At 44.0% G+C, this 65,949-nt stretch overlaps 2 protein-coding genes across 3 annotated transcripts in view; both read left to right on the top strand.

Moving 5' to 3' along the window:
* The first annotated feature begins 5,713 nt into the window (after positions 1 to 5,713).
* Positions 5,714 to 45,610, top strand: RRM2B (ribonucleotide reductase regulatory TP53 inducible subunit M2B). Of its 2 annotated transcripts, XM_073590079.1 has the most exons (9): positions 5,810 to 6,037; positions 19,558 to 19,707; positions 24,214 to 24,330; positions 25,290 to 25,423; positions 26,800 to 26,894; positions 29,524 to 29,657; positions 33,320 to 33,424; positions 34,376 to 34,489; positions 42,286 to 45,610. In XM_073590079.1, exons 1-9 carry the CDS (start codon positions 6,005 to 6,007, stop codon positions 42,436 to 42,438), a joined length of 1,035 nt encoding a protein of 344 aa, XP_073446180.1. In that variant the 5' UTR covers positions 5,810 to 6,004; the 3' UTR covers positions 42,439 to 45,610. The 2 variants fall into 2 exon arrangements, with proteins under 2 accessions (XP_073446181.1, XP_073446180.1); XM_073590080.1 differs by lacking the exons at positions 19,558 to 19,707; positions 24,214 to 24,330; positions 25,290 to 25,423; ... (3 more) ...; positions 34,376 to 34,489; positions 42,286 to 45,610 and adding an exon at positions 7,068 to 8,985 and having other exon boundaries at positions 5,714 to 6,037.
* An 18,238-nt stretch (positions 45,611 to 63,848) lies between these two features.
* The window catches only part of LOC141101209 (endogenous retrovirus group PABLB member 1 Env polyprotein-like), a 4,242-nt gene continuing 2,141 nt past the window's right edge, over positions 63,849 to 65,949 (top strand). Inside the window, exon 1 of the mRNA XM_073590078.1 lies at positions 63,849 to 65,465. The gene's annotated coding sequence lies outside the window, so the exon portion shown is untranslated. The remainder of the gene's footprint in view (positions 65,466 to 65,949) is intronic.

Raw genomic sequence — 65,949 nt, 5'->3', positions numbered from 1 at the left:
TATTCAGGACATGATCAATAACCTTATCCTGGCAATTACCCAAATTTTGACCTAATGGCGGACAAGGGGAGCACGCCGTTGCCTCCAACGGTTGAAATGTTCTTCCCGGAATTTCCCTAATCACAGGGAATTTAAAACGATTGTCTAATCACTGGGAACACCCTGAAAAGCGCTTCCCAGGAAGGAAGCTGCTGCACATTCTCTGTCCCTTTAGCCCAAACCTTGTTGATATTTGGGCAGAATCCCCTAAAGTGGATCTGCCGGTTTTCTTTGTCCTCCTGGATAGTCTTCACCTCCTAAGGAGTTTACGGATAGACAGATTTGAATCCTTGGCTAGGTCAGCCTTTAAAGCAGCTGGAGCCGCCTTCTCCATTTTTTGCTTCCACCTGGGTGGCTAAGTCCATATCTGTCTGGGCAAGTATGCTTCATCAGGGTATTTACCTGGCAGCTCCTCCGTTGGAGATGGCAGGTCAAATTGTCCATGTCGTCAAAGTCTGAGTGTCCTTTTTTTTTTTATAAGAAGAGGTCACTTCAATTTTGTTCTTCTCGGTCCTTCTCTGCCTCAGGGACTTCCGCCCAGTCTTCAGGGTCCCGTGCCAACAGGTTCTTGGTGTAACGGGTCAACCCCACCCTGGAATTTCTTCTCTTCCAAGAAGTATGGCTTGACGACGCCTGGGCCAGAGAGATAGTCGCGTTTCATTACAAAAGAGACTCCGGTTCGATTACCTGTGAGTAACAGGGAAGGCCTGTTTTCCCGGAACAAACGGGTTTCAGGGTTCTACTCCAATTTTTTTCTTAGTCCCGAAGAAAGTTGAATCGTCCTGTTTGTTTTTGAACGTCAAACGATTCAACTGTCACGTTTGGATCCGTCTTTACCTAACGTAGGGACTCCATCCTGAAATCACTTCCATGGAACCGGGAGAGTTTTTGTTCTGTAGAAGTTCAGAATTCTTATCTTCTCATTCCTGTTTGTGTTCAGCTTCAGAGATTCTTACGGTTTGCAATCCAGGAGGATCACTATCATTTCTCGGCTCTTCCCTTCGACATGGCCTCCGTCACCAGAGTATTCTCGAATGTCAGGGCAGTGGTCATGGCCATCCTTTGCTACAAAGAATTTCTTACTTGAACGATCTTCTGATCTAAGGGCCGTCCTGCCGAGATTGCAACTAGTGTCTTCAGATCACCTCGGACACTCTGGTCTGCCTTGGTTGGAATGTCAACAGAGAGATGTCCTCCCTGACCCCAGCTCAGCACCCAGTGTTTCTGGGTATGAGGTTCGACACGGCCCAAGCCTGCGTCTCCCTTCCAAAGGAGAATTCGTTATCCCTCTCCCAGGGGTTCCACACTCTAAAGTGCTTACAGGTCTAGGGAAGATGATTGCCACCATGGGACTGGTGCCTTTTGACCAGTTCTATACCTGTCCTCTTTAGCTGGCCCTCTTGACTGCTTGGGACATGAGGACCTTCTCTATAGACCGACCCGTGCTTCTGCCTCTCAAGGCGAGGCAGTCTTTACCTGGTCGACGCTATCAGCTTCAGTTCTACGAGGCAAGGCCTTCCTTCCCTCCGGGACAGATCATCATCTCTGACGCCAGTCTTCTCGGGTAGGGAGCGGTCTTTCTTCATCAGCATAGGGTCGCTGGAATGCCCAAGAAGCTGCTCTCCCCATCAATCTCCTGGAGATCAGGGCAATTTTCTTTGGCCTTCGCCGCTGTCAGACTCTCCTCGTAGGCCATCCGGTCCTTATACAGTCGGACAATGCCACTGTGTGGTTTTCATGAACCGTCAAGGTGGGACTCGCAGCAAACATGTTAAGGTACAGGTAACCAGGATTCTGCGACGGGCGGAACAGCTTGTTTCCGTCACTTCATCCTTGCACATTCCGAGGGTGTAAAATTGGCAGCCGATTCTCTGAGCTGTCAGGGTCCAGCATCAGGCGGGTGGTCATTCGGCCCCGTTGTTTTCACCAGATATGCCAGAAATGGACACACTGGATGTTGCCCTGATGGCGTCTCGAATGAACCTTAAGGTTCCTCAGTACATAACCTATCGGTTGTGATGCTCTGGTACTCCCGTGGTTACATTTCCAACTGCCTTTTCTTTTTCCGTCCCTCCCCTTGATTCTGAGAATGGTAAAAAAGTTATAGGCAGAAGGGTTTCCAGTAGTCCTGATGACTACAAACTGACAGAGACAGGCCTGGTACCCAGAGCTGGGGAACATGCTCATGGACGCTCCCTGGTTTCCAGACTGTCCGGATCTTCTTCTTCAAGGCCCCCTCTTCCACCACAGTTCACAGTCTTTTAAGTTTAACGGCATGGCCGTTGAGGCCTAGTTCTGAGAGGGGCTGTTATTTCCCCATCAGGTCATTCTGACCATGTTTTGGGCGAGAAAACCTGCATCCTTGCGTATCTAGCACAGATACTGGATGACCACCTTCTGGTGGTGTGAGGACAACTATTTGGTTCCGTTTTCTCTTCTTAGTTGCCGTTAAGGCCATCAGGGGAGTTTCTGAGTTGGCAGCATTATCCTGCCGTTCTCTGCTCCTTTTCTTTTCACATTAATGCAGACATTGTCCTTCCTTCTCCATGTCCCTCTCCGGTCCATTCCCTGGAGAACTCCTTCTTGGGCAGTTTGTTGCCAGGCCTCGGCTTTACAGATTGCAAGGCCGGGACCTGGTCATCTTCGCACAAGGTTTTACGGAGTTCATACTCATGTCTGTCCGACCCAGGCCTAGGAAGGAAAGGTGCTGCAGGCGGTGGTTACGCACGGTCCGGCCTCAGTCTGTTTTTTTTCTTTGCATTCTTTCTGTTCCAACCCATTGGGGACTACTTTAGGACGTCCCATGGTTACCTGTGTCCCCAAATGAAAGTGATAAAGATTTTTGGTACTCACTGTAAAATCTTTCTTGGAGCCTTCATTGAGGGATACAGCACCCTCCCTAATTTTGTACCGTTTTTGGGCCTACGTGCCTTTGTCGTTGAGCCGGTACATATGTTGAGTTGTCGGTTTCTTCTCCTACTGCGTTAACACTTAACTGAGGTACTTGGTGCCTGTCGGTGGGTGTATACTGCTGAGGAGCTAATTTTCCTTTTTTTTTTGCATAGTGTCAGCAGCATACACCCATGGCTACCTGTGAAGGCTCCAAGAAAGATTTTACAGTGAGTACCAAAAATCCTTCTGTTTGCTGCGTCAAACTCGCAGCAGCCAGATGTTACAGGATAATTGATGGGATTTCTAGAAATATGCGTGCATGTGCGCCTGCGGATCACCCGCGCAGACTGACATGCGTCACGGCTTTCAGTATCGCTGCAGGTCCATCGCTCTTGCAGGGATGCTAGTCTCTGCAACAAAAAATTAATAGACGGTATTGAATGTGGTGAATCTGCACGGTTCAGTCATCACATGCGGATTTACCTGTGTTTAATAGACGGCAGAACTTAGGACGTAGCGAACGTACTCTGCATCAAAAGCGTTGTTACATCCAGATCATGGGCACAGCCTAAATTATCTGGAACAAAAATAATCCAGTTGGCACCTATAGGTGTGCCAGGGGAGAACATCTATGGCTGTGGCACCTCTGCCTGTGTGGGGCTAGATGTCAACTATGGCTGTGTATAGGCGTAAGTGACATCTACGGCTGTGCTGCTGTAGGAGTCACCTCTGCCTGTGTGGGGGTAGATGGCATCAATGGCTGTGCCGGTGTATGGGTGGCATCTATGGCTGTGCCTCTGTATAGGTGTATGTGGCATTTATGGCTGTGCCGGTGTATAGGTGACATCTATGGCTGTGTGCCGGTGTATAGGTAGCCTCTATGGCTGTGCCGGTGTATAGGTGACCTTTATGGCTGTGCTGGTGTATAGGTGACATTTATGGCTGTGTGCCGGTGTATAGGTGACATTTATGGCTGTGTGCCGGTGTATAGGTGACATTTATGGCTGTGTGCCGGTGTATAGGTGACATTTATGGCTGTGTGCCGGTGTATAGGTGGCCTCTATGGCTGTGCCGGTGTATAGGTGACATTTATGGCTGTGCCGGTGTATAGGTGACATTTATGGCTGCGTGCCGGTGTATAGGTGACATTTATGGCTGTGTGCCGGTGTATAGGTGGCCTCTATGGCTGTGCCGGTGTATAGGTGACATTTATGGCTGTGTGCCGGTGTATAGGTGGCCACTATGGCTGTGTGCCGGTGTATAGGAGGCCTCTATGGCTGTGTGCCGGTGTATAGGTGACATTTATGGCTGTGTGCCGGTGTATGTGACATTTATGGCTGTGTGCCAGTGTATAGGTGGCCTCTATGGCTGTGTGCCGGTGTATAGGTGGCCTCTATGGCTGTGTGCCGGTGTATAGGTGGCCTCTATGACTGTGTGCCGGTGTATAGGTGGCCTCTATGGCTGTGTGCCGGTGTATAGGTGGCCTCTATGGCTGTGTGCCGGTGTATAGGTGGCCTCTATGGCTGTGTGCCGGTGTATAGGTGGCCTCCATGGCTGTGTGCCGATGTATAGGTGACATCTATGGCTGTGCCGGTGTATAGGTGGCCTCTATGGCTGTGTGCCGGTGTATAGGTGGCCTCTATGGCTGTGTGCCGGTGTATAGGTGGCCTCTATGGCTGTGTGCCGGTGTATAGGTGGCCTCTATGGCTGTGTGCCGGTGTATAGGTGGCCTCTATGGCTGTGTGTCGGTGTATAGGTGGCCTCTATGGCTGTGTGCCGGTGTATAGGTGGCCTCTATGGCTGTGTGCCGGTGTATAGGTGGCCTCTATGGCTGTGTGCCGGTGTATAGGTGGCCTCTATGGCTGTGTGCCGGTGTATAGGTGACATGGCTGTGTGCCGGTGTATAGGTGGCCTCTATGGCTGTGTGCCGGTGTATAGGTGGCCTCTATGGCTGTGTGCCGGTGTATAGGTGGCCTCTATGGCTGTGTGCCGGTGTATAGGTGGCCTCTATGGCTGCGTGCCGGTGTATAGGTGGCCTCTATGGCTGCGTGCCGGTGTATAGGTGGCCTCTATGGCTGCGTGCCGGTGTACAGGTGGCCTCTATGGCTGCGTGCCGGTGTACAGGTGGCCTCTATGGCTGCGTGCCGGTGTACAGGTGGCCTCTATGGCTGCGTGCCGGTGTACAGGTGGCCTCTATGGCTGCGTGCCGGTGTACAGGTGGCCTCTATGGCTGCGTGCCGGTGTACAGGTGGCCTCTATGGCTGCGTTCCGGTGTACAGGTGGCCTCTATGGCTGCGTGCCGGTGTATAGGTGGCCTCTATGGCTGCGTGCCGGTGTATAGGTGGCCTCTATGGCTGCGTGCCGGTGTATAGGTGGCCTCTATGGCTGCGTGCCGGTGTATAGGTGGCCTCTATGGCTGCGTGCCGGTGTATAGGTGGCCTCTATGGCTGCGTGCCGGTGTATAGGTGGCCTCTATGGCTGCGTGCCGGTGTATAGGTGGCCTCTATGGCTGCGTGCCGGTGTATAGGTGGCCTCTATGGCTGCGTGCCGGTGTATAGGTGGCCTCTATGGCTGCGTGCCGGTGTATAGGTGGCCTCTATGGCTGCGTGCCGGTGTATAGGTGGCCTCTATGGCTGCGTGCCGGTGTATCGGTGGCCTCTATGGCTGCGTGCCGGTGTATCGGTGGCCTCTATGGCTGCGTGCCGGTGTATCGGTGGCCTCTATGGCTGCGTGCCGGTGTATAGGTGGCCTCTATGGCTGCGTGCCGGTGTATAGGTGGCCTCTATGGCTGCGTGCCGGTGTATAGGTGGCCTCTATGGCTGCGTGCCGGTGTATAGGTGGCCTCTATGGCTGTGTGCCGGTGTATAGGTGGCCTCTATGGCTGTGCCGCTGTAGCTACGATGACACCGGCTGCTGAGGGCCGAGCACTGCTGCCGCTGACAGGAGGACAGTCTCCCATCCCCCGCTGTACAGTTCCTCCCCTGTATGAGGAGGAGTCATTGGCAGCACAGCCGGCTCCGGAGCAGCAGACACACCGCGCTCTGCCCCCGGTCGCGTCTGAGCCTGCGCTGCAATGGGGGACAGCAGACTTCCGGAGGAAGAGCAGGTAATACACACCTATATATACTGGCGCTATGGAGCGGACCACTCACATGTAATAACAGGACGTTAGTGTGTGCGGCCAGCAGATACTACCCGCCTCTAAAGTCTTGTTAATCTGCACTAAAAGGATTCGGGGCACTAGGAGTGTCTAACCAATCAGATCAATGATCTCATTGTCAGTTCTTTATTCAATAATGAAAGCTGCAGTCTGATTGGTTGCTACTTTTAAAGTGGCAGGTCACAGCTAGTGCCCTTTAAAGGGACAGTGTGACTGTAATCATTGATGACATCGGCATTACACTGTAAGGCTATGTGCACACGCTGCGGATTCACCTGCGGGTTTTTCCGCGCGGAACCGCAGGTAAAGTGACCTGCGGTTTTCCCCTGCGGTTTTACACCTCTACTATGTTAATGGTGTGAAACCGCAGCGGAATCTGCAAAAACAATTGACATGCTGCGGTTTATAAACTACAGCAAAACCGCGCGGAAAAAACCACAGCGTGAGCACAGCGGTTTTTAAAACCCATAAGGTAACATGGTACTGTACCATGTCTGCGGAACTGCTGCGGTTCCGCAGGGCCAAAGCCCAGGGCTGAGGAGTCGGAGTCGGAGCTCATTTTGGTGGAGTCTGTATAAAATGGTCCGACTCCGACTCCTAAAATATATAATAAATTGGGTACAGTAATTCAAAGCAGAATATGCTGAATATTTTTTCATAGGAATTTGGGAGAGTTATGAAATGTCCTATAAATGGCTGTTCTATTCCTGATCTAAGGCTACATTCACACACAGCGTTTTTCCTGCGTTTTTTGAGGATACGTTTTTCAGTTGCAAAAGCTGATCATCTTTTTAAAAAACCGTGTCACCTGAAAGGTTTTTGAGCTCCTAGATAATGTTTTCAATAGCAAAAGCAGATTAGAAATCTGCTCTATCTATATATCCATTTATCCATATCTGTCTATCCATATCATATCTGTACCAAAAAGAATGAAAGCCGGGTAGCACACAGACTAACACTCCTTTTTTTTTTTTAGCACCAGTCAGGTACACCTCATAGCTGCCCAAAAGGACGCCCAGGACAGGCATTGCTCGTCTTCAGTAACATCAACATCAACTGATAGTTGGAATAAATAGACTGCATTCATCACCACATCTTCTTAAGGTGCAGGCTTTATTTTCAAGTGTAGGGGTGTGCAGTATGAGGTTCTATAGCAGCTGAGGTGTGCAGTATGAGGTTCTGCGGAACAGTATGAGGTTCTGCCCCCCCCCCCCCCCCCCCCCAGGTTTGATCCTGGCTATGCCCATGGTGTGAATGTAGCCTGAGGATCTAGGGTTTGTCTTAGCCGAGATGTCATAGTGTTATATATATATACACACAGTACAGACCAAAAGTTGGGACACACCTCATTCAAAGAGTTTTCTTTATTTTCATTACTATGAAAATTGTAAATTCACTCTGAAGTCATCAAAACTATGAATTAGCACATATGGAATTATATAATTAACAAAAAAGTGTGAAACAACTGAAAATACTGTATGTCTTATATTCTAGGTTCTTCAAAGTAGCCACCTTTTGCTTTGATTACTGCTTTGCACACTCTTGGCATTCTCTTGATGAGCTTCAAGAGGTAGTCACCGGAAATGGCTTTCACTTCACAGGTGTGCCCTGTCAGGTTTAATAAGTGGGATTTCTTGCCTTATAAATGGGGTTGGGACCATCAGTTGTGTTGTGCAGAAGTCTGGTGGATACACAGCTGATAGTCCTACTGAATAGACTGTTAGAATTTGTATTATGGCAACAAAAAAGCAGCTGAGTAAAGTAAAACGAGTGGCCATCATTACTTTAAGAAATGAAGGTCAGTCAGTCCGAAAAATTGGGAAAACTTTGAAAGTGTCCCCAAGTGCAGTGGCAAAAACCATCAAGCGCTACAAAGAAACTGGCTCACATGAGGACCGCCCCAGGAAAGGAAGACCAAGAGTCATCTCTGCTGCGGAGGATAAGTTCATCCGAGTCACCAGCCTCAAAAATCGCAGGTTAACAGCAGCTCAGATTAGAGACCAGATCAATGCCACACAGAGTTCTAGCAGCAGACACATCTCTACAACAACTGTTAAGAGGAGACTTTGTGCAGCAGGCCTTCATGGTAAAATAGCTGCTAGGAAACCACTGCTAAGGACAGGCAACAAGCAGAAGAGACTTGTTTGGGCTAGAGAACACAAGGAATGGACATTAGACCAGTGGAAATCTGTGCTTTGCCTTTGGTCTGATGAGTCCAAATTTGAGATCTTTGGTTCCAACCACCATGTCTTTGTGCGACGCAGAAAAGGTGAACGGATGGACTGTACATGCCTGGTTCCCACCGTGAAGCATGGAGGAGGAGGTGTGATGGTGTGGGGGTGCTTTGCTGGTGACACTGTTGGGGATTTATTCAAAACTGAAGGCATACTGACCCAGCATGGCTACCACAGCATCTTGCAGCAGCATGCTATTCAATCCGGTTTGTGTTTAGTTGGACCATCATTTATTTTTCGACAGGACAATGACCCTAAACACACCACCAGGCTGTGTAAGGGCTATTTGACCAAGAAGGAGAGTGATGGGGTGCTACGCCAGATGACCTGGCCTCCACAGTCACCAGACCTGAACCCAATTGAGATGTTTTGGGGTGAGCTGGACCGCAGAGTGAAGGCAAAAGGGCCAACAAGTGCTAAGCATCTCGGGAACTCCTTCAAGACTGTTGGAAGACCATTTCCGGTGACTACCTCTTGAAGCTCATCAAGAGAATGCCAAGAGTGTGCAAAGCAGTAATCAAAGCAAAAGGTGACTACTTTGAAGAACCTAGAATATAAGACATATTTTCAGTTGTTTCAAACTTTTTTGTTAATTATATAATTCCACATGTGGTAATTCATAGTTTTGATGCCTTCAGAATGAATCTACAATTTTCATAGTCATGAAATAAAAGAAAACTCTTTGAATGAGAAGGTGTGTCCAAACCTTTGGTCTGTACTGAATATATGTAATCGATATTATACAGTGTATTACATATTTACAATTTATTACAGTTTTTTGTGTTCTAAAGTTGTATTCCAATAAATATATATTCTGTTCTATCTAAATATCTTGATTATTGGATCATAGAAATGATTAAATGTCTGATGTTCACTACAATAAATTTTTCACTTAAATATAAGCAATATGTGTGGGAGTCGGAGTCGTGGAGTCGGTGTAAGGGAAATTGAGGAGTCGGAGTCGCAGGTTTGGTTTACCGACTCCACAGCCCTGCCAAAACCGCAGCAGAATCCGCAGCGTGTGCACATAGCCTGTTATGGGGAAATAGTTGGACTTGATCAGTCAGGAAAGGGTTTGTAACTGGGTCCTGTGCACCACGGCTCCTGTGACTATGGGGCGACCACTACTGTTTCTGTATCTCCTGATGGTTATAATGGACGGGCTACATTTCTGCTGCAAATATTTAGGCAGCAATGGGCCCCGTTTTCCCGCTGAAAGAAATGGAGCAAAAATGCTGTGTGTGTAAATATACGCTTACACAACTGGCAAAATGGATGCGATTTTACCAAATTGTATTCACACCTCGCTGTATACAAAGTCTGCACAGAAATGAACCAGCGCACTGCGGAGTATGCTCACAAACAAATGAACACAGCAGAAAGAAATAATATAATTTAAAAATGTATAAAATTGCACCAATCTACATATAATCAACATATAATGAATAATTGAATTAACTCGTGCAAATATTCATACAGCTCCAATCAACCAGCCTTCCTGATATGTCACAAAATTTGAATGGAGACCATTCAATTCTATGGTAAAACAAACCACTATGTATGGACAATTCAATAAAACAATAGGACACAATATATCTAAAATATTATATAATCTTTAATAAATCGGATTTAGGCAATTAAAAACTTGTGCAAACAAGTGCCAAGGACATACAAAATATTAATCTAAAATCATAACATATATATATGAAAAATTAATAAAAGAGGCCTGTCAAAAGATTGTAGTAGGTTAATGATCTATCACAGCCTCACACACATATTGGTATAACAAATGTGCATAACTATAAACAGTGATATATTTAAACAAAAAATATATATATATAACACAAAAGTGATTATACCCACAATTGGGTTATAAAACTAATATAATTCTACATCAATAATGTGCCATTGTGGTAGACTCACATCCCAAAGTGATAACCCATAACATAATACTCAATAATGTGTGAGCCGATTAAAGATGTTACATACCCGTGATATAATGACAGCCTCTAAAGTAATGCCCGGCACTCCCCGACGCGCGTTTCGGAACTGGCGTCCTTCGCCTGCGGAGTATGCTCACAGGAATGAACCGGCACACTGCGGAGTATGCTCACAGAAATGAACCGGCGCACTGTGGAGTATGCTCACAGAAATGAACCGGCGCACTGCGGAGTATGCTCACAGAAATGAACCGGCACACTGCGGAGTATGCTCACAGAAATGAACCGGCGCACTGCGGAGTATGCTCACAGGAATGAACCGGCGCACTGCGGAGTATGCTCACAGAAATGAACCGGCGCGCTGCGGAGTATGCTCACAGAAATGAACCGGCGCACTGCGGAGTATGCTCACAGAAATGAACCGGCGCACTGCGGAGTATGCTCACAGGAATGAACCGGCGCACTGCGGAGTATGCTCACAGAAATGAACCGGCGCACTGTGGAGTATGCTCACAGAAATGAACCGGCGCACTGCGGAGTATGCTCACAGAAATGAACCGGCGCACTGCGGAGTATGCTCACAGGAATGAACCGGCGCACTGCGGAGTATGCTCCCAGAAATGAACCGGCGCACTGTGGAGTATGCTCACAGAAATGAACCGGCGCACTGCGGAGTATGCTCACAGAAATGAACCGGCGCGCTGCGGAGTATGCTCACAGAAATGAACCGGCACACTGCGGAGTATGCTCACAGAAATGAACCGGCGCACTGCGGAGTATGCTCACAGGAATGAACCGGCGCACTGCGGAGTATGCTCACAGAAATGAACCGGCGCACTGTGGAGTATGCTCACAGAAATGAACCGGCGCACTGCGGAGTATGCTCACAGAAATGAACCGGCGCAATGCGGAGTATGCTCACAGAAATAAACCGGCGCACTGCGGAGTATGCTCACAGAAATGAACCGACGCACTGCGGCGTATGCTCACAGAAATGAACCGGCGCACTGCGGAGTATGCTCACAGAAATGAACCGGTGCACTGCGGAGTATGCTCACAGAAATGAACCCGCGCACTGCGGAGTATGCTCACAGAAATGATCCGGCGCACTGCGGAGTATGCTCACAGAAATTAACCCGCGCACTGCGGAGTATGCTCACAGAAATGATCCGGCGCACTGCGGAGTATGCTCACAGAAATGATCCGGCGCACTGCGGAGTATGCTCACAGAAACACGAGGGGAAATGCAAAACAAATGAGCAGCGAAACCTGCAAATAAAACACAGATTTTGGGGATTTCCACAAAAGTTATGCAGTGAAATTGCAAAAAAGATTTCTCTGCAGTTTACATCTTGTGGATGACCGAGCTCCAGTGATCATTGCTTGATCAAAACTCACAGGATCTTTATGGATTCTTTCTTGCAGAAATGCAGCAGCATTTCCACACATTGTACCATTAGCCAAGGATGAAATCTGCAGCATAAATCAGCAGGCAACGAGTTCTAAATGCACGGCGCCAGGCAGAATATATACGGTAGGCGGACTGTGTGTCAGGCGGCTCATGCGGTAGGCGGAGAGCAGATTGTGCGGCAGGCGAACTATGAGGCAGACAGATCATGTGGCAGGTGGACTATGCGGAGGGTGGGTCATGCGGCAGGCTGACTGTGGCAGGCGGACTATGCGGTGGGTAGGTCATGCGGCAGGCTGACTGGCAGGTGGACTGCGGTGGGTAGGTCAAGCGGCAGGCTGACTGTGGCAGGCGGACTATGCGGTGGGTAGGTCATGCGGCAGGCTGACTGGCAGGTGGACTATGCGGTGGGTAGGTCATGTGCCAGGCGGACTATGCGGTGGGTAGGTCATGCGGCAGGCTGACTGTGGCAGGCGGACTATGCGGTGGGTAGGTCATGCGGCAGGCTGACTGTGGCAGGCGGACTATGCGGTGGGTAGGTCATGCGGCAGGCTGACTGTGGCAGGCGGACTACGCGGAGGGTAGGTCATGCGGCAGGTTAACTGGCAGGCGGACCATGCGAAGGGTAGGTCATGCGGCAGGCGGACTATGCGGAGGGTAGGTCATGCGGCAGGCTGACTGTGGCAGGTGGACTATGCTGCAGATGAATCGTGTCACAGGCGGACTATTAGGCAGGCGGATCATGTGGCAGGCAGACAATACGGCAGAAAGATTATGTGGCAGGCAGATCATGCGGCAGCTGGAATGTGCAGAGGGTGGATTGTGTGGCAGGCGGATCATGCGGCAGTCAGATCATATAGCAGGTGGACAATGAGGCAGGCATACTATGTAGCAGGCGGACGTGGCAGGTGGATTCTGTTGCAGGCTGATTGTCTTGCAGGTAGATTGTGTGGTAGGTGGATTTTTCACCAGGCATACTATGCGGCAGGCATACTATGCGGCAAGCGAGTCATGTGGCAGGCGGACTGTGCAGCAGACGGACTGTGCGGAGGTGTGGATTCTGCGACAAGTAGATTCTGCAGCAGGTGGACTATGCAGCAGGTGGATCATGCGGCAGGTGGACTATGGACTATGCCGCAGGTGAACCATGTAGGGCCATTATCCTGTATGGATCACTATGTGGGGCCAGTATACTGTATAGAGGACTAAATAGAGCCCATTATACTGTATGGAGGACAATGTGGGGCTCATTATACTGTATGGAGGACAATGTGGAGCTCATTATACTGTATGGAGGACAATGTGGAGCTCATTATACTGTATGGAGGACAATGTGGAGCTCATTATACTGTATGGAGGACAATGTGTGGGGCAAATTATACTGAATGGAGGACTATATGAGGCCTGTTATACTGTATCGAAGACTATGTGGGGCCCGTTATTCTGTGTGGAGGACTATGTGGGACCCATTATACTGTAAGGAGGATGTAGGTCCCATGTATTTTAATAAATATTTATTAAGATTGGCCCACAACTTTGTCCAAGTTTTTAATTTTAGCCCTCTGTGTATTTGAGTTTGACATCCCTGATCTACTGCGATCTGTTACCTTCCGGATCGCTCCAGTGTTTGCTGGGCAATCTGGAAGTTTCATCTCAGTGTAAGTCTATGAGAGCCAGAACGAGGATCTCCTAGCATAACATTGAGAGTTTTTGAGCGTTACTTCTGACTTCAAGTCAGATAAAAGTTGCGGTAACAAGATGGCGTCGCGAGACAGAGCAGTGCCAATAAGAGCTGAAGACGGCGGATGGTGAGTATAATACAATAGTCCGGGACTTTAAATTAGTGGCATCACTTTGGCAGTGAAATAAAGAAAACCACAACGCTGGAGTGATCCTTTAAATATAAGTTCCTGCCTCTGTTCTTACACTCACTTTCTGGCAGCTTCACCTTTTACTGATGCCGCTCCGGTCCCGTGGCGCCATCTTGTATCTGTACCTTGTCACAAGAGCACAATACAAGTCTGTGAGATCCAGAACGGAGGCCAAAAGGAGGCTGTCATAGACTTATATTGAAAAGTGACCTAAGCGCAGCTCCATGAAACACTGGAGCTGCCGGCAGGGCACTTTTCGCCATAGTGGCGCTGGAAAAGAATGAAGGCGGTGGCAGGTTAGCATGAGACAGGGGGCAGGAGACTTACTTTTAGGCCACGGTCACACGTTCAGTATTCGGTCAGTATTTGACATCAGTATTTGTAAGCCAAAACCAGGAGTGGGTGATAAATCCAGAAGTGGTGATGTGTCTCTATTATACTTTTCCTCTGATTGTCCTCTCCAGATTTTGACTTACAGATACTGATGTGAAATACTGACCAAATACTGATAGTGTGCACATGGCCTTAAAGCATCACTACAGCGATACAGTAAAAGTAAACCGCTTTAAAAATGGATGAGGGAAAGGATGTAAAATGGATAACACATGAGAGAAAAACTGGTCCATTTTGATGGACGTAGAAACGTGCGTCAATGTAGCCTAACTCTTTCAGCATCACATGGAGTAGAGGTCAGGAGCTACGAATAGAGTTGAGCGATACCGTCCGATACTTCAAAATATCGGATCGGAATGGATCGGCCGATCTTTAAAAAAAGTATTGGTATCGCCGATGCCGATACCGGAAGTCCCATTCAAGTCTATGAGACTTCCGGTATCGGAATTGGAAAAACCCTTTCCTGCCCTTGTACAACCTCTCGGGGGTCTGTACGGGCCTTCCGGGGGTCTCTGCCGGCCTGCCGGGGGGCTGTGCCGGCCTGCCGGTGGGCTGTGCGGACTGCCCGGGGTCTGTACCGGCCTGCCGGGGGGCTGTGCACCCTGTGGGGGTCTGTACCGGCCTGCCGGGAGGCTGTGCCGGCCTGCCGGGGGGCTGTGCACCCTGTGGGGGTCTGTACCGGCCTGCCGGGGGGCTGTGCCGGCCTGCCGGGGGGCTGCGCTGATGTCCGGGGGTCCGTGCAGGCATCGTCCGATGGGACTACAAGTCCCATCGGGCGATGCCTGCTACCATGACAGTGATTGACACATTAGCCAATGATGGGACCGTAGTAGTCCCATCATCCGGCTAATGTGTTAAATGTAAAAAAAAAAAAAAAATACTACATACATGCTACATACATACTGCATGCTACATACATAGTACATATATACTACATGCATGCTACATACATACTACATACATACTACATGCATGCTACATACATACTACATACATACTACATATATACTACATGCATGCTACATACATACTACATGCATGCTACATACATGCTACATACATACTACATGCTACATATATACTGCATACATACTACATACATACTACATGCTACATACATACCACATATATACTACATACATACTACATATATACTACATGCATGCTACATACATACTACATATATACTACATGCATGCTACATACATACTACATGCTACATATATACTACATGCATGCTACATACATGCTACATACATACTACATGCTACATATATACTGCATACATACTACATACATACTACATGCTACATACATACCACATATATACTACATACATACTACATATATACTACATGCATGCTACATACATACTACATATATACTACATGCATGCTACATACATACTACATGCTACATACATACTACATACATACTACATGCTACATACATACTACATACTACATGCTACATACATGCTACATACATGCTACATACATACTACATGCATGCTACATACAATACATTCATACAATACATACATAGACATACAGTACATATAACATAGAGTAACATACTTACCAATACTTGTCACATTGTTCCCCGAAGCCATTGTCTTTTACGGAATAAATATTAACATAACAAACCACAAAAATACTCACCCATGATCCGAAGCAGTCCACGAGTGTGTCCCACGACGATCTTGGGTAGAGAACTGCAGCATCAGCTGATGCTGCCGCTCTCTACGGGCTGCAGGAATCCAATGACGGAAGGTAGGTATCCTTCCGCACTGTATTCCTCCGCCACTTAAAAAAAAAAAAAGTCCCTAGTCTCACTTTATGCCATTGCTGCGTGGGAAATTCCCACACAGCTTTTACCATAAAGTGAGACTAGGGACTTTTTTTTTTTTAAGTGGCGGAGGAATACAGTGCGGAAGGATACCTACCTTCCGTCATTGGATTCCTGCAGCCCGTAGAGAGCGGCAGCATCAGCTGATGCTGCAGTTCTCTACCCAAGATCGTCGTGGGACACACTCGTGGACTGCTTCGGATCATGGGTGAGTATTTTTGTGGTTTGTTATGTTAATATTTATTCCGTAAAAGACAATGGCTTCGTGGAACAATGTGACAAGTATTGGTAAGTATGTTACTCTATGTTATATGTACTGTATGTCTATGTATGTATTGTATGAATGTATTGTATGTAGCATGTATGTAGTATGTATGTAGCATGTATGTAGTATGTATGTAGCATGTAGTATGTATGTAGCATGCATGTAGTATATATGTAGTATGTATGTAGTATGTATGTAGTATGTATGTAGCATGCATGTAGTATATATGTAGTATGTATGTAGCATGCATGTAGTATATGTAGTATGTATTTAGTATGTATGTAGCATGTAGTATGTATGTAGCATGCATGTAGTATATATGTAGTATGTATGTAGCATGCATGTAGTATATATGTAGTATGTATGTAGCATGTAGTATGTATGTAGCATGCATGTAGTATGTATGTAGCATGCATGTAGTATATATGTAGTATGTATGTAGCATGTAGTATGTATGTAGCATGCATGTAGTATATATGTAGTATGTATGTAGCATGTAGTATGTATGTAGCATGCATGTAGTATATATGTAGTATGTATGTAGCATGTAGTATGTATGTAGCATGCATGTAGTATATATGTAGTATGTAGCATGTAGTATGTATGTAGTATGTATGTAGCATGCATGTAGTATGTATGTAGTATGTATGTAGCATGCATGTAGTATGTATGTAGTATGTATGTAGCATGTAGTATGCATGTAGCATGTAGTTTGTATGTAGCATGCATGTAGTATATATGTGGTATGTATGTAGCATGTAGTATGTATGTGGCATGCATGTAGTATGTATGTGGCATGCATGTAGTATGTATGTAGTATGTATGTAGTATGTATGTAGCATGTAGTATGTAGCATGCATGTAGCATGTAGTATGTATGTAGCATGCATGTAGTATATATGTAGTATGTATGTAGCATGTAGTATGTATGTAGCATGCATGTAGTATGTAGTATGTATGTAGCATGCATGTAGTATATATGTAGTATGTATGTAGCATGTAGTATGTATGTAGCATGCATGTAGTATGGATGTAGCATGCATGTAGTATATATGTGGTATGTATGTAGCATGTAGTATGTATGTGGCATGCATGTAGTATGTATGTAGTATGTATGTAGTATGTATGTAGCATGTAGTATGCATGTAGCATGTAGTATGTATGTAGCATGCATGTAGTATATATGTAGTATGTATGTAGCATGTAGTATGTATGTAGCATGCATGTAGTATGTATGTAGTATGTATGTAGCATGTAGTATGTATGTAGCATGCATGTAGTATATATGTAGTATGTATGTAGCATGTAGTATGTATGTAGTATGTATGTAGCATGCAGTATGTATGTAGCATGCATGTAGCATGTAGTATGTATGTAACATGCATGTAGTATGTATGTAGTATGTATGTAGTATTTTTTTTTTTTTTTTAACATTTAACACATTAGCCGGATGATGGGACTACTACTGTCCCATCATTGGCTAATGTGTCAATCACTGTCATGGTAGCAGGCATCGCCCGATAGGACTTGTAGTCCCATCGGACGATGCCTGCACGGACCCCCGGACATCAGCGCAGCTCCCCTGCAGGCCGGTACAGACCCCCACAGGGTGCACAGCCCCCCGGCAGGCCGGCACAGACCCCCACAGGGTGCACAGCCCCCCGGCAGGCCGGCACAGCCCCCCGGCAGGCCGGTACAGACCCCGGGCAGTCCACACAGCCCCCCGGCAGGCCGGCACAGCCCCCCGGCAGGCCGCTACAGACCCCCTGGAAGGCCCGAAATGACGGCGCATCATGATGCGCACACACCGCGCATCATGATAACGTCATTTCGGCTGTCAATCAACTTTGAACTTCCGATTCCGATGCCCGATATTGAAAAAATATCGGATGTCGGTATCGGAATACCGATACAACAAGTATCGGCCGATACCCGATACTTGCGGCATCGGAATGCTCAACTCTAGCTACGAAAGCTGAGACGGCTTGAATGCCACAAGTCCTGGAGGATCTCTCATTTTTACTTTGTGGGTTCGTACACTCGACCTTATTTTCGGTCTGAGCGTTGTCGGTGAAAAAAAAAAAATGACATCAACGACAGCACTCGTAACAATGTTTGACTGATCTTTTTACTGACCGAATCAAAGTGTGAAAAAAAATCGCTAGTTTCCTCCATAAATCACAGGAGACTCGCCCATTCAAATATATGGGTGCAAGAAAAAAAATCAGATGCCGGGCTCTAGCATTGGAATTTTTATGGATACATTGCAATTCTGTAAATGGTCATGTAAATGGTTAATAGCTGCTGCTGTAAAAAAGAAATCGGATTGTATACGGATGACAAGTGAGAAAAAAAAAATCGTCCCACTTTTTCTGGATGAAACTTTGAATGATTTTTTATACGTTGGTGTGAACTTGGCCTTACCAGTATTGTTTTTTTCACCTACAAAAGAGAATGAGGAAGAATTGACACCATTTATCTGAAATAAGTGCATTGAAACCTATCATTTTTGAGCTGAATTCCATATTTCTAAAGCCCCTGTGTCACGTACCACACGTACAAATAGGGTAAAGTATCTTCTGCGTTTGATATGTCTGTGTGATTCGGCTACAGGTATATAGAGACGTATATACCACAGCAAGAACAGCAAAAGTCAGAAACATTGTAAGATCACCTATAGTATGGTCCTATGGAAACTATCAGCAATAAATCGCACCTAATGTGAACTTACAGGGTGGGCCATTTATATGGATACACCTAAATAAATTGGGTATGGTTGGTGATATCAACTTCCTGTTTGTGGCACATTAGTATATGGGAGGGGGGAAACTTTTCAAGATGGGTGGTGACCATGGCGGCCGTTTTGAAGTCGGCCATTTTGGATCCAACTTTATAAATGGCCCACCCAGGTGTATCCATATAAATGGCCCACCCTGTAGAGGGATATTGATGAAGCTATTGGCTGGAAAAAGTCACCCAAGTTTTTTGATCAAAAATGTTCAACTTTTTCTGCCACTCTTTTTGAAGAAAAGGTGAGCAGATTTCAACGGGAGCAACACAAAAATCACATTTTGGTCTCCACCAGGTATATGACGGCCTACAGGAACATAACAGTCAGGAAAAACTATTGACTTATACTTTTGGCCAATTACAGGAACATAGAATGGACTTATATGTTGATGAGGATAAGTGACGGTAATGGTGGATTTTGGATTTGGTGACTATAGGGCCAATGTAGTGGAGACTTAGCGCAAAGCCAATTGTGTCTGGAGATTGCCCAATAAAGGTGGAGTAAATGCCGTGTCCCTCACTTCTTAACTGTTGTAGACACTTTTTGCATTTTCCTTTTACAGTTTTGAAAAGTGTCTAAAAAAAAAAGCAAATGTCACTAAGAAGATAAAAAAAAAAGGGGAAACGTCCACTACTGGATAACCTCTTTAAGAAATATTGGGCTCTATTGTTAACAATGAAAATCCTATAAAATGGCGACATGTTGTGTCCTCTGCAGAACGGGTGCAGCGTTAGTAATGGAGCCAGTGATGAAGATGAGCCCCTTCTCAGGAAAAATCCACGTCGTTTCGTCATTTTCCCAATCCAGTATCCTGACATTTGGAAAATGTATAAGAAGGCGCAGGCTTCATTTTGGACCGTGGAGGAAGTAAGTGATTATTAGACGACAGCTGCTGTGTATTCTATGTGTTATATAATCAGGACTAGACAAACTCCAGAATCTGACAGCCTCATTTATCAAAGCTGGCTAGCAGGAAAAACTGTCCTAGTCGCCCATAGCAAGCAATCACAGTACAGCTTTCATTTATCTAGGGCAGTTTATGAAATGAAAGCTGACTTCTGATTGGTTGCTCTCGTCAACAAGGACAGTTTGTCTGATAGACAGTTTTGCACATGACCGTACTTCATCTCTGTTTGAGGATTGTGCCAAAATTTGTAGATTTTGTACACAAGAAAAATTCCATCAACGAATCACTTTAATGTTTTCTATATCTCCCTCCCAAAGTTTAACCTGATGGTGGAAGCTACAGCCTCTAGAAGGATATAAGCTGAGCATAGAGGCCACCACCATCAGTTCAGGCTTAGGTGGGAGAGACAGAGACCCCCAGCCGTTAATGAACATCTGGTTGCCAAAGCAACTACTCCGGGGGTGTACCCTCTAATTTTTTACTCTAGACTTTTTATAGCAAATTTGTTTAGACTAATTGTAAACTTTCTTAAAGCCGGCAGCCCAAAGTGACTTATCTCAAGTCACTATGTCTAATAGATCCCAGAGGAACCACGATCTTCACCCTTTAATCCCAATTTTGGGATCTAGACTTACGAAAGGGGTCCCTAGGTTGTACCCATGGAGTGGCTTCTGACTAGAGGAAAGAGTACTAGGCAAGGATGGTCGAACAGTAGGGGCAAAACCAGGTACAGAAACTCAGAGAGAAAGCAGAAGCCAGAAAGAAAGGCGGTGTCAGATACCAGGAGGTCAGTCCAGAACGAAGTCAAGAATGCAGGGGTCAGAATCAGGGTGGAATATAAAACAAAATGAGGTCAGGTCACTTAGCCGGGTCAGAGACAGAGCATAAAAATAGCACCAGAGATGAAGGAAAACCAGTAAATAGCTGGCAACTCCCTGTAGTATGTTGGTGGTTTAAATAGGGTGTGGTAGTGCTGCACTAGTCACAGCAAGGAACTGGTTATTCCTACTGAGCTGATGGACAGCAAATACATCCATTCTGTCTCACTGGTAGGCACCACCGATCCGAGCCAGAGCTACACCAGTATACTTGGCTAGCCACCCATCAATATTGGTCATAACATTTCCGCTATCACCAGTGCCGCCCACTGTATGAATGCTCTGCCTTCGAATCTCTACGGCTGCATGTCTTGTGGCTGTTCGACTGCCACAACACAAGGGGGGATTTCCTGTTTGTTGGTATGCTGACCCCCAGCGCTGTGCCAGCGTTCCGCACAACCCCCTAAGCTGAGCGGCTCTGCAGTGGGTTGTTACTCACTTGAGGTTACTAATCCATCTTGAAGTCATTGAGTAAGAAGGTACTTTGTTTCTATTTTTTTCTTCCCACCCTCACATAGACCCATTGATGGAAAAATAAAAAAGTTCCGGGTCTGTTTTTTTTATTTTTTTAGGTAAAGGGAATCTTGTCACCTATTTTTAGCCCTATGAGCTGCTGCCATCACCATTGGGGGCTTATCTACAGCATTCTGTAATGCTGTAGATAAGCCCCTGATGTAACCTGAAAGATAAGAAAAGTAAGTTATATTATACTCACCGGGGGGCGTGGTCCGGTGCGGTGGGTGTCACGGCCCGGCGCCTCCCATCTTCTAGAGAGGACGTCCTCCTTCTTACTTCACCCTTGGCTCCTGCGCAGGCGTACTTTATCTGCCCTGTTGAGGGCAGAGTAAAGTACTGCACTGCGCAAGCGCTGGGAAAGGTCATAGAGTTCCGGCGCCTGCGCACTGTAGTACTTTACTCTGCCCTCAACAGGGCAGATAAAGTACGCCTGCGCAGGAGCCGAGGGAGAAGTAAGAAGGAGGATGTCCTCTCTAGAAGATGGGAGGTACCGGACCGCGACACCCATCGGACCGGACCCTGGGTGAGTATAATATAACTTATTTTTCTTATCTTTCAGGTTACATCGGGGGCTTATCTACAGCATTACAGAAGGCTGTAGATAAGCCCCTGATGGCGGTGGCTGCATCTTATAGGCCGAAAATGGGGTGACAGATTCCCTTTAAGAAGTTTTTTTTTTTAGCCACTAATATATACAGTCATATGTTAAAGTGTGGGCACCCCTATTAATGTTAACCTTTTTTCTTTATAACAATTTTGTTTTTTGCAACAGCTATTTCAGTTTCATATATCTAATAACTGATGGACTCAGTTATATTTCTGGATTCAAATGAGGTTTATTGTACTAACAGAAAATGTGCAATCTGCATTTAAACAAAATTTGACCGGTGCAAAAGTATGGACACCCTTATCATTTTCTTGATTTGAACACTCCTAACTACTTTTTACTGACTTCCTGAAGCACTAAATTGGTTTTGTAACCTCATTGAGCTTTGAACTTCATAGCCAGGTGTATCAAATCATGAGAAAAGGTATTTAAGGTGGCCACTTGCAAGTAGTTCTCCTATTTGATTCTCCTATGAAGAGTGGCATCATGGGCTCCTCAAAACAACTCTCAAATGATCTGAAAATAAAGATTATTCAACATAGCTTTTCAGGGGAAGGATACAAAAAGTTGTCTCAGAGATTTAACCTGTCAGTTTCCACTGTGAGGAACATAGTAAGGAAATGGAAGAACACAGGTACAGTTCTTGTTAAGCCCAGAAGTGGCAGGCCAAGAAAAATATCAGAAAGGCAGAGAAGAAGAATGGTGAGAACAGTCAAGGACAATCCACAGACCACCTCCAAAGACCTGCAGCATCATCTTGCTGCAGATGGTGTCACTGTGCATCGGTCAACAATATAGCGCACTTTGCACAAGGAGAAGCTGTATGGAAGAGTGATGCGAAAGAAGCCGTTTCTGCAAGCACGCCACAAACAGAGTCGCCTGAGGTCTGCAAAAGCACATTTGGACAAGCCAGTTACATTTTGGAAGAAGGTCCTGTGGACTGAGGAAACAAAGATTGAGTTGTTTGGTCATACAAAAAGGCGTTATGCATGGAGGCTAAAAAACACAGCATTCCAAGAAAAACACTTACTACCCACAGTAAAATTTGGTGGAGGTTCCATCATGCTTTGGGGCTGTGTGGCCAATGCCGGCAATGGGAATCTTGTTAAAGTTGAGGGTCGCATGGATTCAACTCAGTATCAGCAGATTGTTGACAATAATGTGCAAGAATCAGTGACGAAGTTGAAGTTACGCAGGGGATGGATATTTCGGCAAGACAATGATCCAAAACACCGCTCCAAATCTACTCAGGCATTCATGCAGAGGAACAATTACAATGTTCTGGAATGGCCATCCCAGTCCCCAGACCTGAATATCATTGAACATCTGTGGGATGATTTGAAGCGGGCTGTCCATGCTCGGCGACCATCAAACTTAACTGAACTGGAATTGTTTTGTAAACAGGAATGGTCACAAATACCTTCATCCAGGATCCAGGAACTCATTAATAGCTACAGGAAGCGACTAGAGGCTCTTATTTTTGCAAAAGGAGGATCTATGAAATATTAATGTCACTTTTATGATGAGGTGCCCATACTTTTGCACCGATCAAATTTTGTTTAAATGCAGATTGCACATTTTCTGTTAGTACAATAAACCTTACTTGAATCCAGAAATATAACTGAGTCCATCAGTTATTAGATATATGAAACTGAAATAGCTGTTGCAAAAACCAAAATTGTTATAAAGAAAAAAGGTTAACATTAATAGGGGTGCCCAAGCTTTAACATATGACTGTATCTATATATAAATCTTTTACATTTGGTAACCCCAAAATCACACTAACCTGAAGAATCATGTTCCAGGTCATCACGTGTAGTGCAAATTTAACGTTATGAAAACAAAACCCCCCCAAAACAATAACGACAAGGAAAGGTGTCATCCAAGATCGCAACTCCCATCACAAAATAAAGAAACCTCCGAAATGGCTATGTTGATGGTAAAAAAAAAAATAAATAAAAGGGAAGAAGGGACAAAAAGAAAGAAAATGCAAAAATGAAAAAAAAAAAACAAATAAAATAAATAAAAATGGCACGGTCTTTAGTTTAAGGGGTCAACTATTGCACCTGCAAAGATTTCAGTTCTAGGATCTGGGAAACTCAAAGATCCGTTGAGTTCTGTTTTGAGGCTACGATAAGACGTCCATAAGATTCGCAAGCACAGATGGAAAGTGACAGGAAGCCATAATTATTACATGCGATTAGTGATGAGCGAGCATACTCGTTGCTAATCAGGGTGTTAATTTGGACACGGTACTACTGAGTATGGTATACCCCCCTGCGGGAAAATCTGGTGGATTTTTAACTACACGGTTATGTAATGTATATTCTACTTGCTGCCTTTTATCCATTTTATACTGTATGTATAGTAAATGTTATTGCTGTATATTACACCTGCGTGTTATAACACTGCAGCATTACCGGCTGTTTATAATCTACCGTCTTCTGTTACAATTTCTCTATTAGGTGGATTTATCCAAAGATGTTGCTCACTGGGAGAAGCTGACGTCGGATGAGAAGTACTTTATTTCCCACGTATTGGCTTTCTTTGCTGCTAGTGATGGCATTGTTAATGAGAATCTGGTAGGTGTTAGACGGCATGTGTTCTATTACTATACGTTGTGTTTGGCTTCTGGGTATTCTTATCTCCAAGATCCTATCCCAATATTAGTAGGTGTAGTAATAATATTAGCAAATACCACTAATGAGAAATGTAGTATAGTTCTTCTGATTCTCTATGTCGTTTACTCCATGTTCAGGGCATTGCATGTACCCATGGTTAAAATAGTGACAATTATTTAGCTGTTCGTGGTCGTGACCATAGATACCTAAGTTACTGCAATGCCCTGTACATGGGGTAAGCGACATAGCGAATCAGAATAACTATGCTAAATTTCTAATTGGGAGGCATTTGCTAATATTATTATTATTACACCTACTACATATTGAGGTAGGATTTTGGATATGGGTATACCCCTTTAAAGATCACAAAAAAAAACAATCCTCGTGGTGTTACCATGTTACTGATGGGAGACCCTCATACTGTGTTTGTTTAGCATATCTTGCACATATTGTCATATCTTCCCGCTTCTCTACCTTCCTATATTAGCCATGGACTTCCATGGTCACACATGTACTTTTGCAGTTGCAACCTCTGTTAACTGAAGGATTTGTCCTAAGACTTTGTTACTGATGGCCAATCTTTAGGGTAGGTCATGAATATCAGATTAGTGGGTGTATGATGCCTGGAACCCCCATCGATCAGCTGTGATCAGGTATTACATCTGCTGTGTACGGAGCCAGCAACGTCACAGCTCCATAGACTGTATAGTGGCCGTTACAGGGTACTGCAGCTCAGATCCCGTTGAAATGAATAGGAGCTAAGCTGCAGTACCGAACCGCTACGCAGCGTATGGAGCTATGATGCTCCCACCATCAGTACCCCTTTATGCAGTCTACATATCCCGCTTCTCCAGCTCCTCTGACTACAATATTTGTGTTCTTCTTCATAGCAATAAATGGCATTTTCTGTATTATCTCAGGTGGAACGATTCAGTCAGGAGGTTCAGATACCAGAAGCTCGATGTTTTTATGGCTTTCAGATTCTGATTGAGAATGTTCATTCTGAAATGTACAGCTTGCTCATCGAGACGTATATCAAAGATCCTGAGAAACGGTACGTCAGGACTACAATGGATAGCATATAAAGGGGGTCTATCAGCACAAAATGACTGTTCAAACCAAGCACAGGTTCACCCTTGGTGTGGCCCAGCAGTTCGCTGCATCTTCACATCTACTTGTTTTCCATTTATCTTCCCTTATCTGGCTCCTACTAAGAATCAAGAAAGAAGCAGGATGCTAAACAAGTTGGAGGGTTGGTGCGCTGAACTGGTTTGCCACCTGTGTTGGGTTTGAACAGTCATTTTGCGCTTGCAGATTCTCTTTAAAATCTCTATTGTAAAAAATTTGCAAATACTTTCCTTGATCCTATACTTATCTCGTACCAGGTTTCAGCAATATGTTATTTTCTGCTCTGTTCACATCCAAAGTCAAAGGAGAAAATTCTACTTGTTCTTGTCACTCTGTGACTGTTTGTGAATAGGGAAAGAGGCCCTGAACCATCCCTAGGACTGGGGCCATATCTATCCCTGCTCCCAAAAGTACCTCTAAAGGTGAGGAGGTTTGGGCCACCAGCCTTACTGTTCTCCTGTTATTCCCTTAGCTGTCCTGTCCCTCTCCACCTGAAGGCCCAGGACGGAAATGCTAGTGTATCAACATATAAGACAGACAGGGATAACAGAAAGCAACAGAAATACAAACACTCACCAAACTTAGAGATGTATATAGGGAAGAGGACAATGAGGAAAGCATACACCCAAAAAGAGTACTCAACAATGATCTCCAATTCAGCACAGCGTCTCCAAGGAGCTAGGATGCGAAGAGAATGTCTGACCTGATTTTACAGGGAGAGGAAATGACCAGGTAAGGGACAGCTGTGAGATGGAGCTGCAAGTTTCTTACCAGCATAGAAAGTGTCGTTAGCCTCTTCAGCACCAAAGTAAGTGGAATTCATTTAATATGAAGCACAAACACACAGGCTAATTGGAAGATCTGCGATTCACAATTCGTAGTGATTTTCTAACACCAGATCCCCCCTAGGAGCACTCGCTCGTAACAGTTCCCTTTTGGAATCAATTCCTGTCACCTTCATGTGACCTCATAACAGCGCCATTAATTGGACTCCCAAAAATGATCTATAAAGCAATAGAAGATAAAAGATTAGCAAACAATTTTCAACCTAATGAAGGAAGTTGGTAGGGTAATCCGTGTCCGTTTAGACTTGTCGTACAAGGGATCAGTCACAAGTTCATGGCTTTACCTGTAAGGTCGCACACAGTAGAGGGGTGAGTTGTCGTTACCAGTTCATCATGATTAGGGAAGATGGAAAGTGTCTGTCTCCACATCAACTTTTCTTTAAAGAAAAATTATTATTGTAGTGGATATTATATATGCATTTTTTGGCGTGTTTTATGTTTTCATTTTCTTTTTTAGTAATTTTTTATTTAATGCAATTGAAACAATGCCGTGCATCAGAAAAAAAGCCGAGTGGGCCCTGCATTGGATATCAAACAGGAAAGCTTCCTTTGGTACGTGGAGTCCTAGACTATGCTTGAGCTACAGGATTATTTACCTTTTATTGTGATGCACCTTATACTTTCTGTGCTACAGAGATGACGTTATGGGTGGGCTGACATGTTGCAAGTTTGGAGTGGATTTTCCTTGTGGGTTTGCGTGTAGAAATTTCACAGCAGTATCAGCGATGTAGAAGTCTCACGGGCTCAATCACTGCGTATTTGCTACTGATATTTCACACAGTGTATATACAGCTTTTCTGCAGCAGAATCTGCGCATATTACTTGTGGATTTTGATGCAGTTTTTATTGCAGATTTCACCCTTCTGGCTAAGCTCACACGTTGTGTGTGAATTTTTCTATCCTGAAATCCGCAGTTTGTCTGTGCCTAACATACGCACTTATTTTCTGCACTTATTCATTCACTTTTATGAGCGTTTTTTGTTTTTTTTGTACAATCTGCAGTTTTACCCCTACAGTATTAGGGTCTCCATGAAATGAATGGGTAAAATCTTCGCTAAAAAGGTGGGTTTCTGCAACAGAAATTGACAAAAAGCGGAGTGACAGCAGACCCGATTCATCCTTTGTGGGTTATTTTTGTAAAGTTGCTTTTCTTTTTTTCTCTTGTATTTGTTGAGGGTTTTTTACGACAAATTCTTCAAAATGGCGAATACAGGTCATAAAGTTTGTACAAAATCAGTAATGCGTTTTATTTTTTATCTTTTGAGGTTTTTGGAACTTTTCAGCCAAAAAAGTTGCTTTTTCCGTTAAAATGTTGTAAAATTTGTTCAAAAATTTTGTGCATAAAATCAGTCCAGGAGGGGACTGGGAATATATTTTATAAAAATCACAACTGATGAAGCAGCCAAAATCATCTGGAAACCACAAACCTCACTTACAATGATGAACATAAAAAGAAAAACTCCCCGAACTATTGAGCACATATAAAATAGACGTAAAAAAAGGAAAATAAGGCACAAACAAAAAACACCAAAAAATGTTCCAAATGTAATAATAAATCGGGCCAACAGTGTCCTCTCTGCTCATGTTCCCCCTTGTGGTGACAACAGAGAAAAACAGTGACTGCATAGGAGGCAATGCAGAATGCAGCACTCATGCTCAATTCTGAGTGAAGAATTGGTGAAGAACACTTCCAGGTACAACAGTGAGGGAAGAACTGATGAAGAACATGTCCAGTTACAACAGTGAGTGAAGAACTGATAAAGAACACGTCCAGTTACAACAGTGATTGAAGAACTGATAAAAAACACGTCCAGTTACAACAGTGAGTGAAGAACTGATGAAGAACATGTCCAGTTACAACAGTGAGGGAAGAACTGATGAAGAACACGTCCAGTTACAACAGTGAGTGAAGAACTGATAAAAAACACATCCAATTACAACAGTGAGTGAAGAACTGATGAAGAACATGTCCAGTTACAACAGTGAGTGAAGAACGGATGAAGAACACGTCCAGTTACAACAGTGAGTGAAGAACGGATGAAGAACATGTCCAGTTACAACAGTGAGGGAAGAACTGATGAAGAACATGTCCAGTTGCAACAGTGAGGGAAGAACTGATGAAGAACACGTCCAGTTACAACAGTGATGGAAGAACTGATGAAGAACATGTCCAGTTACAACAGAGAGGGTAGAACTGATGAAGAACACGTCCAGTTACAACAGAGAGGGTAGAACTGATGAAGAACATGTCCAGTTACAACAGAGAGGGTAGAACTGATGAAGAACACGTCCAGTTACAACAGTGAGTGAAGAACTGATGAAAAACACATCCAGTTACAACAGTGAGGGAAGAACTGATGAAGAACATGTCCAGTTACAACAGTGAGGGAAGAACTGATGAAAAACACGTCCAGATACAACAGTGAGTGAAGAACTGATGAAGAACACATCCAGTTACAACAGTGAATGAAGAACTGATTAAGAACACGCCCAGTTACACCAGTGAATGAAGAACTGATGAAAAACATGTCCAGTTACAACATCGGGTGAAGAACTGATGAAAAACAGGTCCAGTTACAACAGTGAGTAAAGAACTGATGAAGAACACATCTGTTACAGCAGTGTGTAATGAACTGATAAAGAACACATCTGTTACAGCAGTGTGTAAAGAACTGATTAAGAACATGTCCAGTTACAACAGTGTGTAAAGAATTGATGAAGAACATGTCCAGTTACAACAGTATGTAAACGCAGATCAGGGGTGGGATGTTTGGGAAGGTTAGAAGACTGAAAAGTTAATTTCTTTCAAAAATGATATACCGTATTTGCAATGATTACTGATTTTAGGTTTAGAACACACTGTGCCATCAATGTGATCTTGGGAATAACCCTGTGAGTTAAAGCTCATCCACTTTGCTGTTTCTTTAAACCGCTTCAAATTTTAGATGAGTAAAAGAATCTGCACCAAATATGCAACATGTGAACCTAGCCTAATCCTATGGTGGCACCCCAGCTAAGCGTTGATGTATGTATCTGGCAGCCTTTTATCTCCCCCACTTTTTATTTAAATAGCATGCAGAATGATCCGACAGAGGACTCTGATAAGTCCCTTGTGCTTTGCTTTATCTCGCACCCATACTATGCCTGTGGCCACTGTTGTCTCATATTGTGTTCTTCGTAGGGGAGAGGATTGTCGCATTCGCTGCTGTAGAAGGGGTCTTCTTCTCTGGATCTTTTGCTGCTATTTTCTGGTTGAAAAAGAGAGGTTTGATGCCCGGACTCACCTTCTCCAATGAGCTGATCAGCCGGGATGAGGTGACACCTTCATATAAAATCCTAAGCTCCACTAATGGAAACATCATGTAATATGAAGGGTAATGTGCCCCTTGCAGTAAATTGCCAGAATATTATAGGTTCCATTCGTTGTGGACTTAGACAGGTCACATAAATAAAACATTATAATATTGCTGATAATTTATTATTTCTTTACTAAAACCAATATATGTGATTGTACTGAAGTCACTCAGATTCCCATAGGCTTCTATGGTGATGTAGCTTTGGTTCAGGTCCGGGGGGGGGGGGGGGGGACTAGAAAACCTTAGAAAGTTAGGGTCAAAGTTGGATCTGAGCATGAGATCACGCATTGCCAAGCAAGTCAATGAGACTGTGAAAAACATTGGATCGCACTCGGATGACATTTGAGTGCAGTCCTATTTTCAAAGACTGACCGAACGGAGAAGATGGAGAGATTTTTTTTTCCCGTCTTCTCGTCCGAGAAAATCGGATCACACTTTGGCAAAACTGTGATCGGAGTGTGATAGCATAATCTGCCCGATTCTCTCGAATGAGAGAATATACGCTGGTGTGACCCTAGCCTAAATAAGACTTTTTCCTTGTTACACATTAAGAATGTGTTACAGCTTTTTTTTTTAAATTGAAACTCTTCTAGCGAGTATATGTTTTGTAAATGATGGATGAGAGTGACAAAGATCGCCATCACTTTTTGAACAGCTAATTGAAAAGTGACAACTAATTTGGCTGCATGAGGTTTTTTGAGGAGTCGTTTGGAACCGGTTCTGCTCTAAAAAAAACCTCTCAAACATTGTTCAAAAAACGTTTGAAAGACTCTTTCTGTTCAATTCAATTGGAAAATAAACTTTGCTTTTCATTTGTTTGGATGTTTTTCTTCTGCTTCAAGTTGTGAAACTTTCCAAAACTATATAAAAACTTTAAAAATTGCTTCAAGGAAAAGAAAAACGCCTCCAAAACTCTTCAAGGGATGCGAGTTTCCTAAAGCGGAACTTCCAAGGTTTTCCTAAACAAAGTCACTAAAGGAAAAAACCATCAGTCATTTCCTGAAGTCACTGTGCTGGCATTCTTACGGCCGGCCGGTGTTTTATTTATTTAGTTATCTCACTTATATAGCGCAATAAATTCCACAGCACTTTACAGAACTCATCATCATTGTTCCCATTGGGGCTCACAATCTACTGTGGGGAAATAAGTATTTGATACACTGCTAATTTTGCACGTTTTCCCACCTATAAAGAATGGAGAGGGCTGTAATTTTTATCATAGGTACACTGGAACTGTGAGAGACAGAATCTGCAAAATCCAGAAAATCACATTGTATGGTTTCTACAGAATTAATTAGCATTTTATTGCATGAAATAAGAATTTGATACAATAGAAAAACAGAACTTAATATTTGGCACAGAAACCTTTGTTTGCAGTTACAGAGGTCAGATGTTTCCTGTAGTTCTGGACCAGGTTTGCACACACTGCAGCAGGGATTTTGGCCCACTTTTCCATACAGATCTTCTCCAGATCTTTCAGGTTTCGGGGCTGTCTCTGGGCAACATTGAGTTTCAGCTCCCTCCAAAGATTTTCTATTGGGTTCAGGTCTGGAGACTGGCTAGGCCACTCCAGGACCTTGAAATGCTTCTTGCGGAGCCATTCCTTAGATGTCCTAGCTGTGTGTTTCTGGTCATTGTCTTGCTGGAAGACTCAGCCACGACCCATCTTCAATGCTGTTACTGAGGGAAGAGGTTGTTGGCCAAAATTTTGTGATGCATGACGCCATCAATCCTCCCTTCAATACGGTGCAGTTGTCCATTCCCCTTTGCATGAAAAACACCCCTAAATTGTGATGTTTCCCCCACCATGCTTCATGGTTGGGACGGTGTACTTGAGGTTGTATTCATCCTTCTTCCTCCAAACATGGCAATTAGAGTTGATAAACAAAAAGTTCTATTTTGGTCTCATTTGACAACCACATGACCTTCTCCCATGCCTGGTCTGGATCATCCAGATGGTCATTGGTGAACTTCAAATGGGCCTAGACATGTGCTGGCGTGAGCAGGGGGACCTCGTGTGCCCTGCAGGATTTTAATCCATTACGGCGTAGTGTTACTAACGGTAATGTTTGAGAATGTGGTTCCAGCTCTCTTGAGGTCATTGACCAGGTCCTACCGTGTAGTTCTGGGCTGATTCCTTACCTTTCTCACAATCATTCTTACCTCACAAGGCAAAATTTTTCATGGTGCCCCAGACCAAGGAAGATTGACAGTCATCTTGTGTTTCTTCCATTTTCTAATAATTGTGCCAACAGTTGTTGCCTTCTCACCCAGCTACTTGCCTATTGTCCTGTAGCCCATCCCAGCCTGGTGCTGGTCCACTTTTTTGTCCCTGGTGTCCTTAGACAGCTCCATGGTCTTGGCCATGGTATTGAGGTTGGACTGTGATTGATTGTGTGTGGACAGATTTCTTTTATACAGGTAACAGGTGCAATTAATACATGTAATGAGTGCAAAGTACGAGGCTTCTTAAAGAGGATCTGTCACCTCATTTTGGCGCGGTATTTAAATGACATGGGTCCAGTCCGATGGGCGGTGTTTTGGGCCCTTTCCTCCACCCCTCCTTGGCTGCTGTCTGTAATATTTTAGGGAATTTCCATACTTGGCCTCCTTATTACACACGTGCGCATTGCAATCTGGACTCGCGCACGTGCAGTATGCTTTGCCCAACTGCGGGAAAAGCAGAAAAGCATTAGTACGCATGCATTGGTGAACTATGTCCCGGAACACAGCACAGCTAAATACCTCCGGGACACAGTTCACCGGCGCATGCGCACTAATACTTTTCAGCTTTGCCCGCAGTTGGGCAAAGCATACCGCGCATGCGCGAGCCTAGATTGCAATGCGCACGCGTGTAATGTAGAGGACAAGTACGGAAATTCCCTGAAATACTGTGGACAGTGGCCAAGGAGGGGTGGAGGAAAGGACCCGAAACACCGCCCATCGGACTGGACCCAAATCATTTAAATACCGGACCAAAATGAGGTGACAGATTCCCTTTAAAGAAAAGCTAACAGGTCTGTGAGAGCCAGAATTCTTGCTGGTTAGTAGGTGATCAAATACTAAATTCATGCAATAAAATCCAGTTTAATTATTTAAAAATTATACAATGTGATTTTCTGTTTTTTATCTTTGGATTTTATCTCTCACAGTTGAAGTGTATCTATGATAAAAATTACAGACCTTGCAAAATTGGCAGTCTATCAAATACTTATTTTCCCCACTGTAAATCAGTTTTGGAGTGTGGTAGGAAACCGGAGAACCAGGATGAAACCCACACAAACACGGGGAGACTACCAAACCCACTGCAGATGTTGTTCTTGGTGGGATTTTAGCCCAGGACCCCAGCGCTGCAAATCAACTGTGCTACCCACCGAGCCACTTTGCTGCGTCGAGTTAAGCTATAACTTCCTAACTGAATCCGCCTAGAGAGTTAACATGTGACTTCTTTTAACCATCTCACACTTTCCAAAACTCGAATCGATTAAAAGAAGTAAGAAAAGACGGAACATGTGCACAGCAATGTCGCTTTTACATTGCTGTGCAGTATATTAATTTTTGGGATTTTTCTTGTATTTGAGTTATTGCTTTACCTGTAATATCTGATATTTTTGCCTGCAGGGTCTACATTGTGATTTTGCATGTTTAATGTTTCACTACCTGGTGAATAAACCCACAGAGCAGCAAGTGACTGAGATCATAGTCAGCGCTGTGAGGATAGAACAGGTAATTGATCTTCTAGTTAATAATGAATATTATAGTAATGAAGTTCTGTACAGAGAAGATAGGAGGCCCATAGCTAAGAGTAAAAAGCATTGTTAACAATACAGATGCTCTAGATCACACATCTCACACTCCGGCCTTTGGGCCAAATTTGGCCCACAGGGTGATTATATTTGGCCCGCAATGCTGGCATGGCCTCTCCCACCCCCGGCATTGAATATTCAACTGTATCGGCATCCTGACCGGAGTAGATTAATTTATGCATTTATTTTATGTGGCGCCATTCTACCGTATGCAGCACTGTGTGGGGCCATTATGCTGTATGGAGGACTATGTGGGGCCATTATTCTGTTTGGAGGACTGTGTGGAGCCATTATACTGTATGGAGAACTACAGTGGCATGGAAAAGTTTGAGCACCCCTGGTCAAAATTACTGTTATTGTGACCATCTTTAAGCAAGTTGAAGATAAAATGATCTCTAAAAGGCCTAATGTTAAAGATGACACATTTCCTTTGTATTTAGTCAAAAAAAATATGTTATCATCTTTTATATTTTAAAAATGACAAAAAAGGAAAATGGGCAGATGCAAAGGTTTAGTCACCTTTGGAGATTTGTGTACTCCGCAGGCTGCAGGCTGGGATAAGGGGGTGTTCTGATGTGCGCCGCTGCGGGTGAAAATGGCTGCGGTGCTCTGTGGTGCAGGGGGATCCGCCGGCATTTTGTAAAAGCCCGGAGATCTCAATTTGAGCATGCGCCATCCCTGGCAGCCATTTTCCCGGAGGCCACTGCATCGCACCGGGGGGGGCGGCGCATGCTCAGATAGAGATTTCGACAATGATCTGCAGAGTTGGCTAGCAATTTGGAATTGAAGAATTACCTTCGCCGCGGGATGAAGGTTAATAAATCTCATAGTCTAGCTCATTAACATGCCATTACCTTTTTTTTTCCAATAGGAGTTCCTAACAGAAGCGTTACCCGTGGATCTCATTGGCATAAACTGCAGGTTAATGAAGACATATATAGAATTTGTGGCCGATCGATTGCTGGGGGAACTTGGGTTTTCGAAGGTAAATGTATATTTCCACTTTGTCTGATTATGTAGTTTTTCCTGACTCCTGAAACTTTGGTTTTGTGTTTATACAGACGCAAAGAATTAGCGGCAAAGTCATTTATTCTGCCCCAAAATTGAACCAAGCGTGTGAATGGTATATCTAAAATATTCAATTCACAGACACTGCCGGCAGAGTGTTGGCAGATTCTGTCTGGATTCAGATGTGAAATCCCCATAAACATCGTAATACGAAACAATAAGAATTCTAGAAAAGCTACAAATCAAAGGGGTTGTCCACTAGGTTTAAAACTTTTACCGAAATCTGCATCCAATATTATATGGCGTCTGAGACCTAACAGTGAAACACTGATGCTCAGACACACACTCTTCTGAAGAAGCTTTTTCTTCCACTCGGAGAAATATGAAGCATGTGTCACGAAGTGACTGACCCAGTGTGACACGACCCACCAATTGGTCGGTCACTAAATGGGAAAACAAAAAACACACCAGGGGACAACAGGGGAACTTTAGCAACGGTGGTCCCTGCGATAGGGAATGGGGAAAATGGACACCTCCTGCACTCTCCTAAGGATGTTCCCTGACGTCCCTATACAGTTTTTTTTCAACCCGTCGCCGAGCAGGATACCTTAGCCCTTGTTTGCCCTGCACCTATCCCTAAGTAGGGAATTGGCAAGTGAGGACACTGGGCCCACTGCTGCACTAATACAACACAAGGTAAGGTAAGACAAACACCAAAGGGAAAAGGAAACAGAAAACAACACTTAGCTTTATCTGGTGCAATGCACTGCACAGCAGAGTAAGGCACCAGATCACAGCATTCTGCTGAAGTACCACTGCACCAGCAACTGCCTGTCTTCAGCACGGTTGGTATCCAAACGGACCTGTATCACCAACAGTCAGCTGATGCATCAGGTGACCTTATAAAGGAAGGTGGGAGTGGTCACCACCTGCATCAGCAAACTCGGCAGCAATGTAATTACACCAGCGGCCACTGGGGGAAAAACTGACATTAACCCCCCGATGGCCTGAAAGGAAAAAAAGTTTTAATATGAAAGGCCAAATCTGCCACAGATCCAAAACTGGATCGTGACAGGATGCATCCGATCAGTTTACGTTGATTGGCTGCAGCCATCATTTGATGCACCCGATGGAAGAGGAAGCCAGATGACCGGCGTGGTATGCCGGCGGCAGAACAGAGAAACATCACTGGTTCGGTAACTGAGAATGTTTTTCTTTTTCCTCTTTAAATTTTCAACTACCCTGGGCCTATAGAAAAAGCTTTTTAAAGTAGTTGACAACGCCATTCGCCACCATGGAGGTGGAAAAGGCATAATACTTGTCTTCTAGTTTTCCTCTAAATACAGCGCCTTGAAAAAGTATTCATACCACGTTAACTTTCCACATTTTTTCAAGTTCCATCCTCAATCTTAAAATAAAAAAATATTGAGATTTTATGTGCAACACAAAGTAGCAATTATTTGTGTAGTGTAGAAGAAATGATACCTTTTTTATTTTTTTTTACTCACTTATATAGTGCTATTAATTCTACAGCGCTTTACAGACATCATCATCGCTGTCCCCATTGGGCCTCACAAGCTAGATTCCCTATCAGAATGTATTTGGAGTGTGGGAGGAAACCCACGCAGACACAGGGAGAACATACAAACTCCTTGCAGATGTTGTCTTTTTAAGGATTTGAACCCAGGACCCCAGTGTTGCAAAGTAACTGTGCTAACCACTGAGCCACCGTGCTGCCACCATACATGTTATGATACTCCTAAATAAAATACTGAGGGACCAATTGCCTCCAGAAGTCACATAATTACTAAATTGAGTTAACCTTTGTGTAATTGTTCTCTGTATAGATAAGGCTGTTCTGTGAAGGCATCAAAGGTTTGCTTGAGAACATTAGGGCTCAAACAGCATCATGAAAACCATGAAACACACCAGACAGGTCAGGGAAAAAGTTCTGGAGAAGAGTAAAGTAGGGTTATATTATTTAAAAAAATAGCCTAAGATCTGAACATCTCACGGAGCACTGTTCAATCTACCATCCAAAAATGGAAGGAGTATGGCACAATCACAAACCTACTGAGACATGGCTGTCCACCTAAACTGACATAACATGCAAGGAGAGAACTAATTAGAGATGCATCTTCATGGCCACTCTGGATGAGCTGCAGAGATCCACAGCTCAGGTGGAAGAATCTGTCCACAGGACACCTATTAGTTGTATGCTGTACAAATCTTGCCTTTATGGAAGAGTGGCAAAGAGAAAACCATTTTTTAAAACAAGCTATAAGAAGCACCGTTTGCAAAAAGCCATGTAGGGTACACAGCTAATATGTGGAAGAAGGCACTCTGATCAGATGAGACCAAAGTAGAACTTTTTGGGCTAAGGGCAAAATGCTATGTGTGATGTAAAACTAATACTGCACATCACCCTGAAAACACCATCCCGACCATCAAACATGGCGGTGGCAGCATCATGCTGTTATGGTGCTTTTCTTCAGCAGAAACAGGGAAGCTAGTCGATGCTGCAAAAGACTTGAGACTGGGATGTAGGTTCACCTTCCAGCAGGACAACGACCCTTAACATACAGTGTGGGAAAAAAAGTATTTAGTCAGCCACCAATTGCACCGATCCAATCTCACTGAGCGAGTGCAAGTGTGCAAATAAGGCTGTGCAAAAATGTCACCTCTATATGTGCAAAGCTGGTAGAGACAGACCCTTAAAGACTTGCAGTAGTAATTGCATCAAAAGGTGGTTTTATGAAGTATTGACTTGGGGGTTGAATACAAATGCACATCTCAATTTTCAGATTTATACTTTTTAAATAGTTAGAAAACTCTGTATCATTTACTATTCACAAATACGGTACGTGCTCGTAGATCACATAAAATCCAAATAAGAAACATTTAAATTTGTGGGTATAATGTGAAAAAAATGTGAAAAAGTTCACTGGGTATGGATACTTTTTTGAAAGCACTGTTTGCGTATATACTCCAAGTCAATCACACTTCTGTGAAATGTATCTGTTCTGTTATGAAGCAACACTGATTGTGAATCAATTTATCCTGCTGTTGTGCAAATGGAACAGACAACAGGTAGAAATGATAGGCAATTAGTAAGACCACCCCTATAAAGGAGTGATTCTGCACTGGGTGACCACAGACAATTTCTCTGTTCTCATTCTCATCCTTTTTGGATGTTATTTTGGTCACTTTTGCATTTTGTCATTGCTCTGACCCCTAGAGGTACAGTAGCATGAGGCAGTGTCTACAACACACAGAAGTTGCTCAGGTAGTGCAGCTCATCCAGGATGGCACATCAATGCAAGTTGTGACAAGAAGGGTAGCTGTGTCTGTCAGCACAGTGTCCAGAGCATAGAGCAGATACCAGGAAATGTGGAGGGGGCCGTAGGAGGGCAACTACCCAGCAGCAGGACTGCTACTTCCTCCTTTGTGCAAGTACAAACAGGAGGAGCAGTGCTAGAGCCCTGAAGAATGACCTCCAGCGTGCCACTAACATCTATGTGTCTGCTCAACTGCCAGAAACAAACTTCATGAGGGTGGTTTGAGGGCCCGAAGTCCACAAGTGGTTGTTGTGCTGACAGCCCAACAACATGCAGGGTGATTGGCATTTTCCAGAGAACACCAAGATTGGCAGATTCGACATTGGTGCTCTGTGCTCTTCACGGATAAGAGCAGGTTCACTTAGCACATGTGAAGGACATGACAGAGTCTGGAGAGGCCGTGGAGAACGTTCTGCTGTCTGCAACATCCTTCAGCATGACTGCTTTGGTAGTGGGTCAGTGTAGGAAGGCATTTGTTTGGAGTGCTGCACAGCCCCCCATGTGCTGGCCAGAGGAACCCTGACTGCAATTAGGTAGCGGGATGAGATTCTCAGACCCATTGTAAGACCAAATGCAGGAGCAGTGGGCCCTGGGTTCCTTCGGATGCATGACAATGTTAGGACTCCTATGGCTGAAGTGTATCAGCAGTTCTTGTACGATGAAGGCATTGATGCTATGGACTGGCCTATCCATTCCCCAGACCTGAATCTAATCGAGCATCCACCAACAGAGGATCATCACTGGTTCGGTCTGCATCACAGAGTGTCCAGGCGTTGACTGATGGTTTAATGCAGGTCTGGGAGGAAATCCCTCAGGAGAACATCTGCCGCCTCATCAGGAGCAGGGAGGTAATACAAGCACGTGGAGGCCACACACAGTACTGAGCATCATTTCCTTGTCTTGAGGCATTTCTACTGAAGTTGGATCAGCCTGTAATTTGATTTCCACTTTGATTTTGAGTATCATTCCAAATCCAGACCTTAATGGGATATTAATTTTGATTTACATTGATCATTTTTATGTTTTATTGTTCTCAACACATTCTACTATGTAATGAATAAAGATTTGCAACAGGAATATTTCATTATGTGATATCTAGGATGGGGTACCGTATATACTCGAATATAAGCCGAGATTTTCAGCCCATTTTTTTGGTCTGAAAGTCCCCCTCTTGGCTTATATTCGAGTCATAAACGCCAGGGGGTTGGAGGGGGAGGGGGAGCGGGGGTGTCAGGTCATACTTACCCCTCCTGGCGCGGTCTCTGCAGCCCCCCTGCTTGTCCCACGGTCTCCCTTCCTTCCTTCAGCGGTCACATGGTACCGCTCATTAAACTCATGAATATGAGCATATTCATGAGTTTAATGAGCGGTACCACGTGACCGCTGAAGGAAGGAAGGGAGACAGTGGGAGAATGGAGCTGCAGAGACCATGCCAGGACGGGTTAAGTATAGGCCATATTCACCTGTCCTCGCTCTATCGCTGCTTGCTGCTCTCTGATGTGTCCTCTGTCAGTGACATTCAGACAGCAGAGGGTGCGGTGACATGGTTAGTGTGCGCTGTGCCCTCTGCTGCATGAACGTCACTGACAGATGACGTGGCAGATAGCGGTGAGCAGCAGCGATGGATGCAGGACAGGTGAATGTCTCAGGTGCCGGGTCCTGAGCCAGCAGCGACACCGGCACCTGACACCCAGCGACGGAAAGGTGAGTATGTCATTTTTTTTTTTTATTATTTGCAGCGGCAGCATATGGGGGCATGATATATGGAGCATCTTATGGGGCATAATATATGGGGGCAGCGTTATGGTGGCATGGTATATAGAGCATCTTATGGGGGCAGCATATGGGAGCATAATATATGGAGCAGCATATGGGGGCATAATGTATGGAGCATCTTATGGGGGCAGCATATGGGGGCATGATATATGGAGCATCTTATGGGGGCATAATATATGGGGGCAGCGTTATGGGGGCATAATCTGTGGAGCATCTTATGGGGGCAGCATATGGGGGCATAATATATGGAGCAACATATGGGGGCATAATCTATGGAGCAGCATATGGGGGTATAATGTATGGAGCATCTTATGGGGGCAGCAAATGGGGACATAAACATGGAGCAGCATATGGAGGCATAATCCATGGAGCAGCATATGGGAGCAGCATATGGGGGCATAATCTATTCATCATCTTATGGGTGCAGCATATGGGGGCATAATCTATGGAGCATCTTATGGGGGCATAATTTATGGAGCATTTTATGGGGCCATAACCTTTATGGAGCAGCATATGGGGCATATTATTTTAGGGAGCATCTTATGGGACCATTATTAACCTTTGTGCAGCATTATATTGGGTGTATTTTGTATGGAGTATCTTATGGGGCCCATCATGAACTGTATGGATCATTATATGGGGCTCCTGATTCAATATGGCTATTCAAAAACATTTATCCTACTGATGTCTCAATTAATTTTACTTTTATTGGTATCTATTTTTCTTTTTGAAATTTACCAGTAGCTGCTGCATTTTCCACCCTAGGCTTATACTCAATAAGTTTTCCCAGTTTTTTGTGGCAAAATTAGGGGGGTCGGCTTATACTCGGGTCGGCTTATACTCGAGTATATACAGTATTTTAGTGTTTCTTTTATTCTTAGGCAAGTGTATATTTATATACATATACTTTGTTGTGATATGGGGAGGAAAATGTAAGGAAAAATAGGAAATATGTGGCTATTTTAAATATGTTCATTTTCTATTATATTTTTTTTACTACCACAAATGACACTTGTGTGACTGAAAGTGATCCGATCCTTGGAGTCAGTGGCAGCATGCTAAGATTGTTTACTCATGCCCCATAGTATAACTTTGATTTGAGTGCTATCCGTTACAACATCAGATAGCACTCAGTTGTGTTATTCGCCAGTGTGAGAGAGCCCGTAGGGTTGGTGCATATGACCGTTTTCTCTCCATGTTCCGATTATTCTGATCAGAGTATCATCAGTTTTATTTTTGACTCATCCGAGTGCGGTCCGATTTTTTTTTTCACGGACCTATAGACTTGCATTGCCGATTTTAATCCGACAATGGAGGAAAAAATCGGACATGTGCACAGCCCCGTAGGATCTCATGAGTACCAGTGCTATCTGTCAAAGCCACGCATCTGATATAATCGATCGTGTACAAGAGTCCTTACAAGTTCCTGGGATTTCGATAATGGCCAGTGATAATAAAAGAAATACACAGGCTGGTGGTCTCCAACAATCTCCAGAGGATTCTTGGAGTGTTTGTATATTTATTGCCTTCATGAATATAGGCGATCCTTAAATCAATTTAGTCTGGTTCATACAAGATAGCAAATAGCATAAATCCGAAACAGAACCGAGAGGTCCTCAAAAATAGCGGACATGTGACTGGCCCCATAGACAATCACTGGAACGAGTGCTATCTTAGGAAACCACAGGTAGCACTCATACGAGAACATAAGTGTTAGGAACGGCGGAACGCACTAAATAAAAATAATAATAAAGTGTGTTCGCCGCTCAGGGTCCACCGTGCAGTAGGTCATATAACTGCTGCTAAGTGGTGGCAGGAGCAATATGGCGGTAATGCGCACGGGGTTAAACTTCACCCAGGTGCGCAGAGCAGTGTCAGTTAAGTCACAGAGATGCAAAAACAAATACAGAGCCTGTTGAGGTCACAGTGCTCTGTATAAATGCACACACGGTATCAGGTCACAGGAGTAGCCCAAGACGGCGGCACTACTTCCGTCTAGACCTACCGTGTGTGCGGCGTCGCAGCTGTGGACGCTAAGGAGAGCTGCTACAGAGTGCGGCGTGGACACTGCCGCTAAACGACAATGCTATGACGCAAGCGCAATGTCAGATGCTAGCAGCTGTGGATGTTGCAGCAGAGGAGCGCTGGCGCTGATTCTAACTCAGTCCCTAACCACATATGTAATCTCAGAAGGAAGGGGTCTCATAATGAGTCATTCACCAGAATCATACATCCGTCCTCATACACACAGCAGCAAGTAAATCTATACTAGCGCATGGCGGAACAGCCATGCGCGCCTTTTATAGCAGCCGGGACCTTCCGCAAGCTTCCAGATCTCTGAGATGGACCAATGAGATCTGGAGCGGGACCTGAGCACATGACTCCCGATCTCCAATGGGAGATCGTCCCATGAGCATGCTCAGTAGGAGGACAGAAGGACTTAGCCTCTGGAGAGATTTGCTGCAAGGCAATCTCCTCTGCAATCTCCTCTGCGGTGGAAAAATAGGAGGAGACTGCAGAATGTGAGGGTCTGGATCCCTGCGGAGTAAACGCAGAAATCCGACGCCTAACAATAAGACGTCTGAATGAGGCCTGAAAACATTAGCCCCTTCAATATATATTCTTATATTTATTTTGTTTCTTTTTCCTTTCGTTCCAGGTATATAACGCGGAAAATCCATTTGACTTTATGGAGAATATTTCTCTGGAGGGAAAAACCAATTTCTTTGAGAAGCGAGTGTCTGAGTATCAGCGTTTCGCTGTTATGTCTCAGATGGCGGATAACGTCTTCACTTTGGATGCAGATTTCTGATTGTGTGCAGAGATGACTGGCATACATAAGACGCCGAGTTATGCCCTATACGAGCAGGAGATGGCCAGTCTTAGGACTTATGACCTCTTCTTTGTATGTGTTGTACTAGTTTTATTTATTGAATGCTGCTATGTGATATGCCAAAGACTTTTCTTTTCTGAAGAACCATCTAATGTATGAAAAACACTAAGGCTCAGCCAAAAGGATATATCCACTGATGCAATTTTATTGCAAATAGTTGTATAAAAAAAATCCTTTACCGTTTTGTGTCTACAGCTCCTATGCAGACCTATGTGTTACCTTAGTTACAGCTTACAAACAAAAACCCTTATCCTGCAGTCATATGTCCAGAAGAAGAATGGAACTGGAAGCAGACTACCCAGGAGAATTTATATTCAGTAACCATGGAGATGCATAAACCTGCAGAGGAGCTGCAGACACAAAACAGCAAGCTTCTTTTTTTTTACAAAAAAAATATAGGCAAAACAAAAATAGCTGCACAGTTGGCCATAACGCGTAGTCTTAAAGGGATTTTGTACAATGAATAAGGGTTTGTTTTTTGTTCCAAAAAGAGCGCCCCACCTGGCCCCTGGGGTTTGTCTGAAGTTGCAGTTTAATTCTATTAACAACAATAGGTATGAATTGCAACAGATGTCCGGATCTGTTTTAGCATTAAAAAACAAGACAATCCCTTTATTAGGAAACATCTGAAAAATCCAAATTACACTGATTATTTATGCTCCTATTGCTTTGCATCCAAGGTTTCCTTCAGGGGCATCTCCTGGCTGTAACCCCGGAGGTATACATCTAGCGGACTAGCATGCGTCACCTGTAGGTAATGTACACTGCCAACACGGGGCATATAGAGCTTTAGGGTTATGGCGTAGTCAGACGACCGTATAACACAGACGACAATCGCATCGCAGTGTACGGACTGGCTGGCGGCTCTCCTGACTCGTGCTGGGAGAGCCGCCAGCCAGTCCAAATAACTTTTTATTATTTATTTAAATCAGGTTTTTTTTATGTTAAATGTCTTTTTTATTTTCATACTGTTTTTTTTTTCTTCCCAACTTCTCTATCGTTATCTATATAAAATGACCAGAAATCATCTGACTTTCACACCGGCCACTATACCTTATACTAGACTCACACTTCCTGTTCTGTACAGATGAGTTTTTTTTCGGCAGTCTCATCACAGACAGGATTACATCGACCCCTCTGTATACAGTAGGATAATACAGGATCCATCTTTTTGTTGAGGAGAACACAGCTCACCTTCTCTCCCTTCCTGCACAATGACCTCTGACCGGATTAGAGCATGGACAGGTAACACTTGTGTACAAACAAATAGGGTCTGAGCTAGTTTATTGATGCTAATATCCATGTGAAAAAATGGGCCGTAAACATCTAGCATTAAACCTAGTGGTCAGTTTGAAAATTACTAAACATTTTTTAATATCTAGCTGTTGATATCAAATGTAAAAAAAACGGTACAAAAGAAAATTGAGAAATAAATTTTAACACAGAAACCCGATTTAAACAATAGGTCATTTTCTGGTTACACAATCCCGTTAGTTATATGTTGGAATACCCTCTGATAACATAATGTATAAATTTGTAGGATCCCTTCATAGGTGGAGTTTTACTTTGATATACTTTGTGTGCCTATTTTTGGTGTCCTTTATTGCGCTGTTATCGCCTTCGTTCCTTAGAGGACATAGGGGGATGTTGTCAAAACACTCAGACTGCTAAATGTTAGCCATTGATGACGTAGTGGTGTTCTCAGTGGTTTTATATGCTGAGGACTTTTTGCTCTAGTGGTAATATAAGCTAATGGGTGTGATTATTAGTTAGTTTACTTTTCCTTTGCGTTTTATTTCTTTACATTTTGATCTTATTTTTATGCTTAGAAGATACATTTTCAGGTTTGAAGAATCCCAAGGAAGTTATGATCAATGGATCGTACCAAAATCTGCCCAACAAATGTAAACTTGGTTTCTGGTTTAGTTCACAAGTTAGAATTGAGGCTTTCAGGACTTTAGCATTTTCACAATGTACCATCAGATCAAAACTGTAAATGCCACAGGAGAGGCCAATGTCCTGCCAACTAAATGCCGCCCTGAACTGACATTCTCTCCTGAATTATTGCTCGGTGAATTCTCATTTACGCTTTAAAGGGAATCTGTCACCTTTTTAGCCCCTATTGGCTGCCGGCATAGACATCGGGGGCTTATCTACAGCATTCTGTAATGCTGTAGATAAGCCCCCGATGTCTATGCCGGCAGCTAATAGGGGCTAAAAAAGGTGACAGATTCCCTTTAATAATTTACGGCTGTGATTTACCTCCTGCAGCATCGTCATTACATGTGACATTTTGGCCTGCTGAGACTTCTAAAAACCTGGAGCAAAGTAAGGAATTACATGGGGGGGGTGGGATTAATGAATATCATCTAATGAATGTTAGATTTCACGATCCATCATTGGCTTAGCCAAGGTGGACTTCATGGAAGATGACTGAGGAGGCAACCACTGTTGAAAGTAAATCATAAAAAAGCAAGACTGGAATTTGCCAAAATGCATATTAACAAGCCACAAAACTTATGGGAGAATGTCTTTTAGATAGATGAGACAAAACTGAAGCTTTTGAACAAGTCACATTGGATCCATATTCACAGACGCAAAAATGAAGCATAAGAAGAAACTAACATTGTACCTACTGTGAAGCATGGAGGAGGCTCGGTTATGTTTTGGGGATGCTTTCTTGCATCTGACACAGGTTGTATTGAATCTGTGCAGTATACAATGAAATCTCAAGACTATCAAGTCATTCTGTAGCCAAATGTGCCGCCTAGTGTCAGAAAGCTTGATCTGAGCCGCAGGTCATGGGTCCTACTACAGGATAATGATCCAAAACACACACCTAAAAACATCCAATGAGAAGTGGCTTCTATGAGCCTTGATCTAAATCCTATTGAATATCTATGGAAGGAGCTGAAACCTTCAGTCAGGAGGAGGCGCCTTCATACCTGAGACAGCTGGAGCACTTTGCTCACGAGGAGACGGCCAAAATACCAGTGGACAGGGGCAGAAGTCTCATTGAAAGTTACAGAAATTGTTTGTAGTGATTACCTCAAAAGGTTGTGCAATAAAATATTAAGTTAAGGTACCATCATTTTTGTCCAGGACATTTTCATTAGTTTTTTTTTCTGGAGAGCCGTAATGCAAAAGCAGTGTTGATTTCATTAATTTATATTCAGAAAAATTAAGTTGAAAATTTCTCCTGTTTCAAGTTATTTCAGTGACCATTGTGGGGTTTTCTTCCTTTAAGAGAAGATATTAACAATTTTGACCAAATCTGAATATAGTGACTCGCAGTTGATGTTCTTTTTCATTGGAGTCGTTCACTTTTCCATCTGGCTCTGACCATCATGACGACGTCTTCTAGCTCCAGGATTCACGACACAGACGCGTTTCACGCCTTACAGTTTCAGTTCCCATCTTTTCTCTCTCCTACCCAAGTTACCCGTCCTGCTAGTAAGCCAATGCTGTACCTGATGCTGCCCTATTTTTACCGTCCGTGTTGCGCAGTATCAGTTCTCCCATTAGTGCCCCACATTGTAATACTGACCCCTTTGTGCCCTGTAGATGGATAAAAAATTGCTTCCTAGAAAAAAATAATGCATGGTAATAATGTTAATATTACTTTTGTAGAATGTGCACCCTAGAAAATAATAGTGTCCCCTGAGCTCCCCTCCTATATTTAATAATGCCCCATCAGCCCCCCTCAAAAAGTAATATTGGGCCAGAAAATAAATTATATACTTTCCTAACGTACCTAATCCTGATGAGTCGCCAGCACACACATTATCCAACCGCAGATGGAGAGATGAAGTGAAGTCTTTGTGTTGGGATGCTGACGTCCTGCCAACCTATAGGCCGCTGGCCTTCTGTAATAAAGATTTGCAGGGTAGGCCTGCTCTAGCATAGGGTTTACTGCTATCTGTGCCCCATGCATGCCAATACAGTTGAGATTTCCCTACCTACCAGCACGCCCTCCACTGCTTTCAGCCGTGCTGCTTTGTTGAAAGCAATCATAGCCTCCTTTAACGTTTTCATGCAAGTGTCATTTTCATTTTTAGTTTCTTGAACCCGAAAAATTGCAGTGATTTTTAGAAGTTGACGCTTGTATGCACTACCAGTAAAGACCACCAGGTGTCAGCACTTTCCATGTTATAGATTGCGGAAATCATATTTACCGTATTTAGTTAAAGGGGTTGCCCATTCTTAAGGAAAGTAACAGCGGGGAATGTGATAGAAAAAAAACAAACAGTTAAATCCCCGCTGCTTCAGCGCAGATGCTCGGGTGGTCAGGGCGGCTGTTCTTTGCTTACTTCCTGTAGTGATCATGTGAAGTACATCAATCACTTGACCACTGCATTTTAATAACTGGTCTCAGTGGTCACGTGCTGTGCATGCAGGCATCTTTACTAGGGCCAGTGATTGGCTGCAGTGGTCACACAAATGATGTACAGCATGTGATCTCTACAGAAGGTAAGTGTTTATGTGACTTCTGCAGCAACTTAGTGACCTCTGGTGATTTCTACAACTATGGTACGAGACCAATCCTGCCGGCTGCATTGGTCTCATGGATGTTTGGTAATGACAAATTAGATGCCAATATAATGCACCGATTTGCTGCTGGTCAATTTTTGGTATCTACTCTACTCTTGGTGATTTAGTGGGGAAAATAAGTATTTCGTCCACTGCTGATTTTGCAAGTTTTCCCACCTACAAAGAATGGAGAGGTCTGTCATTTTTATCGAAGGTACACTTCACCTGCCAGAGACAGAATCTTAAAAAAAAAAATCCGGGAAATCACATATAATTAATTAGCATTTTATTGCATGAAATAAGTATTTGATGCAATAGAAAAACAGAACTTAGTATTTGGTACAGAAACCTTTGTTTGTAATTACAGAGGTCAGACGTTTCCTGTAGTTCTGGACCAGGTTTGCACACACTGCAGCAGGGATTTTGGCCCACTCCTCCATACAGATCTTCTCCAGATCTTTCAGGGTTCGTGGCTGTCGCTGGACAACATTGAGTTTCAGCTCTCTTCAAAGATTTCCTATTGGGTTCAGGTCTGGAGACTGGCTAGGTAACTCCAGGACTGTTAAATGCTTCTTACGGAGCCACTCCTTAGTTGCCCTGACTGAGTGTTTCTGGTTATTGTCATGCTGGAAGACCCAGCCACGACCCACCTTCAATGCTCTAACTGAGGGAAGGAGGTTGTTGGTCAAAATCGCGCAATACATGACTATCCATCTTTTCTTCATTAAGGCGCCATTGGCCTGTCCCATTTGCAGAACAGCACCCCCAAAGTATGATGTTTCCCCCACTATGCTTCATAGTTGGAACGGTGTTCTTGGGGTTGAACTCATCCTTCTTCCTCCAAACACGGTGAGTGGAGTCAATATCAAAAGATCTAGTTTGGTCTCATCTGACCACATGACCTTCTCCCATGCCTCCTCTGGATCATCCAGATGGTCATTGGTGAGCTTCAAATGGGTCTGGACATGTGCTGGCATGAGCAGGGGAACCTTGCATTCCCTGAAAGATTTTAATCCATGACGTCATAGTGTGTTAATAACGGTAATGTTTAAGACTGTGGTCCCAGCTCTCTTCACGTCATTGACCAGTTCCTCCCGTGTAGTTCTGGGCTGATTCCTGATGTTCCTCAGAATCATTCTTACATCATGAGGCGAGATCTTGCATGGAGCCCCAGACCGAGGAAGATTGGCAGTCATTTTGTGTTCCATTTTCAAATGTTTGCACCAACAGTTGTTTCTTTCTGACCAAGCCACTTGCATTTTGTCCTGTAGTCCAACCCAGCCTTGTGCGGATCTCCAATTTTGTCCGTGGTGTCCTTAGACAGCTCTTTGATCTTGACCATGGTGGAGAGGTTGTAGTGTGATTGATTGCATATGTGGACAGTTGTATTTTATACAGGTAAGGCTGGTTTCACATTAGCGCTTTTTAAGCGCACGCACGGCCGGGGGTAGCTCCGCCCCCGAGCCGGCTCTCTGCCCGGCGTGCCCGCCCCTTGCTTGTAGCGCCGCCTCCTAGCGCACAGCGGCGCCTGCGATCGGCGCACCCTATCTTTAGCATAGGGTGCGCAGATCGTGCGCAGGCCATGCGCTAGTTGCGCTTTGACCTGCGCAATGCACTTTTGACGGTGCGCCGTGCGCGCCAAAATCAAACTTCGGATTTCGGCGTGCTCGGCGCACCGTCAAAAGTGCGCAGCGCAGGTCAAAGCGCAACTAGCGCACGGCCTGCGCACGATCTGCGCACCCTATGCTAAAGATAGGGTGCGCCGATCGCAGGCGCCGCTGTGCGCTAGGAGGCGGCGCTACAAGCAAGGGGCGGGCACGCCGGGCAGAGAGCCGGCTCGGGGGCGGAGCTACCCCCGGCCGTGCGTGCGCTTAAAAAGCGCTAATGTGAAACCAGCCTAACAAGGTTCAAACAGCTGCAATTAATACAGGTAATGAGTGCAGAGTAGGAGGGCTATTTAAAGAAAAACTAACAGGTCTATGAGAGCCAGAATTCTTGCTGGTTGGTAGAAGATCAAATACTTATTTCATGCAATAAAATACAATTTAAATATTTAATAATCATGCAATGCGATATTCTGTTTTTTTTTATTTTTAGATTCTGTCTCTCACAGGTGATGTGTACCTACAATATAAATTACAGACCTCTCCATTCTTTGTAGGTGGGAAAACTTGCAAAATCGGCAGTGTATCAAATATTTATTTTTCCCACTGTAGATGAGGCCCCAAAAGATGAACTCCCTTCTATGAACATGCAGTTCCCTGTTAAAGGGTTATAAGAGTTACAGTGGGGAAAAAAAGTATTTAGTCAGTCAGCAATAGTGCAAGTTCCACCACTTAAAAAGATGAGAGGCGTCTGTAATTTACATCATAGGTAGACCTCAACTATGGGAGACAAACTGAGAAAAAAAAATCCAGAAAATCACATTGTCTGTTTTTTTTTTCATTTTATTTGCATATTATGGTGGAAAATAAGTATTTGGTCAGAAACAAAATTTCATCTCAATACTTTGTGATATATCCTTTGTTGGCAATGACAGAGGTCAAACGTTTTCTGTAAGTCTTCACAAGGTTGCCACACACTGTTGTTGGTATGTTGGCCCATTCCTCCATGCAGATCTCCTCTAGAGCAGTGATGTTTTTGGCTTTTCGCTTGGCAACACGGACTTTCAACTCCCTCCAAAGGTTTTCTATAGGGTTGAGATCTGGAGACTGGCTAGGCCACTCCAGGACCTTGAAATGCTTCTTACGAAGCCACTCCTTCGTTGCCCTGGCGGTGTGCTTTGGATCATTGTCATGTTGAAAGACCCAGCCACGTTTCATCTTCAATGCCCTTGCTGATGGAAGGAGGTTTGCACACAAAATCTCACGATACATGGCCCCATTCATTCTTTCATGTACCCGGATCAGTCATCCTGGCCCCTTTGCAGAGAAACAGCCCCAAAGCATGATGTTTCCACCACCATGCTTTACAGTAGGTATGGTGTTTGATGGATGCAACTCAGTATTCTTTTTCTTCCAAACACGACAAGTTGTGTTTCTACCAAACAGTTCCAGTTTGGTTTCATCAGACCATAGGACATTCTCCCAAAACTCCTCTGGATCATCCAAATGCTCTCTAGCAAACTTCAGACGGGCCCGGACATGTACAGGCTTAAGCAGTGGGACACGTCTGGCACTGCAGGATCTGAGTCCATGGTGGCGTAGTGTGTTACTTATGGTAGGCCTTGTTACATTGGTCCCAGCTCTCTGCAGTTCATTCACTAGGTCCCCACGCGTGGTTCTGGGATTTTTGCTCACCGTTCTTGTTATCATTCTGACCCCACGGGGTGGGATTTTGCGTGGAGCACCAGATCGAGGGAGATTATCAGTGGTCTTGTATGTCTTCCATTTTCTAATTATTGCTCCCACAGTTGATTTCTTCACTCCAAGCTGGTTGGCTATTGCAGATTCAGTCTTCCCAGCCTGGTGCAGGGCTACAATTTTGTTTCTGGTGTCCTTTGACAGCTCTTTGGTCTTCACCATAGTGGAGTTTGGAGTCAGACTGTTTGAGGGTGTGCACAGGTGTCTTTTTATACTGATAACAAGTTTAAACAGGTGCCATTACTACAGGTAATGAGTGGAGGAAAGAGGAGACTCTTAAAGAAGAAGTTACAGGTCTGTGAGAGCCAGAAATCTTGATTGCTTGTTTCTGACCAAATACTTATTTTCCACCATAATATGCAAATTAAATGAAAAAAAAACAGACAATGTGATTTTCTGGATTTTTTTTTCTCAGTTTGTCTCCCATAGTTGAGGTCTACCTATGATGTAAATTACAGACGCCTCTCATCTTTTTAAGTGGTGGAACTTGCACTATTGCTGACTGACTAAATACTTTTTTTCCCCACTGTATTTCTAATCTTACAAGTTAACAACTGTCCACAGGATAGATGATAACTTTATGATCAGTAGGGGTCAGACCACTGGGATTCCTACTGATCCTGATATTGGACCTTTAAAATGCCCCATCGGAATGAATCGTCAGCCATAAAGTTCACCACTTAATTTTGGAAAAAGTAGAGCACTGTACTCGAGCTATTTCTGGCAGTCCTGTTTCGGCACTTTTGAGACCTGTTCTTGGGAGCTGTGAGAGTCCCAGCAATCGGACTCCCACCAATCATCAATTTATCATTTCTCCTGTGGATAGGATAGTTTTTAATGTTGAGAATAACCCTTAGGCCGGGGTCACACTTGCGATTCTGATGCTAGAAACTCGCGCCAATACATGCAGCCGCACACTCTAGTTCTGAGTGCCGGCGGCAGTCCCAGGTATTGATGTGAGAGAGTCGTGAGAGCTTCTCGCTTCTCAATCGCAAGTGTGACCCCGGCCTTAAAGATACACTGATCTCAGACATTTGTTGCATATCTGCAGAATTTTCCATATTAAAAGACTAAAAAGTTCTTTGCAACCCCTATGTGCCTCTGCACCCCTTATGGCTATGCCCCGTTCAGAGTTGGTCCAGTATCAGTCTGATCACTGGGGTGTCCGCTTCAGGGAACCTCTCTAACATTATTAGCTCTATCTCAGTTATTTACGCTGCAAGCTGAATTTCAAGTAGTGGGTTGATTTTATTTTCCTAGAATCCATATTTTCCAGAACCTGAATTTCAAGGAAAGTCAAGCACTTTTCAGTGAATACACGGTAAAGGTACAATACATGTATTTAAGAATGTAGCTCTTTAAATCACGGTTTTGTAGTTACATGTAATAAAAGATTGCAGTTAAAAAGAGCCTCTGTCTAATTATTTATATTATACAATATTATATAGATGTCTGTATAGTAAATTCCTTAAAGTAATTCACCCTCTAGATGGATCTGGACAGTGTTGCTGCTGAAGATTTCTGTTTCAGAGCAGTGTAGTGGTCACCTTCCTAGGCACAGTACTATAGTTCTTCATTGTTTCTAGAAAATTTACCAAAAGATTATGCTGGTTAATTGCCATTCTCTATCATCTATAGATGTTGCACTGTTGATTTAGAATTATCCAGCAACTATAGGGTTTAAAATGGTTATAGCAGACAAGGGGTGGTTAGCTCAGCCCAAGGGGATACTGAAAAAGCGGTTAATGTGTCCTGGACATCCAAAAGTAAGGTGAACTCAAGACAAGCTGTATTGACCAGCTTTTCCAGGGAAGTGATTGCTGTAATCATAGAAGCATTCAGGACAGCCAGGAGCATCTTTATTACTTCAAAATAGAACTGACAGAGCTACAGCACCGGACTCATTCCCTTCTCACCTCACTGCATGAGGAAGGTACAGTTCTGCTTAGGTTAAGATTAGTGATGAGCGAGTATACTCGCTACTCGAGATTTCCCGAGCATGCTTGGGTGATCTCCAAGTATTTGGATATGCTCAGAGATTTAGTTTCTGTTGCCGTAGCGGCATGATTTGCGGCTGCTAGACAGCCTGAATAAATGTGAGGAATGCCTGTATGTTAGGGAATCCCCACATGTATTCAGGCTGCCTAGCAGCCACAAATCATGCCACTACGGCAACAGAAACTAAATCTCCGAGCACATCCAAATACTCTGAGATCACCGGAGCATGCTCGGGAAATCTCGAGTAAGGAGTATACTCACTCATCACTAGTTAAGATACTGTGAAGATAAGTTCTATGTAAAGAGACTATCTATCTACAGCTCTGGCAAAAATTAAGAGACCACTTTCAAATGTTCAGTATGTCTGATTTTTCTCTTTATAGGTATATTTTTGCGTAAACTGTAAATTGCTCTTTTATTCTATAAACTGCCAGAGCTGTATGTTGATGAAACATTGCTTGAAGAGAAGTGATTCTGTGTGATGAAAAGAAGCTTGAATAAAACCTGTGATTGCGCATGTGTCTGCACAAATGGTTAAAAACCGACTCCATGAGGATGGTCTGAGTGCCCGACATCCACAGATAAGGGTTGTGCTCACAGCCCAACACCGTGTGGCCCTCCAAAGAAATGCCACTCCACACCATTACTGACCCACTGCCAAACCGGTCATGCTGAAGGATGTTGCAGGCAGCAGATCACTCTCCACGGCATCTACAGACTCTGTCACATCTGTCACATGTGCTCAGTGTGAACCTGCTTTCATCTGTGAAGAGCACAGAGCGCCAGTGTTGAATTTTCCAATTGTAGTGTTCTGTGGCAAATGCTAAGCGTCCTGCATGGTGTTGGGTTGTGAGCACAACCCCCATCTGTGGACGTCGGGCACTCAGACCATCCTCATAGAGTTGGTTTTCTTTGTGCAGACCACATGCACATTTGTGGCCTACTGGAGGTAATTTTGCAGGGCTCTGGCAGTGCTTCTCCTATTCCTCCTTGCACAAAGGCTGAGGTAGCGGTCCTGCTGCTGGGTTGTTGCCCTCCTACGGCCCCCTCCACGTCTCCTGGTGTGCTGGCCTGTCTCCTGATAGCGCCTCCAGCCTCTGGACACTACACTGACAGACACAGAAGCACAACCAACATTCAAAAGTGACCAAAACATCCAGAAAGCATTGGTACTGAGATGTGGTCTGTGGTCTCCACCTGCAGAACCACTCCTTTATTGAGGGTGTCTTGATAATTGCCAATAATTTCCATCTGTTGTCTATTCCATTTGCACAACAGCATGTGAAATTGATTGTCAATCAGTGTTGCTTCCTAAGTGGACAGTTTGATTTCACAGAAGTTTGATTTACTTGGAGTTATATTCTGTTGTTTAAGTGTTCCCTTTATTTTTTTTGAGCAGTATATATATACATATATATATATTCATATTTGTTAGAGATATACAGTTAGGTCCATATATATTTGGACAGAGACAACATTTTTCTAATTTTGGTTCTAGACATTACCACAATGAATTTTAAACAAAACCATTCAGATGCAGTTGAAGTTCAGACTTTCAGCTTTCATTTGAAGGTATCCACATTAAAATTGGATGAAGGGTTTAGGAGTTTCAGCTCCTTAACATGTTTTTAAAGGGACCAAAAGTAATTGGACAGATTAAATAATTGTTCATTTCTAGTACTTGGTTGAAAACCCCTTGTTGGCAATGACTGCCTGAAGTCTTGAACTCATGGACATCACCAGACGCTGTGTTGCCTCCTTTTTGATGCTCTGCCAGGCCTTCACTGCGGTGGTTTTCAGTTGCTGTTTTTGGGCCTTTCTGTCTGAAGTTTAGTCTTTAACAAGTGAAATGCATGCTCAATTGGGTTGAGATCAGGTGACTGACTTGGCCATTCAAGAATATTCCACTTCTTTGCTTTAGTAAACTCCTGGGTTGCTTTGGCTTTATGTTTTGGGTCATTGTCCATCTGTAGTATGAAGCGACGACCAATCAGTTTGGCTGCAATAGGCTGGATCTGAGCACACAGTATGGCTCTGAATACCTCAGAATTCATTCGGCTGCTTCTGACCTGTGTCACATCATCAATAAACTCTAGTGACCCAGTGCCACTGGCAGCCATGCATGCCCAAGCCATAACACTGCCTCCGCCGTGTTTTACAGATGATGTGGTATGCTTTGGATCATGAGCTGTACCACGCCTTTGCCATACTTTTCTCTTTCCATCATTCTGGTAGAGGTTGATCTTGGTTTCATCTGTCAAAAGAATGTTCTTCCAGAACTGTGCTGGCTTTTTTAGATGTTTTTTAGCAAAGTCCAGTCTATCCTTTTGATTCTTGATGCTTATGAGTGGCTTGCACCGTGCAGTGAACCCTCTGTATTTACTTTCATGCAGTCTTCTCTTTATGGTAGATTTGGATATTGATACGCCTACCTCCTGGAGAGTGTTGTTCACTTGGATGGCTGTTGTGAAGGGGTTTCTCTTCACCATGGAGACTATTCTGCGATCATCCACCACTGTTGTCTTTCGTGGGCGCCCAGGTCTTTTTGCATTGATGAGTTCACCAGTGCTTTCTTTCTTTCTCAGGATGTACCAAACTGTAGATTTTGCCACTCCTAATGTTGTAGCAATTTCTCGGATGGGTTTTTTCTGTTTTTGCAGCTTAAGGATGGCTTGTTTCACCTGCATGGAGAGCTCCTTTGACCGTTATTTCCTTCACAGCAAAACCTTCCAAATGCAAGCACCACACCTCAAATCAACTCCAGGCCTTTTATCTACTTAATTGAGAATGACATAACGAAGGGATTGTCCACACCTGTCCATGAAATGGCCTTGGAGTCAATTGTCCAATTACTTTTGGTCCCTTTAAAAACAGGGTGGCACATGTTAAGGAGCTGAAGCTCCTAAACCCTTCATCCAATTTTAATGTGGATACCCTCAAATGAAAACTGAAAGTCTGAACTTCAACTGCATCTGAATTGTTTTGTTTAAAATTCATTGTGGTAATGTCTAGAACCAAAATTAGAAAAATGTTGTCTCTGTCCAAATATATATGGACCTAACTGTATATGGCAAAATAGCCGTTAATTCAGTTGTCGGGTTCTGTAAAATAACTGCAGAAACCGACAGGATATGACACATGGTTTACATATAGTAAACCATGCCATATCAAAATGATTTATATATGTCAGTGTTTATTAAATTGTTTAGTGTGTGTTAGGAAAAAATTGGAACTCTAGGGGTTAAATTAAAGGCTATAATCTTGGAAAAATATTGCATGGGCTACCGTGCAATTTTCTCTGCCAGAGAGGGAAAGCCAGTGACTGAGGGCAGATATTAATATCCTAGAAGGGGACCATGGTTATTGGCCCCCTGGCTAAAAAAATCTGCCCCCAGCAACCCCAGAAAAGGCACATCTATAAGATGCGCCTTTTCTGGCACTTACAGTTGTGGCCAAAAGTATTGACACCCCTGCAATTCTGTCAGATAATACTCAGTTTCTTCCTGAAAATGATTGCAAACACAAATTCTTTGGTATTATTATCTTCATTTAATTTGTCTTAAGTGAAAAAACACAAAAAGAATTGTCCTAAAGCCAAATTGGATATAATTCCACACCAAACATAAAAAAAGAGGGTGGACAAAAGTATTAGCACTGTTCGAAAAATCATGTGATGCTTCTCTAATTTGTGTAATTAACAGCACCTGTAACTTACCTGTGGCACCTAACAGGTGTTGGCAATAACTAAATCACACTTGCAGCCAGTTGACATGGCTTAAAGTTGACTCAACCTCTGTCCTGTGTCCTTGTGTGTACCACATTGAGCATGGAGAAAAGAAAGAAGACAAAAGAACTGTCTGAGGACTTGAGAAACCAAATTGTGAGGAAGCATGAGCAATCTCAAGGCTACAAGTCCATCTCCAAAGACCTGAATGTTCCTGTGTCTACTGTGCGCAGTGTCATCAAGAAGTTTAAAGCCCATGGCACTGTGGCTATCCTCCCTAGATGTGGACAGAAAAGAAAAATTGACAAGAGATTTCAACGCAAGATTGTGCGGATGTTGGATAAAGAACCTCGCCTAACATCCAAACAAGTTCAAGCTGCCCTGCAATCCGAGGGTACAACAGTGTCAACCCGTACTATCCGTCGGCATCTGAATGAAAAGGGACTATGGTAGGAGACCAAGGAAGACCCCACTTCTTACCCTGAGACATAAAAAAGCCAGGCTGGAGTTTGCCAAAACTTACCTGAAAAAGCCTAAAACGTTTTGGAAGAATGTTCTCTGGTCAGATGAGACAAAAGTAGAGCTTTTTGGGCAAAGGCATCAACATAGAGTTTACAGGAGAAAAAAGAGGCATTCAAAGAAAAGAACACGGTCCCTACAGTCAAACATGGTGGAGGTTCCCTGATGTTTTGGGGTTGCTTTGCTGCCTCTGGCACTGGACTGCTTGACCGTGTGCATGACATTATGAAGTCTGAAGACTACCAACAAATTTTGCAGCATAATGTAGGGCCCAGTGTGAGAAAGCTGGGTCTCCCTCAGAGGGCATGGGTCTTCCAGCAGGACAATGACCCAAAACACACTTCAAAAAGCACTAGAAAATGGTTTGAGAGAAAGCACTGGAGACTTCTAAGATGGCCAGCAATGAGTCCAGACCTGAATCCCATAGAACACCTGTGGAGAGATCTAAAAATGGCAGTTTGGAGAAGGCACCCTTCAAATATCAGGGCCCTGGAGCAGTTTGCCAAAGAAGAATGGTCTAAAATTCCAGCAGAGCATTGTAAGAAACTCATTGATGGTTACCGGAAGCGGTTGGTCGCAGTTATTTTGGCTAAAGGTTGTGCAACCAAGTATTAGGCTGAGGGTGCCAATACTTTTGTCTGGCCCATTTTTGGAGTTTTGTGTGAAATGATCAATGTTTTGCTTTTTGCTTCATTCTCTTTTGTGTTTTTTCATTTAAGACAAATTAAATGAAGATAATAATACCAAAGAATTTGTGTTTGCAATCATTTTCAGGAAGAAACTGAGTATTATCTGACAGAATTGCAGGGGTGTCAATACTTTTGGCCACAACTGTAGCCTCTCTACTCCCATAGCCCTGTAGCGGTGGCATATGGGTTAATAAGGGGTTAATGTCTCCTTGCTATTGAAAGGTGACATTAAGCCAGGGTAATAATGGAGAGGTGTCAATAAGACACCTATCCATTATTAATCCCATAGTAGTAAAGGTTTAAAAATACACACACACATTAATTACAAAATATTTTAATGAAAGAATGACACATTTTTTTTGACCAAATTTATTTCACTGGCAATCCATCTGAAGCCATTGTTCACCTGTAAAAAAATGAAAATAAAAAACCATCAATATCCATACCTGTTCGCAGTTCAGTCATGTCCCCTGCAGTAATCCTTCTCAAGGGGTTAACTATTTTACAGCCGGGAGCGGTGCTAATGCTACCGCCCCAGCTCTTAACTACTGCCGAATGAATGAATTCATCTCTGCGCAGCCTCCCCAGCTGACCGGAGATGAACTCATAAGCGTGGGAAAGTTTCTGAACTTTTTTCCACGCTCCTGAGTTCACCTCAGGTCAGCCGGGGACTCCACGCAGCCTCACTGACTACTGCTGACGTCACAGAGAAATGACAGAGAATTCCTCTATGTAAAAGCTCATGTTAAAATCGCATTGCAGTCTGATAGCAATCACGCTGCATTCTGATGTAAATTGGATGCTATGTGTGAAAAGTCTGATTGTACTCGCACAAAAAGCGCATGACACTCGCCTGACAATTGCATTACCCTCGTCCAACTCTCCTGCATCAAAATTGGACCATTTTTTTAATCGCTACTGTGTCGCTGCCCTTTCATTGATTCCTTCTAAGAAAGCTGCCACCAGAATCATCTGGCAATGTCACATTTTACTTGCTTATACAGCACCATTAATATCCCCATCGCCTTACAGACATTATCATTTCTGTCCTCAATGGGGCTCAAAATTTAATTTCCCTATCAATATGTCTTTGGAGTGTGGGAGGAAAACAGAAAACCCGGAAACACACTCAAACATGGGGAGAACATACAAACTCCTTGCAGTTGTTGTCCCTGGTGGGGTTTGAACCCAGGATGGCAGTGCTAACCACTGAGCCATCATGCTGACGTGTTGGGCTTATCTCCCTATGGGATGATTGAAATCCAACTAAATGTCCCCCAATATAATCCATGAAGGGACAGTTGGGAGGTATCCCATACACATTAGATGGTTGGCCACTCCGGTCCAAATTGTCAGATTTCGGACTGATTATACCTAATGTGTATGGTGGCTTATATCCATCCTCGTGTCTGAGTTGTAGACTTTTAATAATGCCATCATGTACAATTATAACAGAACAAACTTTCTGTGACCACTTCAGATCATCATGTAGGAAAATGAAAGTCAAGTAGTTGCTAAGCAACTTGAACTTCCATAGTCTGCAAAGAACAAGGGTAGGGGGAAAACGTCACGGAGAGATAACAGCTAGAGATGAGCGGGCATTGAAATTCTCGGGCGCTCATTGCTCAATCCGAGTAATTCCTAACACTTGCATGCTCATTTCGAGTAACTAGTATAATGGGAGTCAATGAGAAAGCCGAGCTTTTAGGGTATGTGCACACGTTGCAGATTGGTCTGTGGAATTTTCTGCAGAGAAACTACACCTTTTGGCAGAAAACGCAGATTAAAATCCCAGCTTTTTTATGCGTTTTTTTATGTGGTTTTTCATGCCGATTGTATGCGTTTTTGTAACCTAAATAGTAAATAAAGATACGTTATTTAACAAAAAAAAGACTTGTGATGTCATTTCTTGTTCAACCTCCTCTTTTACATTTGTCCAACCCACACTCCATTATACACACAGATAGATAGATAGATAATAGATAGATAAAGGATAGATCTATAGATATCATCTATCATCTATCTACCTATTATCTATCAATTATCAATCTATTATCTATCTCATTCCTTCTATCTATCATCTGTCTATCCCATATCTATCTATCTATCTATCTATCAATCCCATATCTATATATTCCATATCCATCTATAGATAGATAGATATGGGATAGATAGATATGGGATAGATAGATATTTCTATAGATAGATAGATATATCTATAGACAGAAAAAAATCTGTGTTAGGCCAGGATCACATTTGCGAGAAACTCGCATGAGTCTTTCACCTCAATACCCAGCACAGTATTGTAGTATTCAGTCACAAAGTGGTGGTAATATGTTGTCTTTCCATGGTGTGGTGGTATTTGTTCCATGTTTATGGCATTATTGGTCACCATGTGGTGGTAATATGTGGTCTGGTCATGGTGTGGCAGTATTTGTCCCTTGTATGTGATATTGTCAAGGTGAAAATATATTTTCTTATATAACTTTTATATTTTTATACTGTGAAACAATAAGTTTTTCCTAATTGCTTGCTAATGCAAATGTAACTGTATTAAAGATGGCTGCCAGTGTTCACTTTCACTTAAATTCAGTGTCTAAAGAGTTAAGTTAAGTTTCATTTCTCCTAAAAAAGATAACTCAGGAATGTGAAGAAGGAGTAACCATCGGGAGACGTTTTGACGAATCAGAGAGAGACTGGACACTAGATGTATACTGCATAAACCCCGCCTAATGCACGCCTTCCCCTAACACTCAATATAGTATCTGTGTATTTGTAAATAAAAGCCAGTTGTTGTACTGCTCCTGACAGGTGTGGATGCAGGACATTAGCTAAGACTGAATCAGCTGCGTGTCTGAGTCATTCTTAATCGGTACCAGATGTTTTGCGCTCGCACAATGATTTGGAATGACCCCGACAATTTGGAGCCCAACGGGGGGCGTGGACAGTGATCCGAGGCTCCTCTGGACCCATGCTTGGATGTCTGTGGATGATACCTGTAGTGGCTGACCTCGAGGACTGATCACCCTCTAAAACACGGTAAGTGAGATCATATACACTGTATGTGTCACACTTGCTAGTGTCTCAGCCGTTATTGGTTTGTCTGTGGTCTCCTTGGGTCTGAGGGGTGACCGGTCGAGTGGTGAGACCGAGTGCGATCCTGTGCCACGCTCTGAACCAGCAACTGAGAGACGTTGCATTCTGCGCGTCCTCGTGTACACCACACCTCCTCCACCGGTCATTGTACTCCATTCAACCACCCTACCCGTGACTATTGTCTAGTAGTGAAGTGGAGTGATAAATTGAGCTAGTTGCAGATTGTGGGGCAACCTAGAGGAAGGGATAGGAGACGCAGCCTCTGTGATATTGTACCAGCTAGGTAATTAAGACGTCCCGAGAAGGGACCACCTGTATTTCTGTGGAGGGCTCTCACTAGGAGACCGCCTCCCGACTGTTGGAATATCGTGGCAGGATAATCTGTTAATCACTGCTGTTCAAGGTTAGGGAAAGGAAATATTGAGCGCGAGGCTCTTTTCCTAGTACGTCGAACGTGAGGCTCCGTACTGTGGAACATCAGTGTTGATATCGCTACCAGTGGTTTTTCTGCAGAGAACCATAGTATTCTGTAAGAGTCATGCTGCGTATCTTAAAGCAGAAGAAGTCTGTGCCCCACAAGTTAGATGAGGATGCTGTGGAGGTCAAGGCAATAGTAGCGTCACGGGAAGGCAAGAAGGCAGTCAAGAATGTTGAGAGATTGTATAAGCATGTAGGATTGCCCTCGTCAGGGAGATTACAGCCGGCTATGTGGCATAATCTCATAGAGAACAAACGAGGCATGTTGAAAGATAAAGGATTGTTAGAACAAGCACAAGCTCATCTGCGAGTTGCGCGAGGCTTGAAGAATGAAGGATGGAAAGAGATTGATGGGGAACAGTCAGGGAAAGATACCTGAAGAAGGAGACCGGTTATGTGATATAATTGAGGATAGATATGGAAGTAGTGCAGCAAAGAACCTGGAAAAAGTATTAATCAAATCCAAAGTGCAAGATAGGCAGGCTGTGTGAATCCTTGTATATATGTCTATGAGAACCTCTGAATAAGATGAGAGATGAGTAAAAAAAAAAAAAAAAAATCAGTGAATGAGCACGTATGAATGAATCATCACACATCATTTTTGTGTCAAGAGATTTGTGACCTTTCTAGTTGTGGTGGAATCCCGGACAGATGCGTTATAGATATTTCAAATCTACATCTGAGACTGAATGAATTGAGTAATGATATAGTTCGTGTTATATGTGGCATTACATTGTAAAGTTTCCTGAATGCATTTGGCCAGAAAAAGGGCAAGGCATGGTTAATCTCATTATACAGTTATCTGCCCTTACAGTGAAATCCCGTGATTTTGAGTTTCTTTGTAGAAATTGATTTTGATAAGTCTAAAGAACTACAGAATTCTGTGAAGGACGACGCTGCATTCTGACGGGAGGGGTGAAGGATGGCGCTGCGTAGTTTTTCTTCTCCCTTCGCTCTTATCTCTGCTGAGTGTGAGCTGTGCTCAAAATTCTCTGTAATTCTATCCGTAAGGTACACGCTGAAAGATTTGTGCATTTTAAAGCAACAGTACTTAATTGAAGATTGGAAGTTAAAAGTAAGATATGGTGCCTAATTTAGAAGGGAATTGTAAGTGATTGCTTGGTCATTAATGTGTTTGAACCTGCTTCTAGTTGTGTGATTGATTTGTATAGCAAATTGTGTCAAATTACAAAAGACAGAGAAGGAAGGAAGCAGTAAAACAAGTGGGACAAATATTGAAAAAGGCAAAAATACCAGAGTGTGAATGTTTGGATGTACAAAAAGGCACAGACAAGGGAAGAAAATAGCAAGTGAATAAATGATGCTTGAGAATGTGCAGCAGTATGGAAGGTGTATTATGAATGTTTGATTGACAAAGTGTAATCAGAGACCCAGACAAAACAGATGGACTTGTAAACACTGTGGTCAGACTCAGACAAATCCAGACTGAATAGCTACTTGTGTGACCTGTGCTACTGACCTAAGAGAATTGCACTAAATCCTATCCAGACAAGATCATAAGAAGCTGACATAATAGTGTGGATAGTGGGTAGTGGGGACATTGGCCCTTGAGGAGTAAGCTGACAGTAGACATCAGACGGCCAACCCCATCAGGACCTAGAAGTGTGACTAGAATAAGAAAGATACAGGTGTATTATCCCTGGAGCCCCTCTGACCAGCTAGCTTTGCTGAAGCAGCTGCCTGCCCCTGAAGACCAACCATTCCCGTTTTACAGACACACAGATGTGACAAAGAATCAGGCTTGGGGCATGGATGATAAATCTGCACGATCTGGGGAGACGTACTGTGAGTCACTAAGACAATGGGCTGCAGTGGAACAATCAGAGCAGTCTGTACTCCTGACTAATGTGACACAGCAAAGAGGAGAGAGAGTAGAGATATACCTTGGACGGTTACAGCTGAAATGGGCAGACATGGGGTACATTTGCATAAATCCACTTGATGTTAGAATACTGGTGGATGCATTCATTGACGGTATGAACAAAGACTTACGAGACGCAGTACAGACAGCCAGACCTGAATGGAGACATGTAGATCCGAAAGACCTCCTTAAGGTAGCTAAAGAAATTGAGCAAACAAGGACAATAAAACGACCTGTCATGTATGCTGGAGCACAAGGAAAAAAGTGGAGACGTAATAGGGAAGGCATGTGAGATGACACTGACGTTTCTTTTGACAATCTATTCCCCACATGACATCCATGCCATACTCCTACAAGTTCAACCAAAACATCTGTCTATGGCCAGACAGCTCCGACTTGAGTGTGCGCTACTAATTCCTGAGTATGTCACTCCTCAAAAGATGTAACGTTCTGAATCCAGCCACCCTCCTGCCTGTGGATTCAGAAAAGGGGGAATTGGTGACCATATTAGGCTGGTTTCACATTCGCGCTTTTTAAGCGCACGCACGGCCGGGGGTAGCTCCGCCCCCGAGCCGGCTCTCTGCCCGGCGTGCCCGCCCCTTGCTTGTAGCGCCGCCTACTAGCGGACAGCGGCGCCTGCGATCGGCGCACCCTATCTTTAGCATAGGGTGCGCAGATCGTGCGCAGGCCGTGCGCTAGTTGCGCTTTGACCTGCGCTGCGCACTATTGACGGTGCGCCGTGCGCGCCAAAATCAAACTTTTCGGATTTTGGCGCGCACGGCGCACCGTCAAAAGTGCGCAGCGCAGGTCAAAGCGCAACTAGCGCACGGCCTGCGCACGATCTGCGCACCCTATGCTAAAGATAGGGTGCACCGATCGCAGGCGCCGCTGTCCGCTAGTAGGTGGCGCTACAAGCAAGGGGCGGGCACGCCGGGCAGAGAGCCGGCTCGGGGGCGGAGCTACCCCCGGCCGTGCGCGCGCTGAAAAAGCGCTAATGTGAAACCGGCCTTAGCGCGTGAGGAAAGATACTTTGACATGACGCATGAATATGTCTGCATAGAACTGATGAGTCAGGAGACAGTTGGGTTTGCACACATTCATGAAAAACCTGTTCCTAATGCAGACTTTGAGTTTCTTTTTTGTAGATGGCCCCAGATACCACCAGGATGGACGATTCTACACTGGATATGCAGTAGTATCCTCACATGAGGTAATCCGAGCGGAACCACTCTCTCCTCACATGTCGGCGCAGGAGGCAGAGTTGAAGGCACTCACTGAGGCGTGTAGAGCCGCTGCAGGTAAAGTCGCTAATATTTTCACAGATTCGAAGCCCATTAAAAATGCAGAGCTGGTGAAACAATTGATGGAGGCATTGATGTTACCAGTCCAGGTTGGCATTGTCAAGGTAAAAGCACACACAAAGGTGACTCCGTGGAGGTAGAGGGCAATAGAAGGGCGAACGAGGCTGCTAAAATAGCACAAGGCGGCCTAGAGAGAGCAGTGGACGGTGGTGGGGAGTCAGCGTATTCCAGCCACATTGGGTCTAGATGTCCTGAAATCCCTCCAGCAAAAGGCTGCCCAAACAGAGAAGGTACACCGGGGGAGACTGGGAGCTGAGCTGAACTCAAATGGAGTATGGGAGAATAAGGATAAAATGTGCCCACCAAAGTCCCTGTTCCCAATCATGGCGCAAGCAGCACATGGCCCCAATCACACCTCAAAAAGTCACATGTGTGCCATGGTAGATGCCTTCTGGATCACTCCTGGCTTCAGTTGCGCAGCCGCGAAACTTGTACAATCATGCCTCATCTGTGCACAGCACAACCCAGGTAAAACAGTAAAAGTCCCTAAGAAAGCGACACCTAGGCCTCTCTACCCGTTTCAGAGACGGCAGATTGACGACATACAGCTACCAAGGTAGGAGTGTATGCAAATATCCTAGTATGTGTAGATCTCTTCTCTGGATGGCCAGAGGCCTACCCGGTGAAAACGGCTACAGCTCGAGCTACTGCAAAGAAACTGGTGATGGAACTAGTACCACGATTCGGTGTCCCTGAAACAATTGAATCAGACAGAGGTACACACTTTACTGCTGAGGTAATGCAAAATGTAATGCAAATGATAGGTGTAGAACAAGCATTTCATACACCCTACCACCCACAGAGTTCAGGGAAGGTAGAAAGAATGAACGGGACACTAAAATTGAAAATACAGAAAACCATGGAGCAAACCCATAAACCATGGCCAGAGTGTCTCCCATTAGCATTATTCTCAGTAAGGTACACACCCACGGGGAAAACTAAACTGTCACCCTTCGAGATACTGTTTGGAAGACCACCAAACACAGGGTTGTACTACCCACAGGTCTTAACACTCAATGTGGATAATTTGACAAGTTATGTAATCCAGTTGCAAAAGCATTTAACTCAAATGCATTCTCTAGTTTTCTCTTCCATTCCAGATCCAGATAGTGTGGAAGGAACTCACTGTCTACAACCTGGTGATTACGTATATGTCAAGAAACACTCCAGAAAGACCCTTGAACCCTGATATCAAGGACCTTACCAAGTACTCCTAACAACGCCTACTTCTGTTAAGTTGGAAGGACGACCAACCTGGATCCACGCATCGCATTGCAAACTAGCCACAGGAGTTAACAAAGCATAAGAGTGCATAATGTTTTGGTTTGGTTTTGTTGCATTATCTGTAATAATGGTAGCTGCGTGGGACAATCTAAATTCTCCAATGTCCTTGAATAATAAGTTTATACAACATCATGAAAAATTACTAAATGATTGGTCAAAAGACACTCAGTCTCCAGCAGATTGCTGGATCTGCACACATTCACCAATATCGGCCACTAGTATTCCGTTCCTTGTTATTCCTGTGCCACCCGAGGAATTATTTGCCTGGACCAGTTGTTCTGATACACTTGCTAATAATGCCACAAATAATGTGAAGTTATGGAACACAACTGTTGGTATACCTATTGTGGGATGGGTAGGATACCCTTGGTGGCAGGGTAATCTTTCAGGAAGTAATACATACCTTCAATATCTGGCATATAAAGGGGGGGCTTGGGTACCCAGGAATAGAACTCGATTAACCTACCTGGGGCAAATTCCAATGTATGGCCTACAAGTTAGTTTTAAT

The sequence above is a fragment of the Dendrobates tinctorius genome, unplaced genomic scaffold, assembly GCF_039654945.1.
Source record: "Dendrobates tinctorius isolate UK_male_01 unplaced genomic scaffold, ASM3965494v1 ptg000116l, whole genome shotgun sequence".
Classification (NCBI taxonomy): domain Eukaryota; kingdom Metazoa; phylum Chordata; class Amphibia; order Anura; family Dendrobatidae; genus Dendrobates; species Dendrobates tinctorius.
The sequence above is the reverse complement of the archived record's forward strand: the minus strand, read 5'-3'. Positions and strand labels throughout refer to the sequence as shown.

Excerpts from the sequence above, each read along its gene's own strand:
- RRM2B (XM_073590079.1), top strand. The coding sequence starts at position 6,005 with ATGGGGGACAGCAGACTTCCGGAGGAAGAGCAG. Across the intron at positions 6,038-19,557 it reads GACTTCCGGAGGAAGAGCAG|AACGGGTGCAGCGTTAGTAA; the intron begins GTAATACACACC and ends TGTCCTCTGCAG. Across the intron at positions 29,658-33,319 it reads AGCTGATCAGCCGGGATGAG|GGTCTACATTGTGATTTTGC; the intron begins GTGACACCTTCA and ends TTTTGCCTGCAG.